The 72,089-nt window shown below is 38.8% G+C and overlaps 4 protein-coding genes across 4 annotated transcripts in view; all 4 read left to right on the forward strand.

The window, feature by feature from the left end:
- LOC141613353 (uncharacterized) overlaps positions 1–185 on the forward strand; it is a 1,152-nt gene extending 967 nt beyond the window's left edge. Inside the window, exon 3 of the mRNA XM_074432086.1 lies at positions 1–185. This exon is cut by the window's left edge and continues 190 nt beyond it. Coding sequence (XP_074288187.1) covers positions 1–185 — 185 coding nt within the window.
- A 4,566-nt stretch (positions 186–4,751) lies between these two features.
- LOC141611601 (phosphatidylinositol 3,4,5-trisphosphate 3-phosphatase and protein-tyrosine-phosphatase PTEN2A-like) lies at positions 4,752–12,236 on the forward strand. The gene is made up of 13 exons (XM_074430178.1): positions 4,752–5,024; positions 6,008–6,490; positions 7,290–7,391; positions 7,475–7,531; positions 7,630–7,695; positions 8,999–9,175; positions 9,297–9,383; positions 9,473–9,537; positions 9,630–9,706; positions 10,883–10,929; positions 11,022–11,152; positions 11,251–11,320; positions 11,457–12,236. The coding sequence occupies exons 2-13, from the start codon at positions 6,068–6,070 to the stop codon at positions 11,964–11,966; spliced, it is 1,812 nt and encodes a 603-aa protein (XP_074286279.1). The 5' UTR covers positions 4,752–5,024; positions 6,008–6,067; the 3' UTR covers positions 11,967–12,236.
- A 1,596-nt stretch (positions 12,237–13,832) lies between these two features.
- Positions 13,833–14,644, forward strand: LOC141613355 (uncharacterized). The gene is made up of 2 exons (XM_074432087.1): positions 13,833–14,213; positions 14,321–14,644. The coding sequence occupies exons 1-2, from the start codon at positions 13,833–13,835 to the stop codon at positions 14,642–14,644; spliced, it is 705 nt and encodes a 234-aa protein (XP_074288188.1).
- Positions 14,645–50,681: 36,037 nt separating this feature from the next.
- Positions 50,682–55,893, forward strand: LOC141611602 (uncharacterized). The gene is made up of 7 exons (XM_074430179.1): positions 50,682–50,890; positions 50,988–51,092; positions 51,254–51,380; positions 51,485–51,556; positions 54,747–54,792; positions 54,909–55,260; positions 55,614–55,893. The coding sequence occupies exons 1-7, from the start codon at positions 50,848–50,850 to the stop codon at positions 55,649–55,651; spliced, it is 783 nt and encodes a 260-aa protein (XP_074286280.1). The 5' UTR covers positions 50,682–50,847; the 3' UTR covers positions 55,652–55,893.
- The last annotated feature ends 16,196 nt before the right edge of the window (positions 55,894–72,089 follow it).

Consider the following 72,089-nt stretch of genomic DNA (forward strand, 5'->3'; position numbering starts at 1 on the left):
GCCAATCCTTATCTCAAGTGAGCATTTATCTTCCAATACCGGTATTCAGTCATGGACAACTTTATGTCGTGATCTCGAGGGTTACAAGCAAACAAGGCCTTAAACTATTAATCTGCGACAGTAACAAGCGTACATTGAATATTACAACCAACGTAGTTTACGATGAAATTTTTGAGTATTTTTAAAGTTCAGATTACTTATACATTTGTTGGATAATTTGCATCGTATGGTAGTGATTAGCAACTTAAATTACATGTACGTCGAATATTCAATTGTGGATTTTTTAAATTGTCACGAGCTTGCAAATTTAATTATGCTCATTTATATGCTTTCGTATCTAATTTTAGCGATTGTTATTACGCCCCGTGCATTTTTTGCACAGATTTAACACTAGTTTTTGGGAAAAATTTTGGTTGTTTGGCCATATTTTTGTAAAAAGTTATTTCTTATAAAATGTATATGTCTGGCCTAACTACTCTCATCCAACTTTTTCTTTTTTTTTGCTTTCTTCATTAACCATGTTATTTGTAGATTCATCATTTGAATACAAATAAACGTTTAAAAAAATTATTTAATCACTCGGCAGTTATACTAAAATTATACTTTAATTTCCCTTCAATTTATAATTTTACACACTCTTGTCAAACTAAAATTATGCCAACAAATATTGTGAGAGGGTAGAAGCAAATCAAAATTATAATTTTACACATCCTAGTACTTTGATGGTGTATGTGAGGGGATATAAGCAAATATTGTACATAGAAGAGAAAAAGTGTAGGAACAAAACATATAAAGAAGTAATGGTTTCATAAAAAGAAAAGTAATGATTTTTGACACTTTATATGAAAAGTAGAAGTAGAAGTAGAAAATACCTACTACTTTTGGAGGTCAATAATCAGAATATTCAGAATCTGACTTTTCAAAAGTAGTTTAAAAACTTCATAATTTAGGGTGTTTGGCTTAACTACTACCTTTTTAGTTACAAAAACACTTCTAAAGCTTGGCCAAACAGCACATTAGTGTAGTAAAAAAAAAGGTACTTCTTTCATATTAATTTTATTGTAAGCGACTTGTCCTTTTAGATACCTTTACTAAAAGCTATTTATGTTTATTATCTTCTCATTGTCCCCAAACCTGAACTCGATCATTTAGTTAGACGAGATAGATGAATCGACACTTAACCCATTAAAATTTCACAACCATAACAATACAACTCCAAATATGCTCGTATCCAGCTCGTTTTAATTACATAATTATTACAAATTAACCCCATCCACCAAATCCACCTCAAATCTATATATATATATATAAAAGAGAGTTTTTTCGAGCGATCTTAGAGCGTCCACATCATCAAAAATCAATTTAGGAAAGTATAATTTTTGATGTAAAAAATAAAGTCGAAAATCTTTTAATTATTATAATATGTATATTTCCTAAATTATATTCAAGTGATATTTCCAATTTTTATATCAAACTTTTACATTTCATTTGGCAAAAAAATATCGTTAAAAAAATTATGAAAATAATATAATTAGCTTTGTGGTAAAAAATGCTATCATTAGAGTATAGATTTCATAATATTTGCACATATTAAAGATTGTGTACTTCTTAATACGTAAAATTGTGTACTTTTTAGTACGTTTTGTCCCACATTGGAAAATAAGTAGGTGTGGTGAATATACTACATATAAATAGTAGAATTGTCTCACATCGAAAGATTAATATAAGTTGATGTGATCCTATGATTATAAATAGGAGACATATTTGGAACTTATGTATCCACCCAAAATTTTTTGAGTCTCATAAATATTGTTTTAAAGAGCTCTTAAGATTTTCTATCATTATCTACGATATGATATAAAAAATAAAACTAAAAATTTTACTAATGGTTGTCTTATGTAGAGATTTCTATCTAATGGTCGAGATTAAGTGGTTTTAGCTTTAAAGAAAAATAATATGTATACAATAGTAATTTTTTTAAGAAGAGACATGTATTTCTTGGTATGTTATATCTTTCACATTGAAAAATAATGTAGGCATGATGAACATAATACGTCTAAATAATTAAATTATGTATCTCACATTGAAATAATAGCATACGGTAAGGCGATTCTATAAATATAAATAAGAGGCATCCTTGAAACTTAAGTATTAACCCAAAATTTTAAGGTAAAATAGAAGAACATTTCATTCAATCATGTTCTCATTACACTATAACAATAAGGAGCAATACTAATTATTTAGAATTACACATACAATTGTTCATCATTAAATTATTACAAAATATTACGAGTAATACAATATGTAGAAGTTGTGTAGAAGTGAGCTAGATAACCTGTCTACAAGACCACGAGTTAGTTAAATATTTAGAAGTTGTGTAATTGGTGTGTATTTCATTAATTAACCATAACGTACATATATAGGAGAGACAATACAATAACCTAAAGATACAAAAATTGTAGGGCAAGCAAAGTATACAAAATACAATAGGCTGGCATCTGTTCGTCCCCTCCCACCCCATAAGTCCATTCTATAAATATAAAAGATATGTACTTTTTAGTATGTTATATGTCCCACATTGAAAAATAATGTAAGTGTGGTGAATATATTATGTATAAATAATAGAACGTCCCATATATATACATCTTTTATATTATATAAAAGTGATGTTTATAATTTTGATATAAAAACTTTATATTTCATTTGACAAATAAGTATCGTATGAAAATTATATAATTAGATTGTGACAAAAAAAATGTTATCATTAGAGTGTAGATTGTATTGTATTGTATTTTCTCATTATTAAATCGGGTTGATGTCAAAGTAGGTGCATAAAAAATGGTGTACTTAGTATGTTATTTGTCCTACATTGAAAAGTAATGTAAGTGTGGTGAATATACTATGTATAAATATTAGAATTGACCCACATCGGAAGATTACCATAAGGCAGGGTGATCTTATGATTATAAATAGAAGTCATAACCCAAAATCTTTTGATTCTCTTAAGTATTGTCAGAGAGAGCTCTTAAAAGAGTTTGTATTTCTGTCTCTACAATAATGATTTCTAACCTAAGTTAATCTTTAGATTATCTTTTAGTTATTATAATATATACTCTGTATTTCTTATTTTATATCAAGTGATGTTTCTAATTTTTATATAAAAACTTTTACATTTCATTTGGCAAAATAATGTCGGTAAAAAAATTATGAAAATAATATTATTAGATTAATGATAAGAAATGCTATCATTAGAGTATATATAGATTTCATATAAATTGTACATATTAAAGATGGTGTATTTCATAGTATGTTATATGTCTCACATTGAAAAATAATATAGGTGTGATAAATATACTACATATAAAAAATAGAATTTTCTCACATCGAAATATAGCATAAGGTGGGTGATTCTATGATTATAAATAGTAGGCATCCTTGGAACTTAGGCATCAACCCAAAATCTTTTAAGTCTCTTAAGTATTGTCTTAGAGAGCTCTAAAAAGATTATATCATTATATTTTCTACCTATAGATTTTATATGTCGTCCCATATTGAAAAATAATGTAGGTGTGGTAAATATACTACTTTTAAATAATATAATTAGAATTGTGTTAAAAAAAATTCTATCATTAGAGTATAGGTTCCTATCATTTGTACATATTTTACTTATGATAAAAAAAATAGAAAATAAACGTCCATGGTAGCATGTGTAATCTATCAAAGTTCAAGGTTACCATGAGAAATTTCCAATATTATAATGATATAGTTAATTAAATTTTTATTTAAAAGAGAGAGATATCCGTACCAATAAAATAATAAATGGGGTATTATTTTTTAATTGTTATTTTATTGCCACGACATCAAACATAACGTCCATTTAACAGCCTTTACATTAGGGGGTACCATGGGCAAAAAAATGGAACCTCAAGGGTACCATAGGCAGATTCTTAAAAGTAGGGGTAACATGGAAAATCTGACAAAATTAAGGGGTACCACGGGAAATTTCCATATCTCAATTATGTTAAATTTTTTTTGAAGAAAAACAACGTACAAATATTAATGGAGAGTACTTGATCATATTATTAAATTTAAATATAACTATTAGATATAATGAGTAGCAATTGACTGTATTCGGTATTCGAGATCTGGTTGGATGTCGAACTAAGTGCAAAAAAGATGGCGTAATTCTGAATATGTTATTTATCCCACATTGAAAAACAATGCAGGTTTGATGAATATATATTAAGTATAAATAGTAGAATTATCCCACATTAGAAAATAAATCCAAGTTTTGTGAATATATTACTTATAAATAGCAGAATTGTCCCACATCGAAAGATTAGTATAAGGTGGGGTGATTATATGATTATAAATAAGAGTTAACCCACGTATATATTAATCTTTTATTTTTTTTGAAAGAGATATTTTAATAATATGTAAACAAGACATAAGACATAGAATGTAAACATTAAACCCTTATAAAGTTTTTTTTTTTTGCATTATAAATAAGTTAATTACCCCGTTGCAACGCACGGCCATTCAAACTAGTCATGTAATATTTTCGAATGAGATGACCATTTACTCCAAGTATGCTAGTATCGAGCACCATCAATTTGGATCAAGCCAATTCGAGTTTACAAGGACCGGGGTTGGGTTATTTTGAATGTAGGTCATTTTTCGTGTTTATTATTATATTCATTAGGGATAATGATTAATTTGTGTTTAAAATAATACACACACGGGTTAGGATGGGGTCAATTCGGGTCCTTAGGTTGAGTGTGGGGTTGACTACGGGGCTACGACCAAACGTAGTAACGTGGTGTGGTAGTCGATGGTATTCACAATTCAGCGAGCGGTGCTACTGATGAATTGAAAGTGATAGACGGCTCAGAAATGTTGGACAACCCAAGCACCTGACTTCCTTCCATAATCATTCATCAATACATCCATATCCCCTACACCGCCCTTTCTTCAATATACTTGATTCCTCATCGTCCTCGATTAATCTTCATTAATTATCTAAGGTATCTCATCTTTTCATATTCTTATTCTTATTCTTATTTTTCTAATTCTTCAATTTTCATCACTTTCTCATCCTCTTTTCATGAATCCATGCACCATGCTGCCTTAATTTTCCATACAATTTTATGCATTTTAATCTTGTTTGTTTTCATTTTTGTATCCAATTTGTTTTCTCAAACAACTAACGGAGACGTTTGCTTTTCAGCTTCGTTTCTCATCTTTTTCCTTTTCTTTTTTTCCTTTTCATGTCCTCATAAATGATGATACCAATTACTTCATCCGTCCCACTTATTTGTTTACCTATTATTAAAATATACTGCGTACAATGATTAAAAAAAATAAACAAAATAATTGGAACGGCAGGAGTACTAGTTTGTTATTTTTCTTCATGCTCCTTAGGGCGAGGTAGCTAGTTTCCTTCATTGATACTCCCTCCATCCTAATCAATTTTTTATTTTTTTATTTATTTTTTTTATTATGTGTTGGGGGGTGTTTTAATCAAAGTCAAACAAATGATGGGGACAAATGATCATTCAACAAATTAAGATAGGTCACTGATTATATGAAATTTACAGACGCTGAAATCGCCAATTTCGTAAATTTAGCAAGAATATATTATGATGCTGATTGCCGTTCTGATAAAAAAAAAAAAGCTAAAAACATTTCAATATCAAGGATTAGATTGCTAATTTGCTACGCCATTGTTGCTAAGGTTCTGTTTCACTTGTTTCTTTTGCTCGAAATAGCGACCTGAGGGTATGGTAGAGGTCTGTTGTTTTCCTGCGTTATGATGAATTATTGCCATCCATTCACTGAGAAATTTGTGTCGTATCAACAAACCTTAATTATTAGGAAGAGTAACTTAAAGCGTGAGAACTGCAGACAGACTGAAGCTAAATTTAATAACTTGAAAAGCCAAATTGAAGTTAACGTGCTATGTAACTTACCTTTGATAGTCAAATTTTTTTTGTTCTCTTAAATGCAGTACATAACATACATAAGTTAAATGTATGAGCTTTGAGCTCCGACTCAAGTGGTTATTAAGATGGATACTGAGTCTCGGGACACATCAACTACACCTGCTACCACTGCTTCAGACATAATGCCTACTGTCCCAGCTGATGCTTCAGTAAATAGCACTGCAAATGAGGCATCCCCCAAGCAATCACTCTCGGGATTGTCTTCATGGGCAAAGAACTTGAAAATTCCACAACCTTTGGCTGGAGGACAAGAGGATTCACCAGATGGGAACTCAGGGAAGTCGGCTTTTGCAAGATTTACCAGCAGTTTATCCATGCGTTTGTCTCCTAAAGATCAGACACCAGAACCAACTGCTGATGGAGAGTCTTCTCAGTCAAATTTATTTGAAAGTATTACGAAAGGGTTAGTTGATTCATCTAAAAGCGCTGTAAGAGCTGTGACTGTCAAGGCTAGGCATGTTGTTTCTCAAAATAAACGAAGATATCTGGTGAGATACCTTTTCTATCATGCTCTTGTGCTAAGCGCTCATTATAGGCATATCTCTTTGAGACGATGAATTCGTCTATTCGTCTATTGCAATGAACTTTGAATGACACGAATCGAATGCTCCTCTGTGGCGGCTACTTTTTGTATTGATTTTTGTGTGTTGCTGCACTCACTACATTTATACTAGTGTCCTTGACATAACCCTAGGAGAATATAGCTAGCAGACAAACTAAGGCAGTGCAATGCACAACTCTATACAGACACCAAACCAATCCATTACTACATATTCTTTGTCCTGTAGTGCTGCAGAGATCATTCCTTTTTCTGAGTGGGTCAGCATATGCCAACTAGGAGCATCGGCCTTGTTTTGCATGATGTTTTGGGCTTCCCTTTTACAGTAGGACAGACTTCTAGAAAAATATATATACTTTGTGCGGCACTGTCTAAATGGTCTTGCTAGGAGTTACAGAATCCTACTTCGTATCTCTTAGTGCTTAGTTCATAAATTGCCTCTATGGATGTATAGTTGTAGTTTGGTAAAAGTTCGTGTCAATTGGACAAAGATTATAAAGATGTGCATTACATTGTGAAAATGTAGTTTACTGGGAAAATGTGAATCTGCAGCCGTACCTTTGCAGAAGCAAACCTAGTAAAGAAATGAAAGTTGAGGGAGTCCTATAATTTTGGTCTTGTTAGCTTTACTGGATAGGGAGATTGATATAATTATATAAATACATAATTTGTAGTCTATATATGACATATTTTGTCTCTTAGGAGGTTTTGTAATGCTTTCGTTTCAGGAAGATGGTTATGATTTAGATTTAACTTACATCACTGAAAACATACTTGCTATGGGATTCCCAGCTGGTGATATGAGTTCAGGGTTCTTTGGATATGTAGAGGTAATCTTCTTTGGATTACTGAAGTCTCTTTGAAATAGTTCTAGGTTGTGCACTTAATTTCTGCAATTGGCAACATAACACAGGGTATCTACCGTAACCACATGGAGGAAGTGATTAGTTTCCTAGAAAGTCACCATAAGGTAATTGATGTCTTATGTCTTTTACCCTCAAAAAGTGGCCATCTCTATGTTTTTGGACAGTTCTTTTTACATGACTTGACATGACTTTTGCCTTGCAGGACAAGTACAAGGTTTACAATCTTTGTGCTGAAAGATTGTATGATGCTTCACTTTTTGAAGGAAAGGTGTGCAATTATCGCCTGTTTACCTTTTCAGTTTTCTGCTAAATGCTAAGTGCGGACTCATATGCTGTACACTTGTGTTATTAGTATTGATCATGAGTTGCAATATTTTAAAATCTATTTTTCATTCTGATCCTCCTTAATCTTAGTTTAAAAAAGTCCCTTCAAGCGTGCTTAAGCCCAAGACTCAGTGAGCAGGACACTTCGGTGTGCCTTGTAAATAGGAAGTAGTACGTGTCAGGCTAGGCACATTACTATTCAATTTCCATATTTTCCTTCTGCTAGTTCAGTTATTATGCTCTTCTTTTAGCCACATTCCTTTCACCTTGTGCCTCGTTTCGACTGGCCCTCTTTGCCACGAGCCCTCTTGCCTCAATGTGGCTCGCTCATAGGATCGTTATGAGGTAGAATCGCAGTAGAATCGGTCAGAATCGTAGAATCGTTGTAGAATCGTACGATTCTATGTTTTGCCTATAATAAATGGCTTTTCATGTAATGGGCCAATGGGCCACATGTTCTTACAACTTTTTAAGGCCTATTACACTCTTAATTCCATTTCTTTCATTGACTTATGTGGCCACTTAGTTATGTTAACCCGTCTGACTAACAAAAATAAGAAAATGAAGTAAAAAAGACGTAAAAATAAGCCCCAATTAAACTGGTAAACTCAACTTCATAATTCTATTTCTTTAGTCAAATACCCACGAACCCTAACGCCCAATTTAACATTCAATAATCTGCTATAGTGCTATCATTACTCATCACCCATGAACCCTAAATAAGCTTTGACAACTAGTGTTGAATTAGTATGTTGTCCGAGACTCCAATTGTACCTGTCACTATTTTTTCAACAATAAGCTTTGATAACTAGTGTTTATATTTGTATGTTGTCCCCTTTCACTATTTTTTCAACATTTTGGTCCTTAATTGCCGTAAACTAGCAACGGCGACATTAGCGGTTGAATTATCAATTCTTTTGTTCAAAAACACTATAGTGGCTTTTATAATTATATAATTAATACTTCATTTATGTTATTTTATAGTTAATTTACATATTTGTGAGATCCCTTCCATCAATCATGCCTAAACTAGCGAGAATGCGTACGATCCTACGATCCGATCCCACAGAACCCGGACGATTCAAAGTAGAATCCCGATTCTGACAACATTGGGTGTGACTACTTTGGCTGACTGAAGTCCTGCAGTAGTAAATTGATGTTACATGTTGATAAGTATGGTTGTAGGAAGCTTTGGACTCCTCATCCATATATGAACCATTTTGAAACATTTTTTATGCCTAATGCAGGTTGCTAGCTTTCCGTTTGATGACCACAATTGCCCTCCTATTCACCTCATTACGCTGTTCTGTCAAAGTGCATACTCATGGTTGAAGGAGGATATTGAGAATGTTGTCGTTGTGCATTGTAAAGCTGGAATGGCTCGGACAGGGTTGATGATTTCCAGTCTTCTTTTATTCTTGAAGGTGAGTTTTGAGATGGCACTTGCGTTCACCCGTAAATTTGTTCAATCTTTCGTCTCTGTTTCTGTGTTGAGGTCTAATATTAGCTGTTACAGTACTGATCTTTTTTGCAATCTGTCTACAGTTCTTCCCAACTGCTGAGGAGTCCATTGATTCCTATAATCAGAAAAGATGTATTGATGGAAAGGCTCTTGTTCTACCAAGTCAGATTGTTAGTTCTTTACTTTCAGTTTGAATTGTTTTTGAGTGCTGTCTTCCATTTAAAGGTATTGAAATTCCATTTCCTCTTCTTGTTCTCAGAGATATGTCAAGTATTTTGAAAGAGTTTTAACATACTTCAACGGAGAGAACCAACCTGGTCGTAGGTATAGCACGTTGCATATAAAATTTGATAATGTTTCCTTGAACAACTTGGTCCTTCTCTGCTAAAAGTTTGGTCTCTGTCTGTTACTTCCAGGTGCATGCTTAGAGGATTTCGATTTCACAGATGTCCTTACTGGATTAGACCCCACATAACTGTCTCTGATCACAATGGTATGATGCACAACTGTCCCTTGTTTCCATTTTTTCCTAGCCGTTTAGCACTTTCGACTGATTACATTTGTATTTGTATTTACTTGTGTGTCAATCATTTCAGCTCTCTCTTGTTTTATGTATATATTTGGGTTTTGACAAACAAAGATAGATGCCCTGACCAAGAAAAACCAATTCATTGTTACTCCTGATGTTTATATGATGTACAACTGCTTGTAGTTCATTGTACGATGTTTAGGCTTGAGACATGATGATGTTTTGGCCAATAACAACATCATTACCTGTGGTTGGGGTGGGTGGGGGTGGGATTGAGACTTGAGAGTGGTTGTTTCTGAGTGACCCAACAACGACAACAAAAACGGCTTTTGGGGTGGGGGCATAAAATCTCAGATACGTCTGATATCGTCCGAGATATATCGGTATCGAAGGCCATCGATACGAGATATCCCGATACGTACCGATTTTTACCATATATTGGCCAACTCGTCCCGGGAAAAACCCAAGATGACCGAGTTGTAACTTGTACCGGCCAAGTTTGTAAAGAAAGGCACTAAAAAATTGTACACAAAGTGTGATTGATCAAATTAATTCTTCTAAAAAATTGTACACTGAGTCGAGGACGATTCAGAGACATTGTTTCCGCGATTTTAGACGATGGGTGGGGGTTAAGACTTGAGAGAGGCTGTTTCTGATTTTCTGAATTACCCACCAACATCAATACCCGGGCATGGAGGTGGAGGTTGGGCTTTGAGATAGGCTGTTTCTGAGTGACCCACTATGAAAATTGCATCAAGAATTGCATCAAATGACTGCTACTTCACTAAAAAAACAGAACGATCAGTCATCCATAATATTTACCTCTTCGATCTTTATGTCACAAGAACATAGGGCTTGTCTTTGTCTTATGTGCTGTGCACAATGATCTCTGCTGTGGTTATTATTATGTGATTCACGTCCCCAACCGCCATTGGTGTGTTTGGGGAGGAAAGTTGTGAGTCTGTGTGCGCGCGCGCTGCACGCAGTTAGCACATTAGGGTGTTTGCTGTATGCTTTATGATGAACATTTATTACGTATTGTCTTTGAAGCGATCTGGAGAACGACTTTTTTGTTTAGTTCCTTTCCACCGATTTTTATTTTTACCTGTTCACATATATTTGCTGTTGCTTTCTCTACAGGTGTTCTGTTCTCTACTAAGAAGCATCCAAGAACCAAGGATCTAGCGGTGGGTGATTTAATTAAATGTGATAGATCATGATTTTGTGCATTGAATCTTTCATCTATTTACATAGTCTACTTGTCAATTTTTCTTTGCAGCCTGAAGATTTCTGGTTTAGTGCACCAAAGAAAGGGATAATGGTCTTTGCCCTTCCAGGAGAGCCTGGACTAACAGAATTAACTGGTGATTTTAAAGTACATTTTCATGACCGCCAAGGGGACTTCTACTTGTATGGCACTCTTATCTTTTTAATTTACCTTCGTTTTTGTTTTTGTAGGAACTAGAGTCAAGTTCTAAATTTTTTATTTGTTTGCAATATTACTCCAGTTGGTTGAATACAACAATGGTAGAAAATCGGATGATCTTGAACACTGGCGATGTGGACGGGTTTGATAAGGTAAGCATAACCCTTTCTCATGTACTCGTATCTTATAATTATAGTTCAGTGATGTGCTTGAAATGCTTGAAAGGAGAGAATTATCGATATTTTTGGTTCAAAGTTTGTATATTCTTGACTTCTATGCTTTGCTCAGAGAAAGCTACCTTCCCCTGGATTCCAAGTTGAGATAGTCCTTGTTGACTATGATGGTATTCCTGCCACACAACCTCCGCCGGAATCTGAGGCCCAATACCCAAACGAGAATCCAGCTGCTAACTCGCCACCAGTAAATGAGGCCTCATCCAGCCCAAATCATAGCAAAGAATCTGAGGATCGGCCTCAAGGTGAACACGGCAAAGACGATGTTTTTTCAGATGAGGATGCCAATGAAACAGGCTCCTCAAGAAGCAGAAAAGCTCCGGCTGCTACTAAATCCACTCCCTCACCTTCTGAAACTAATACTACTTCCGGTCCCAAGGTAGAAGATTTGACCCGTGAAATGGAAAAGACATCTGTGGTTAAAGAGGGTCCCACACCATTGAAAGTCGAATCTGGTATGACTCCTAAAGATCAGAACTCCGAGGAAGGAAGTGACTTTAAAGTCGTGGCTGCTGATGCTTCTGTATTTACCTTTGGAGACGATGAAGATTACGAAAGTGAATAAAATACGACTCCTTGACTTGTCCAATTTAGCAATCTGTATATAGAAGATGTCTTAAGAGTATCATTTCATGTTCACGGTGGGATTTCTTGTTTGTTTGTCGCATGGTGAATGTGAACTTTAGACACAGGTTGTTAGTCGACTTTGCACCGATATTTTGATGGTGTATGTTCTAAACCCTGCACCTGGGGATACTTTGTCCGACAAATGTAATTGCCTATACTACCATATTTGTGTACTTCAACTCCTGTTTTAGTGAGTTGCCTGATGAAATGTCTTAGTTATTTATCCCTTTCATATTTCCGAGAATTTTGGAGTCTCCTACCAGTTGTACTGTGGGAGTAGAATGATAGCATCACTCTACAGTCTACACATAATTTGTTTCCCGAACTCGGATCCATGAAATAGACCAAACTTCCTAAGCAAAGAGGCTTAGATGTCTAGACCTGGCAAACGGGTCAATGGATCGGGTTCGGGTCAGGTGGGTCAGTTCGGGTCTCATTAACTTCGGGTTAATTCGGGTCGGGTTGTTTTCGGGTTTGTTGGTCGGGTCTGTTTCAGGTCAAGTGGGTTGGGTTATTTCGGGTGGTGTCATTTTCGAGTCAATGAATAAGAGAAACTTATTTCAACTCTTTTCGGTTCAATTAGAGTTGTGTTTAGTCGGGTCATTTTCGGGTTGGGTCAGTTAAGAGTCAATAAAGCTCAAGTCATGTTCGGGCTGGGTCGGGCCAAATTGGATTACGGGTCACATTCGCTAGCTTGGGTCAATTTCGGGTCTCAGGTCAATCTTTTCAGATTGGGTTGCTTTTATCAGGTCTAGAACCAGTTACCGAGGCCTTAACCTTAAACGATGATTTCTTACATTTGTGCATTTGGATTCGAGTTGACTGTCCAAATAAGTTTTAATATTCCCAGATCAAATGTTTAGGGTGTACTCAACAGAGATGAGATTGCATCATTAGCATTTTAGCAATGTCCGTGTCATTAGAATTTAGGCGAGGCCTGTAAAACGTCGTCGACGTTTTATAAAAAATTGTCGACGCTTTTTATAAAAAAGACGCCTCCTACCCTTCCTCTCTCTCTACCCAATTCTCTCCCAAGCAAACAACACTTAAAAAAAAAAAAAAAACGATGTTGTAACCTACACGAGCAATCCACATCAACGATTCAATGTCAAACAACGAGCAATCCACATCAAATGCTAACAATGATTCTGAGGTAAGTAATTACACAATGTATTTTCATTTCAATCGAATTAGTATGATTATTAAGTTGATATATTGAATTACATGTTAAATCTTCATAGAAATAGTATACTTACATTACCTTGTGAATAGAATTAGGATGAATGGAACAAACACGCCCAAACCCGTCGAAAATATTTGTTAGTCGTCAAATAGGACGTGTAGAATCAAAGTCCCTCATGGACAGGGACGTCTAGAATCAAAGTCCCTCATGGACAGGGACATGAATCTTCAAAGTCCTTCATGGACAGGGACGTGAATATTCAAAGTCCGTTATGAACGGGGACTTTGAATTTCAACGTCCTCCATGGACATACTTTGAAATTCAACGTCTGCTGTGGGTATGGACGTGCACTATTCACGTCCAGTATGGTGAGGGCCGTGTAATGTTCACGTCTATCATGGTGATGGACGTGAATATTCAATGTCCGCTCATGGTTCGGACTATTAAATTGGTTTTCTTCATTTTATTTAGTTTTTTTTCGTAAATTTAGGTCTTTTTACATATTTTAGCATCTAATCGTTATTAATTTTGCGTGTTAACAGGATTCATTTGAGGAGTTTGGTGTAAACGATGTTAATTACAACCACCTATTTGAGACGGTTACATGTTTTGTGAGTCGGGATGAGGCGTTTGAGACTTGAGTGGGCTCAGAAAATAGCTTTTGATAACGTATTTGCCTTAGTAAAAGCGTCAAATGGGGCCAAAAATCGTAAACAACCCGAGTTGCTAGGCTCTTACTTTCGTTGTTCAAGGTACGGCCGAACCAGAAAAAAGATCGATCCCGATATTCCCGAGAAGCCTAAGAAGAAAGGGACATCTAAGTGTGAGTGTTTGTTTCGGGTTCGAGCCGTTGAGAACCGGGCTAATGATATAAATGGGAAGGAGTTGATTGTTTGGAACATTTTGACCTCGTCGAAAGGTGGATATCACAACCACCAAGTAGCAAAGTACAAAGACGATCATAGGCATTTTGCGGGTTTGGATGCCGAAGAGAAAGAGTTCGTGAGGCAACAAGTCCGGGCATCGATTCCCCCGAGAGATATTAAAAATGGTCTTCATCAAAGAACCCCCGATAAACCTCAACCTACAAGCACCCAAATTTGTAGCAGGCAAACAAGGTTCGGCGTGAAATTAGAGGAACACGGAATACCGCTCAACAAATGTTGGCTCTAGCCGTTGCTGCTAAGTATGTGGAATGGCACAAATCAGATCCCGAGACAAAGGAGTTCAGTCATGTTTTTATGGCTCATCCGGAAGCCGTTAAACTCTTCCGTGCTTATCCACATGTGGTTCTTATTGACTCGACATACAAGGCAAATGTTTACAAAATTTCTCTTGTTGAGGTTGTTGGTGTAACACCGTGTGGGTCTTCCTTCTTAATTGCTGCGGTGCTCCTTCCGTCAGAGTTGGAAAACGATTATGGTGGATGTTGATGAGATTAGGGGAGCTACTCAGTTGTACGGGTTCATCTATTTCTGCCTTTGTCACTGATCGAGAGATGGGTTTGATCGCCGTTCTTGAGTCCCTTCATCCGAGCACTCCTCACCTTTTGTGTCGTTGGCAGTCTTGGCACATTAACCGTGCTATAGAGAAACAAGCACTCTCAATGGAGAATTTGATGTGGTACAAAGATATCATAATGCACAGTCCAGAAAGCGGTTGGCACCGCGTGATCAATGCATCCACCATTGATGAGTTTAGGAGCGCTTGTGAATCTTTTAGTGAAAAGTGGGAAGAGTTGGCGATTTATGTGATCAATACATGGGGTAAATACATGAAGAAGTTCGTGAACTGCTATACAAACCAATACTTACATTTCGGAAACACGGCCACTTCCCGAGTAGAGTCCTCCCATTCACTTTTAAAAGCTTGGTTGAAGAGTTCTAACCTAAACCTTGACACTATGTGGTCCCGTATTCATTCCATGCTTGAAGCTCAACACTCGAAGATTATATATGAGCTAGAGGTTTCGAGGAGTAGGTCGCAAAATGGAGATCGTGTATTTTCATTGTTGCAAGGAAATGTGTCTATCAATGCCATTGAGATAATGTAAGAAGAGATTAAGAGAGGGATAAAGCTCGGGAATGTGTTGGAAGAGCATTGTGGATGTGTGCTAAGGGTTACTCATGGGTTACCTTGTGCTTGTACATTGATCCATTTGCAAAGAACGGGTAAGAGAGTCCATCTTGAAGATGTTCACGCTTATTGGCGGACCTTGGAGTACGACAATGTTGGTGTAAGACCCAAGACCGATGATGATGAGTTGGAGAAGCTTATTGCGGAAGCTAGAGCTAGTGACCCGGCTAAGAAACGAGTAATCATTGAGAAAATGCGAGATGGTCTTCACCCGGAAGACGAGGAAATTCTACCACCTCCTGTTAGAGAAAACCCCAAAGGGAGACCGAGGGGTTCTACTACTCGGAAGAAGTCGGGATTTGAACATGCAAAGAAGAAGGCTGCGAAAGTTTCTACTCCTGCGACGACATTTGTTCAACATACGGTGGGTGATTTTGATCAAGGACCGGTTGGTGCACCGTTGGAGTCCGGCTACACTAAGGTATTTTTGTCAACTTGGACTAAAAAGTATGCGGTCCCTGAAGAAGTACGGGATTTCTTTGATGGTTGGGTAGATGTCGGTAATGATGTCATTGTGGTTATCGGGTAGTCTCGCATGTCGCGCGAGGTCGGGAAAGTGACCATTTGGTCATGCGAGAGTGGGGGTATTCGGGAGATTAAGGCATATGAGGTCTACAGGGAATTTTTTGATGATAGTTGTACGTTCCCTACGGGTGTTACCAGATACCAGGAGACATTGAGACGGATCGAGTTTACTGGCAGTGGAGGATGTGGGCCTAAACATTGGATGTTCGGGGAACATTTGTTTGTCTTTGCATCGTTGTTTAACAGGACTATTTTGTGTCATCGCCCAGGATGAAGTTGAAGAATCTCGTAGTTGGCAATGTAGCACATACTTACCCCTAAGGCCCACAACCCAAGTGTCGAGGCCATACGGTGTTTTATGGATCGTTAATTACCATCTCCATTGGATGAGATTGCATTGTCGAGTACCATCGAGAGATGCACCGATGCCACCGATCGATCCTTTCTGGCAAGGGTCAAGAGACCCTTTGGTTGCACCATATGCTGATTTGTACAAGACAAACATCAAGAAATGGCATACGTTGATGGGAACTACACCTAAATTTTATGGCAGAAGACGGCGTTCCACACCAATCAACTGACCCAGAAACTGCAAGGAAATTAAACTTTGATAATGTATTTAAAGTTTAATTATGTAATAATTTAAAAAGTGACCGTTATAACAATCATATTACTAATTATGAAATTTATGGAATTCATAACAACTGATACAAATTTGGATATTTTTGCAAATACTCACTACTTCATAACAATGGCTAACATAAGGAAAACAAACAAATACAAGATACACTTGAAATAAAACTTCATCATCCTTGACAAACCCGAAATTTCCTATCACTTGCTCTTTCATGACATTTCCACTTGATGCATCATCACCTTCATCTTCACATGCTATCTTCAACCTTTTTGTTATTGTCAAATGATCTTCAGTCAACCACGACACAAAATTATTGCAATCTAAACACTTAAAATACGCTTTCATTGGATTATTAATTGACCCGGAAATCTTGATGATAGCGTTTTTGCCACAACGATTACAACATTGATTCTTAAAATTAAGGCCTTCAATTAGGTGGTTTCTCCACATTGAGGATGATGTCGACATTAGTAGAGAGATGAAGAAGAAAATAGAAGTGAAAAGTAGAAGAAGATGAGGATGATTGAAAACTAGAAGAAGATAAATATGTTAATATAGTTGAGATTCAGACAAAATGGAGGGAATATAACTGTTACAATTCAAAAATAACCTTTATAATTCAAAATAACCGTTATAATTCAAAAATAACCGTTATAATTCAAAATAACCGTTATAATTCAAAAATAACCGTTATAATCCGACTTTTTATAAATAGCCAATTCTATGTCAATCTCAATTACAACATCCAATCCTATTCACTCACTACAATACTAAAATGGTTCTCACAAATACTCAGAAAATCATAGCTTATCAACTAAGAATCGATCTAATTGTTCAAAATTTACCAGTGCTAGTTTCTCGACTTGAATTAGTGGTTCCTAGTGCCACTGTATGGCACTTGCTTGAAAATTCTCCAATTGGTAGCCTTTGTATCATCTTAGCCGGAAACCCGGATCAAATACTAACTCCAGCAGTTACTGATGAGGTTGTTTCCGATGAAACATTAACCGAGAAGATGTGGGAGTTTCGCAGGTTAAGAAGTGATCTCTTTGTCTATTTTGAGCGCATCCTGACCGTGCTCGATTACGCAAGACTATCAGACTTATGTGCCGGTAGAGTGCTCAACCTAGGAAATGTTTATCTCTACGTCACTGATTTGTTGTATCAATATGTGGTTACCCAACCTGAAGAAATTGAGGCTCAAGAATATGAACAAGATCAGGAATCGTCATCTGCATCATCGGAAGATAATTAAGTTCGATAGTTATTTAATTATGTTTTAATTAAGTTGTATTTTCAATTTATGTCGTCGTTTCATTTCCATTTAACTACGTATTAATTCCCGTTGTATTTTCAATTTATGTTTTACCTTATTAAGTGTTGTCTCTGTATTATGTCCTACTGTTAAATTGTATCGTGTTTTAATTAAGTGTTGGACTACGTTTTAATTAAAGTTGTATTTTAATTAAGTTTTAAGTACTTTCGTCATGCGTGTTTTATGTAATTTCCTTAAGACTATTTTACTTAATCTTTAATTTAACTAAATGTATGTAGACACCTCGTTTCTGCACCTCCCGCAAACCACCCGGTGATGATTGGGCCGCATGTTTGATTCGCGGAACGATTTGTGACAGTTCGTAAGATTATCGTCAAGTGATTGCTCAAATATTAATATCGACCTCTTAGTTGTCATCTACGTCCCGATACGGTCGTTTTGGCGATAATTAGAGTACATTCGAGCCCGGTCAAAAACCGTCTCCATTTTCTCGATAATCTGTTAAATCCCGAGTCGAATGTTCGGAATGTTCCGGATATTTCTATTCCATATTTCACAAATTTTATCTTTTGGCAAATAATATCCCGTAATATTCACAAGATAATCGAATTATTTCCGTCCTACCATAACTCAAACGCGAAATCTTTCTTCAAATAGAGGAAACCTCCGGGAATAGACGCAGCAGTCTTTGCGCCTCTTCCAAGAGACGCAGCGGATGGGCTGCGCGCCTCTTCCCAGCCCTTCTTTGCATGATTTACGTATCTTTTTCATATCTTTCCGAGATTCACTTCCAAAGAGTCTCCGAAACCCTATTCCTCCGCGTGATTAGTATAAATAGGAGCTTTCGTTCCTCATATTTCTCACGCGAGTGTCCGCCCTTCTCTTCTCCCTTTGCATTCTAGACTTCGTTCTTACTAATTGGCGCCTACGTGCTTGGACTTCCGACCACGTAAGCTCGGATCTTCCGGTACCACCTCTCTCTCCGTTGCATGACCGACCAATTTGACCAACTACACTCAATCAATCTTAATTAATCAATCGTTTTCCTCTTACGAGGGCACTCTCTTTGCATTCGCGTCGAGCATCACTAGTCGATTCTTAGTTCCTTCTCGTTCCGTCAACATGTAAGTCTGAGGGTGTATAATTCTCTTTATTTATTGTATTTTATTTATCGTATCATCATTGTAAGGTCTATGTCGAATACACCGTTAAAATCGATTTCTAAAACCCTTTGTTAAAACCTGTTTTTGCGGATTTCCAGTAGACAGACGTCGAGAAAAGACGCAGCAACTGCTGCGCCTATTCGAAGGAGCGCAGTTCCTGCTGCGCCTCTTCGTGAGGCTGCCGCAGTTCCTGCTTCTTTTCTTCTTCCTCGTCTGTAATACCCCGTATTTTATCATCGATTGAACGAGTTTTTATTATTTAATGGTAGCGTAAAGGTAATGATAACGTAAAGGTAATGAGTCGGATTCATGTTGTAAGATGAGTCGGGTTTATAGTTTTGGATCAAGATGTCATAGCCCATTTACCCACTTACCCATTTACCTTTTACCACTCACCAAACCCTAAAACTAAACCCTAAATCTACCCTAAAACCTAATTCCCTTCATACCGTCATTTCTACACATCACCATCACCAACCTTTTTCTTTCACGCCTCACGCTTTATTTACAGCCAACGAACGCGCGCCGGTGAGTGTGGAGGGTGTAGGGTCTGCCGTGAGTCTAGAGAGGCTGTTACTGGTGGACGAGGGTGGCTGTACTGGCCGGAATAGCACAGGTCGACGGCCGTCATAGGTAAGGTTCTCTGTTTTTCATTTTGTCACGGTAGTTTGATCTGAGTTGTGCGTCGTTTAGGGGCTGTTATAGTAGTTGTCGGGGTGTGGGTTGTGTTGCTGGTGGTGAGTCGAGTCGTGTGGTGGTGGGTTGAGTGGTCGTCGTTGCTGTTGGTGGTTGCAGTGGTGGTGATTAGGTGTCGGGTCTGAAATGCGGGTTTGTGTTGCATTTCAGACATAGGGTAATGGGGTGGCACCACCGTGGACTCGGGGGAGGTCGAACCGGTGGTGCCACGTGTGTCAGGGTCGCCGTTCAACGGTGGTGTCAGGGGTGGTGGTTGGTAAGGAGGAGGGGTTGTGTCGTGGTGGCAGGCGAGTTGAAAAGGGGGCTGGTTGTGACGGCAGGGACGCAAGCAGGGGGTGTTGGTGGTGGTGGTTCTGACCACCGGCGTGGGTCGACCACGTTGGTGGTGGTGGGAGGTGACCAGGCCAGACCTGGTGTCAGGCCTGGTGGTCGGCGGTGAGGGTTGGTGGTTGTGGAGTGAGTAGTGACGGGTTGAAAGAGGGGGTGTTTGTGTGTCGGGTTGAGTCGTTGTTTCGGGTGATTTTTGTTACGGTTTCCTATTTTAGTAAGTCGGAGAATATGTATATTTCTAATATTTCTATTATTTACATTATTAGTTTTAGTTACTAAGTTAATATTAGGTAGCGGTGACGGAATAATGTATTTAAGTTTTGAGTCGGGTTGTTGATTTGTTCAATGTTTTGATTCGGGTTTTCTTAATCGCATAATTCGTTTACCCTTTAATTATCATCTTGGTTTAGTTCCGAGTTATTTACAATAAAATAATAATTAATCATAATTAATTATTTGGAGACGGGTTTAATAGAAAAGTTTCTATATCGGGAAAGTTACCATTTTTGGAAAGCTCTATCTTTAATAACTCTCTATTTTGGGAAGTTGGGTCAAATTCTAATCGGGTTATTTTTATCAGTTGGGCATAAGTTTGGTGTCGGGATTATTTTCGGGAAGCTTCTATTTTGGGAAATTCTATATTTAGTAGTTAGTAATAATAAATATTATAATTGTTTTAGGTGACGGATTCGTGATGGATCGATAATCAAATTCATTGCTTTATTTACGACCGCTTAATCGCTTAATTGGATTTGCTGGCACTTTGAGGTAGGGAAATACACTTGACTTACCGGTGTTGTTAAATTGTGTTGAGTTGTTGTGTTACATGTGACCGAGCTGTGATCGATGACTTGTGCGTGGTTGTAATTTATGTTATGATTCATACACTGGAGTGTGATTGATCGAACTGTTCGTGTTGATTATGTTATTTCATTATTTTGATAGTCAAATGATTTCATTCATTGATATACATATCATGTGCATTGATTATCGTTGAGCATTGCATATGCATTGGAGTTGGAGGATGGTGTGGTGGTGACGATGATGAGATATGATGTGATGTTGTGATAAGGCCCAGTCGGTTCTGGGACTTGCCCTGGTGTCCTCCGCTCGCGAGCGGGCGGATCGACTACGGTCGATATATATAGTCTACCGGGATCGGTATGGTGGGCGTGCTTGGGTTGTGTGTGATGAGTTGAGGTGGAGATGGAGGTGACGGAGTATCATGCATATCATATTTACTTGTTTAATTATTTTCCCTACTCAACCTCGTGGTTGACCCCGTGTATTCGTGAACACCGTGATGAACCGTTTTATGGGGAGCAGGCTTGACAGTTTAAGAGATAGGACGGGAGCTTGATGGGCGTGAGACACTGGATCGATTTACTTAGTAGCTAGATCATCATCTAGAAGACTTTCACTTTTATTTATGTCAGTTCTTGTAATTGAGTTGAAAAGAGGATTTGTAATAATTAAGTTAAAATATTATATAAATTGCCTTGGAGTTTAACTTGTTATTCACTACCTCGGGAAACCGAGATGGTAACAGTCCGTTTTATTAGGGAATGTCTTGCTAAAGGCTCCTTCATAAACCGGGGTGTTACAAAGTGGTATCAGAGCGAACGATCCTTAGGCCTGAACCAAAGAACCCAATGAACGTAGGATGTGTCTAAATAAAATGAACCCCTGGGAATAAACTGTTAGGGGCTCACAGTGCGGTTAAGAAGGCGCCCTTAATGCGTGCTCTTTTGCCCTCTCAGTTTTGAACCAGGCAACCCAAGAGAAAACGAGTGAATGGGGTAGTTAGAAGGAAAACCTTGGATATAAGCGAGTTGATGTATACCTTGAGACCTAGTGCTGAAATTATGATATTTATCTGGATGGATAATCAATGAAGCGTTGGATTGTGGTAATCGTGAGCATGAGAATAATTGCGAATTTATGATATTTATCTGGATGGATGTGAATGACGTGTTGATAGTGCTATTATGTCTGGTAATATGTGGTTATGTGATCCCAAAGCCATGCTAGTATAGTATCGTGATAGTAATGAGAGACACCATTGAATTGCTTGTTTCTAGTCGTAGCAATCGTGATTAGATGCAAGGGGTAGGTCGGGAGGCGAAGGGACATCTATGGGATAGATGTTTACGTAAATACAAAAGTGTGAGATTTAAGTTAGGATGAGTTAGTATCGATAGTATGGTTGTAAGAGCTTGGAACATGGAAAATGAATGATTTAGTGTTGAAATCCGTTTTGTTTGATTTTACTCTGTAATTGGTCTTGCTGTCATTTCCTTCCTGTTAATTTTCTACGGATGAAAATTTTATGAGAAATAGCCTCGTGAGTTAGTGTTCTTTTGGCGTTGGTTTCATGCTTATAGGGTATACGGATTAGGAGTAATAAATGTTTTAGTGGGCTGTGGTTGGGAAGTTCCTGTGCAGTAATGTGTTGACCGACTATTTTGTAAAAATCCTCATTTAATTTGTGTAAATGATTTTTGCATAATTCCAACTCCATCAACTAGAGGTTTCGCATACGTTTTCAAATTGATAAGCCACGAAAATTCTTGATGTTTCTATATTAAATGGTACGTTTTGCAAACTGACCCAAGTTTCGAACCAATTGCCGTCACATACTTATTTGGAACAACTGAGTTGTAAAATGCTTTAAAAATGAAATTCTTGTGCTTTAGACATAATTCTTTTTCTCCTGTGTTTTTAACTCTCGGTATGTTATAAAAAGTAATCTAACTCAAGTATTCGTTGGACAGTTATTTATTTGTGATTTTCGAAAGTTACAACGTGAATCATGACTTGTAAAATGTGCGTACTATGTGAGTTTTTATATAATTGTTTGGTTATTTCCTGAGCCTTATTAATGTGATCTTATAATGTTTTATATGATGATAGTAGCATGCATGTTCAGTAGTTATGTATCTTAACAAAGCGATAAAAATTAAAGTCTAGTTGATAACATTGTTGGCATGATAGCGTGAGTAAAAATCGGATAGCTTAAATTGATTCTTAATCAAGGGTGAAATATGTTATACGGGTCCGTTGTTGCATATTTTATGTATGTTTGGCATGTTGTAATATCTCTAGTATGTTCATCATATGTGCATGGTGGTCGGATATATATAAATATAAAACTATGTTCTCATATCTTGGTAAAGTTGATGGCGTTAAAAGTTAATTTGATTGTTCTAATATACTCGCATGAATAATTATAATAATTATGTCTAAATGTTTACACATGGATGATAGTAATGAGTATGTCCAAATGTTCACACATGTAGGATGCATCTAAGTTCTAATGTCTTTCATATGAGTTGTGTGCCAATAGTTATATTTATTACTTTCATCACATTAAACTATTTCAGTTGGACCTAAAACTATAACATGATAATACACAATGTTGTTATTCCTTATTGAATATGTTCGTTATTATATTGTCATAAAATGCTAAAGTGATTCTTGCAATTGTATGGGTGTGATATAAAGGAAACTGTTTGATATAACATGACAATTGGCATATCTATATTCTCGAGTCGTTACTATCAATTATATTATAATAAAAATCGTCATGATAACTATGTTGGCAATTATAATGGGATAACTCTTTTGATGATTCACATGATATGCATTGGTTTAAATGATAGTCATTATAGTTACATTTAATTGAGCCTACGAGTTGCCTAATTATTCAATCATGCAAATCGAGAAAGTTGTTCAAGTTGCTAATCTTTTATCATAGCTAGTGTTCTACAAAGTATATGATGGCAAATGTATATGTTTAAACTATTTATACAATATCTCTTGTTTTGCTTTGAATGAATTATACTAAGTTCTTTGGACACAATTGAATGATATGGTTGCTAAAATGTGAAACATAGGGTGATATGGAAGTAATGTTGTCGTTGTCATAGATCATATGTAGTTACTTTTATTGGGAAACATGTTTTCAAAATTGATATCGTGCAAACAATTTTTATAATTTAAAGTATGAATTATGGGTATGTTGTTAGATTGCTTAAATTCATCGACCTAATTCGTGACCTAAACCAGTGAGGGAGTAAAGGGTTGAATGGACGTGTCAATAAGGTCCTGTGATTGTGATAGATAGTAGTGGTAGATCTATTTCTGTGATATGTTTACAAATGTGAGAAGTTCTTAAATTGTTTTGTTGATTTTGCTCTCGCTTGTTCATAGTCTATAATTGATCATCAAATTTGTTTAGTTGTGAAACCGTGTAAACCTTGGTTCTTTTCTTGTTATTCTTTAGTTTGATGTTGTGTTTTTAAGTTAGGCATAAGCTAGTAATAAATGTTACTTGTTGACAACCAGTTAATTCCATAATAGAACCTTGTTTCGACCTTAACGTTAATGCGCAACTGCTATCATATGTTCTTCCTGTCACATGTGGTTGATAATGATTTTGTTGCATATGTATATGAAAATTGAAAAGAGGTTACGAGGACGTAACCATGTTTCTAGTCGGGTAGGATTGTAAAATCTTAATGCTTAAATTGCACTTGTTGTAGATTGTAGTTTGATCAAGTTGATGTCTCGTTGTGGGGTACCTATGCAAATGAGTTCTATATGTTTTGGTTCCTACTTCTGTTAGTTGGTTGATGTGTAAAAGGAGAGTGTGATTAAACCACCGATATTGAGTTATGAGTTGTGGGGCCTTTGTGCCGAGTTACGTTTGCGGTCCAGTGAGACCATGGTTATTGAGTTACTTGAGTTTGAGATCGAAATTTAGATGGAAGATGACGGTGTTCTCGGGTGATTATTTAGTTGTTATACAATTGTGTTATCGGGTAGTTATTAGTTATAGTTAGTTGGGTTAAGTAAAGATGAGTTAAACTTCGGGACGAAGTTTATTTTTAGGAGGGCGAAATGTAACATTTCGTGTCTCATTATGTTTAATTGATGTGTCAAAAGTGTGTGTTAACGTGTTTAGAAATACGTGACGTCCGTATGTACGATATACAATACCCTTCCGAGGTTTGAGTACGGGAGCGAACTTCGGGACGAAGTTCATTTTAAGGGGGAAGACTCGTAATACCCGTATTTTATCATCGATTGAACGAGTTTTTATTATTTAATGGTAGCGTAAAGGTAATGATAACGTAAAGGTAATGAGTCGGATTCATGTTGTAAGATGAGTCGGGTTTATAGTTTTGGATCAAGATGTCATAGCCCATTTACCCACTTACCCATTTACCTTTTACCACTCACCAAACCCTAAAACTAAACCCTAAATCTACCCTAAAACCTAATTCCCTTCATACCGTCATTTCTACACATCACCATCACCAACCTTTTTCTTTCACGCCTCACGCTTTATTTACAGCCAACGAACGCGCGCCGGTGAGTGTGGAGGGTGTAGGGTCCGCCGTGAGTCTAGAGAGGTCATTCTTGGTGGACGAGGGTGGTCATCTTGGCCGGAATAGCACAGTCGGCGACGGCCGTCATAGGTAAGGTTCTCTGTTTTTCATTTTGTCACGGTAGTTTGATCCGAGTTGTGCGTCGTTTAGGGGCTGTTTATAGTAGTTGTCGGGGTGTGGGTTGTGTTCTTTGGTGGTGAGTCGAGTCGTGTGGTGGTGGGGTTGAGTGGTCGTCGTTCTTGTTGGTGGTTGCGGTGGTGGTGATTAGGTGTCGGGTCCGAAATGCGGGTTTGTGTTGCATTTCGGACATAGGGTAATGGGGTGGCACCACCGTGGACTCGGGGAGGTCGAACCGGTGGTGCCACGTGTGTCGTGGTCGCCGTTCAACGGTGGTGTCAGGGGTGGTGGTTGGTAAGGAGGAGGGGTTGTGTCGTGGTGGCGGGCGAGCGAGTTGAAAAGGGGGCTGGTTGTGACGGCGGGGGGCAAGCGAGGTGTTGGTGGTGTGGTGGTTCGACCACCGGCGTGGGTCGACCACGTTGGTGGTGGTGGGAGGTGACCAGGCCAGACACGTGTCGAGCTGTCGGGCCTGGTGGTCGGCGGTGAGGGTTGGTGGTTGTGGAGTGAGTAGTGACGGGTTGAAAGAGGGGGTGTTTGTGTGTCGGGTTGAGTCGTTGTTTCGGGTGATTTTTGTTACGGTTTCCTATTTTAGTAAGTCGGAGAATATGTATATTTCTAATATTTCTATTATTTACATTATTAGTTTTAGTTACTAAGTTAATATTAGGTAGCGGTGACGGAATAATGTATTTAAGTTTTGAGTCGGGTTGTTGATTTGTTCAATGTTTTGATTCGGGTTTTCTTAATCGCATAATTCGTTTAACCCTTTAATTATCATCTTGGTTTAGTTCCGAGTTATTTACAATAAAATAATAATTAATCATAATTAATTATTTGGAGACGGGTTTAATAGAAAAGTTTCTATATCGGGAAAGTTACCATTTTTGGAAAGCTCTATCTTTAATAACTCTCTATTTTGGGAAGTTGGGTCAAATTCTAATCGGGTTATTTTTATCAGTTGGGCATAAGTTTGGTGTCGGGATTATTTTCGGGAAGCTTCTATTTTGGGAAATTCTATATTTAGTAGTTAGTAATAATAAATATTATAATTGTTTTAGGTGACGGATTCGTGATGGATCGATAATCAAATTCATTGCTTTATTTCTGGACTGCTTAACTGCTTAATTGGATTTGCTGGCACTTTGAGGTAGGGAAATACACTTGACTTACCGGTGTTGTTAAATTGTGTTGAGTTGTTGTGTTACATGTGACCGAGCTGTGATCGATGACTTGTGCGTGGTTGTAATTTATGTTATGATTCATACACTGGAGTGTGATTGATCGAATGTTCGTGTTGATTATGTTATTTCATTATTTTGATAGCTGGCATGATTTCATTCATTGATATACATATCATGTGCATTGATTACTGTTGAGCATTGCATATGCATTGGAGTTGGAGGATGGTGTGGTGGTGACGATGATGAGATATGATGTGATGTTGTGATAAGGCCCAGGCTGGTTCTGCAGGACTTGCCCTGGTGTCCTCCGCTGCGAGCGGGCGATCGACTACGGTCGATATATATAGTCTACCGGGATCGGTATGGTCTGGGCGTGCTTGGGGTTGTGTGTGATGAGTTGAGGTGGAGATGGAGGTGACGGAGTATCATGCATATCATATTTACTGTTTAATTATTTTCCCTACTCAACCTCGTGGTTGACCCTGTGTATTCGTGAACACCTGTGATGAACCGTTTTATGGGGAGCAGGCTTGACAGGTTTAAGAGATAGGACGGGAGCTTGATGGGCGTGAGACACTGGATCAGACGACTTAGTAGCTAGATCATCATCTAGAAGACTTTCACTTTTATTTATGTCAGTTCTTGTAATTGAGTTGAAAAGAGGATTTGTAATAATTAAGTTAAAATATTATATAAATTGCCTTGGAGTTTAACTTGTTATTCACTACCTCGGGAAACCGAGATGGTAACAGTCCGTTTTATTAGGGAATGTCTTGCTAAAGGCTCCTTCATAAACCGGGGTGTTACATCGTCCTCTGTAATTCGTCTTTGTTTATTTATTTTTCACTTGTTTTCTTAAATTCTTCGTTCATCATCATTAATATTCACATGTATATTGTATCACATAATTCCTTCATCATTAACATGTCTTAATTATTCAAATCCGACTTAAATCCCTTATAATCCAATATTCGCGGGTTTTCGTCATTAAATTCAATTCCGGGTTGTAGAGATTCAATTTGTTCATATTGGGTTTCTGGAATTCGTCTTTGATATAGTTTTCGTTTGTTTATTCACATGTTCATTGTATATTCGTCATATATTCATCGTATCTAACCTAGTTAATTGATTTCAATAGAGGACTCATTCATTAACATCGCTCCTTCTTGTAAATTAATTCGTTAATTCCGTCTCATCCATGTTTATTGCTTTTATGACTAATTCATATGTAATTAATGCATTAAATCACTTTCATCCGAGTCAATAATCTAATCAATCTTTAAATTCACCAATTAACATTAACGATTTGCGCTTAAAACTTCACGGCCCGAACTCACCCTTGAAAGACGCAAGAATCGCTGCGCCTCTTCCAGAGGGCGCGATCTTCTTTGCGCTGTTCGAGATGAGTTCTGCCCCTGAACTCCGTTTCTGCTTTGACCTAGTTTAATTAGGCTACGTATTAACTAACTATTATCCGTAATATCGCTAATTCCTGTTTTTTTTCGTTAATTTATTCTTTTATTCCTTTTTCTCAAATCATCCGTTTTAGCGGTATTTTCGACATAAATCGCCTATTCTAATGTAATTATTGTAATTTTTATTATTTTAATTTTCATTATTATATTTCTTTTATCATTTGTATGTTTCTCACATGTAAATGAGCATTAAATTCCAACTTCGACCCAATTGTATGCTAATTACGTGTCAACCGACTTAGTTAATTCTCACATGTTAGGATCAAAACTTGGATGTTGCATTGCATGCATATAGCCGACGATATATCAAGTATAGACAACTTCCCTAATCATTAGTAGAGGCCGCTATCGAGGCGGGCGGGATTAGGTGTTCGATCAAAAGAGCTTCCTAATACGTACCCTCACCCCTTACTCCAGATCTCCGTGAGCACCCGTGTTCATTAGCATCCACGAGAGTCATTCTAGACATAGAATGCTAAGGGTAACGATTGCTTAGTGTTCATGTCACTACTTTGTGTCTTGACATGACACGAGGTATTCGAACGGTTCCAATTTCCCATAAAAATTGGTGGCGACTCCATACAAAATGCAAACGCTTGTTCCCCGTTTCTCACCAAGCGCCCCGTGGGCGGCCCGCTGTCCACGCTTTGGCGACTCACTGGGATAATACACTTACGTGTAGCAAGGGTGAAACTTGAACAAGGTTAGGGAATACAAGACAATTGTTGGTTTTCATAACTCGGTCTTCCTAGACCGTTTTATTCGGCCTTCCTAGGCCCAACCCAACCCATTCGACCAATCGTCCCGTCTAAACGGTCCTAATTCTTATTTGGGCCCAAAGATGGATAGCGATTGACGTCATCCATACCATGATGCTTACTCTTGTTTGTATCAAGGGCCTTCACTACTTGAGGAAATGGACTAGGAATCGGCCTTACTCTTGTTTGGCACGAGCCTCTCCACAGACTTCGGGTTTGATGGTTCGGTATGGCAACCCACCCTTTAAACCAAAACCCTTCTAAATGCACTCAGCATCCCGTTATAATGCTTGTATAAATGTGTAAACCTTACGTAATCACCACTTCTAAACAAAACCATGACGAATTTTCAAAAAAATCAAAATCCTCATTTTCAAACAAGAATTTCGAAAAAGTAGGCCTTTAATTAGCGCAAAATCCGGTCAAGACTCTGTCCGTTTGTCGCGTCAAAATTCGGGCCACAAGCCCATTTCAAAACCTCACTTCGAGTCCACTCCTACAACTACACTACAGTTGGCTAGGACACACATTTTCAAAGACCTTGTCTTTCTTCAAAACTCACTCAACACAAGTGGCACACACCCACTTCACGAGTCAAAGCTTTTCCTCTTTTAGCAAGCGTGATAGAATGGTCGATCGTGTTTTGATTCGTCGCCGATCTCTTATCCAGTTTCCAAGATGCCTGGATCAAGTGGTGAAACGAACCTCCAGCAAATTCAAGAAAGTAATGATCGAATCCTAGCCGCGATAACCCAAATGCAAATCACTCAGGAACAAACCTATGACCGCCTTGAACTTATCGAAGGCCGTATCTTTGATGTAGAGGGAAGGTTGCCTCCCCTTAAAGGTGAAGTACTGCAATTTTCCGATGACGAGTCTAAAGATGAGAATCCTGTCCTAGGGACAACCGCAGCTGAGAAGAGACTCCAATACCTAGAGGAGCAATTGATGTACCTTAAGGGGGATGACATTTATAGGGAAAACAATCGCAAGTATGAAGCCGTCAATTCCAAATTGCCCACTAACTTTAGCATGACGGATATCCCTAAATTTAAAGGACATGAGAACCCTTTGAACCATATCCGTGCCTTCAAGGACTACATGTCTATCAAAGGCATCAAACACGAGATGTTCTTAAGGATCTTTCCTTCATCTCTTGACACCATTCCGAAGCAATGGTTCTACACTTTAGATCACAAAAAGGTCGCTACTTGGGAGGACGCCGCGATCGAATTCTCGAAACAATATGCGGATAATGCCGAGATCCAAGTCAACATGCGTACTCTAGAGGTTCTTACCCAACATGACAAAGAAGGATTCACCGACTTCCTAAGTAGGTGGAGGAAGACTAGTACTCAACTAGTTGAACGCCCGGATGAGGCTACTCTCGTGGAAAAGTTCGTGGATAATCTCAAACCCATATATGCCAGTCACTTGAGATATCAAAACATCAAGACTTTCAAGTACTTAACCGTACTAGGGACACGAATTGAAGATGACATCCGTAAAGGACTCTTGTCCAAAACGGTAGGTCGAGGATATCAAGGGTCCACAAGTCGTTCATACGGCTCTACTAGCAAGACCGACGAAGTTAACCTTCTCGAGCCATCCAAGAAAACTAGCCCACCAAGGAAGTTCACAAACCTTGGGGACACGTACTCCAACGCTCTAAAAAGGCTAATGAAGCAAGGTAAACTCCAACCCATTGGACCTACTCCCGAACCCGAAAAGAAGTCCAAGTTCTGGGATGAAAACTCCTACTGTGAATACCATAGGGGCAAAGGGCACGACACAGAAAAATGCTACAAGTTGAAACACGTGCTTCAAGATATGATCGAAGATGGTCGACTTCCAATTCCACCAGGAGGTAAGCCCAACAACACTCAGAATCCTCTTGGAGTTCTAGTGATTACAAGTGACGAATCTACCTTAGATTGCTCACACCTCATTTCTCCCACCGAAAATGAAATTCATGCAATTGAGAAAGAAAGGCTCTACTCTACCATCTCCCCTACCATTTCCGACTTCATCGCATGGGCAAGGAGTGTAGATAGACAAGTGTGGGAACTAGAAAACATGGTAACGGCCTTGAGCCATCCCAATGCAATGCCTAAAGAACGTGTACCATTGATCTTCTCTCAAAACGCCACTATGCAAGAAGTAGTCGCCGTGGTTAATAAACTAGTCGATCAAATCATACAACTAGAAAGTGATATCATGAGAATGAAGGAACTACCTGCAATCAATGGGGTTTGGGCCGATGACGATGAAGACGAATACCTCATTGAAAACTCCTTAGTCAAGGAAATAGTCCAAAATGGTGAAGACCAATATGTGGATCACCTAACTCGTTCGGGTCGCCCATATCAAAGCACTACTCAAAACGGTCCAACCAACGTCATCGCACCAAATGACAACGAAGATGACCCCACTGATCATTTGCTCAAGCAATTACAAAAAACCAAGGCTGATCTTTCAGTCTGGCAACTAGTGGCAAGCTCATTCCCGCATCGCCAAGCTTTACTGCAAGCTTTGGCCAAATTGAATGTAGCACATAACTCCACTCCTGAAGATGTAGTCAACTTGGTCTTCCAAGAATCACCGAGGCTAAGTAATCCTATTACTTTCTCAGATGAAGACTTGCCACCTTTTGGCGCTAGTCACAACCTTGCTCTATACATCACTGTCATTTGTCTAAAGAAGAACGTGCCAATGACTTTGGTAGATGATGGCTCCGCGGTCAACGTCATACCCCTCAAAACGGCATACAAACTAGGCATGAAGGAGTCGGATTGGACTCCTACAAATCAAGGTGTACGTGCATATGACGGTACACGACGAAAAGTGGTTGGACTTGCTAGCCTAACCATAGCCACGGGACCAATCGAACGAAAAGTTAACTTCCAAATAGTGGACATCGAAGCTTCATTCAACATACTTCTGGGAAGGCCTTGGATTCACGCTTCTAAAGCGGTAACATCCACCCTTCATCAAAAGATCAAGATCCCACTAAATGGCAAAGTTGTGACGATCACTTCGTCACCCATCAAGGCAATAATCGAGAAGCAATCAAACAATCAAGTCCTTGCGGATCCCATATACGAACTTGGGGGCTTCCAAAGTGTGAATGTCATAGAAAGTGAGTTGGCACCCTTATACTATAATCCCTACTCCAACTTGGTGGTCAACCACATACTCAAATCTCAGGGATACTTCCCTGAAATGCCTTTGAACCCAATTCGGAAGAACACCTTCGCACCATACAAGAAAGGCAACTCGACAAGGATACCACTTGGACTAGGATACAAACCCACAACTGAAGAAGTTCTCGAAATGCTCGCTCAAGTCCAAAATCGCAAGCACGTGGGAGTCCAAATGAGACCGTATCTCCCCACTTTAAATGGATACTTCGTTCAAGAAGGAAGTTCAGAACTCTTCCACGGATTTCCCGAACCTTGGCATTATCTTGAGAGGAAGTTGGCCGGAATCGAGATCTTTCACGATTGCTACTTCATTCCTCCCGAAACGGTTCCTACCGTCAAAACCCGTCAAGCACCTTGCTTCGACGAACAAGCTGTTAGCCTATTGTTTGGAGAAGACCGATTCATTAGGGCCGCGCAGGATGAGATCATTACTATGATACTTGAACGATCGCTTCAACCCCACCGCATTGATCACGAAAATCGACACAAAGCAAACAAAAGGATGGAGAAAATCTATCAAATGGACCAACAACCAAGGAAGACTCTTCAAGCTCACCTTTGGAGAAGGAGAGATGTTCAAAGGAGAACCAGAAGACGACGAGTTCGAGTCGGAGTCGGAGTCGGAGTCAGAGTCAGAGTCTAGAGGAGTCGTTAGAGAGTCTACTCCTGTTGTCATCCCCACTCCCTTCGTTTCTCCTAGCTTAGCCTTGAGTAGTCACGGTAGTTCGGAATGCCCCACCATTCTTTTTCCTTTGCCGCCACCGACCATGGATCGATTGGCTTCTTTGTTTCAACTTTACTCAAATCTTAATATGAATACATCGGGTTACGCTTACGCTCTGTGTTCTTTCGAGTGCAATTACTTTTATGATGATACTGAGGATGACCAAGACCCAGACTTGACCGAAATACCTCCCTACATAGCCAAAGAAATATTACAAGAAGGGGAAGGGGGACCAGTAATAGAAGATACCGAACCCATCAACGTAGGAACCGAATTAGAACCCAAAGAACTTAGGATAGGGACTACCTTGAGCTCTACCGAAAGGGCCGATTTCATAGACCTCCTAAATGAATTCAAAGACGTTTTCGCTTGGTCCTACAAAGACATGCCAGGGATCGACAGGGATATCGCCGAACATAGGATTCCGATTAAGCCGGGTTTCAAACCTGTGAAACAGAAGCTTCGACGAATGAGAACAGAATGGGCTCTAAAGATTAAGGAAGAAGTTGATAAGCAATTCAAAGCCGGGTTCATCAAAGTTTTCGAGTACTCTGACTGGGTAGCTAACATAGTACCTGTGCCCAAAAAGGACGGGAGAATCCGTGTTTGTGTTGACTTCAGGGACTTGAACAAAGCAAGTCCAAAAGATGACTTCCCTCTACCTCACATTGACATATTGGTGGACAATACTCCAGACCACACATTACTATCCTTCATGGATGGATATGCGGGTTATAACCAAATCAAGATGGCCATGGAAGATATGCACAAAACCGCTTTCGTCACCCAATGGGGAACATATTGCTATACAGTAATGCCATTCGGATTGATTAACGCCGGAGCTACATACCAACGCACTGCAACTACACTCCTACATGACATGATGCACAAAGAAGTTGAGGTATATGTAGATGACATGATCGTCAAATCCAAGGAAAGAGAAGGACATATTGCAAACCTTCGCAAATTCTTCGCAGGGCTACGAAAGTACAACATGAGACTCAATCCTCAGAAATGCACATTCGGGGTAACATCCGGAAAACTCCTGGGATATGTCGTCAGCCAATGCGGTATAGAAATAGATCCTTCAAAAATCAAAGCTCTGATCGAAATGCCACAACCTCAAACAGAAAAAGAAGTCAGAGGATTCCTGGGAAAGGTACAATATATAAGTCGATTCATATCGAAACTTACCATGATTGGCGAGCCTATCTTCAAGAAACTCAAGAAAACAGACCACACCATGTGGGATGATGATTGTCAAAAGGCGTTTGACCGAATCAAGGAGATATTGGCTAAACCACCAGTGCTCATGCCGCCACAACGAGATCAACCTCTTGGTTTATATCTCACAAGAATCGAAACTGCGCCATGGGTGCTATCTTTGGCTCAAACCGTAGGAAGTGAAGAAAGAGCTATTTACTATCTAAGTAAGAAATTCTTGGAATATGAGTGCAAATACTCGCAACTCGAAAAGACATGCCTCGCTCTTGTGTGGGCAACGAAGAAGCTGCGTCACTACATGCTTAGCTACTCCGTCAAGATATATTCCAAAATGGATCCAGTCAAATACCTCTTCGAGAAACCCGTCCTCAACGGACGTCTTGCAAGGTGGACTCGATGCTCTCGAATTCGACCTCAAATATGTGCCACTGAAAGTCATAAAAGGTCGCGCCGTCGCCGAATTCTTCGCAGAAAATCCTATCAACGACGCACAAACCATAGACACTTGGTCATTTCCCGACGAGGACATACTTCAAACAGACATAGACTCTTGGGATCTATACTTTGATGGAGCATCAAATTTAAGAGGATTCGGAATAGGAGTGTTGCTCATTTCTCCTGAAGGTGAGCATACACCGATTGCTGTCAAACTCGACTTCGAGGTGACAAACAACGCTGCAGAGTATGAAGCTTGTCTCATCGGACTACAAGCGGCAGTAAGCTTAGGCATCAAAAACCTCCGAGTACATGGGGATTCATCACTAATCATCAACCAAGTTACAGGATCTTGGAAAATCCGAAGCGAAAGCCTCGCACCCTATCAGGCTAGGATAGACCAAGTGGCTCAATTCTTTGATCACGTAACCTACTTACACCTACCTCGAGAGGAAAATCAATTTGCAGACGCTCTTGCGAAACTCGCATCTTTGATAAATATGCCAGATCACATGATGGAAATGCCTTTGTGTATCGAACGACGATCAGAACCGGCTTATGTCCATCAAATCACCGATGAAGAAGAAATCGCACAGGAACCCTGGTTCCAAGCGATCCTGAATTTCAAGCTTAATGGTACCTATCCACCAGATATGGACAAGAGGGGACAACGTGCTATACGCCTATTAGCTTCCCAATATATTCTGATGCAAGGAGAATTATACAAAAGAACACCTCTTGGTGTAGTCCTACGTTGCCTCGATCATTCACAGGCACGAAAGGTGATGGAAGAAGTCCACGACGGAGAATGCGGTCCCCACATGAGTGTGCCCATGATGGCAAAGAAAATCACACGTTTAGGGTATTATTGGACCACAATGGAATCTGATTGCATCAAATACGTGAGACATTGCCACAATTGCCAAATCTTCGGGAATGTACAACATGTCCCTCCTTCGTTGCTATACACGATGACATCTCCTTGGCCATTCTCCGCATGGGGAATTGACATAATCGGGAAGATAACCCCAGCCGGAACAGGTGGTCACTGTTTCATTCTAGTAGCAATTGACTATTTCACCAAGTGGGTAGAAGCGGCTTCCTACACTAGTCTTACGGCTAAAAATGTGGCAAAATTCATACAAAACAACATCATCTGTCGATATGGTTGCCCACATGAGATCATCAGCGATAATGGGTCACACTTCCAAGCCGAAACCGAGCAATTGCTAGCCAAATATAAGATTAAGCATCACCACTCTTCGCCCTATAGACCACAGACTAACGGCGCGGTAGAAGCGGCAAACAAGAACGTTGTCACGATTCTCAAGAAAATGACTGACAACTATAGAGATTGGCCAAGCAAGATACCCTTTGCTTTATGGGGATATCGTACATCAGTTAGGACGCCCACTGGGGCTACTCCTTTCTATTTAACCTACGGCATGGAAGCCGTACAACCAGTCGAGCTAGAAATACCATCCTTGCGTATTTTACTCGAAAGCCAAATCCCTGAAGCCGATTGGAAGAGGGATAGATATGAAGAACTCATCCTCCTGGATGAACGTAGGCTACGCGCCTTACATAATGTCCAAACGTATCAAGCACGTATCAAACGAGCTTTCAACAAAAGAGTTAGGCCAAGAAACATCAAAGAAGGAGCTCTTTTACCTGTCGACCCAAGGGGAAAATTCAAACCAAATTGGGCCGGACCATACCTAGTCAAGTCCATACTCCCAGGGGGTGCGGTTAGAATCACAGACCTAGATGGGAATGAGTTTTCAAACCCCACAAACCTTGACCAACTGAAACGATACTATGCCTAGAATAGGACAAAAACGCGCCTCGCGTAAACCCATGTGTCGCTCTTGTGTCACTAAATAAACGGCCCCTGGCCAAGCTGAAATAAGCTAAGTGTCACTATGCTCTTGCATTCCGACAAAATTGTCATCCTCATATCATCAAATAAACTAAATTCGCACCTTAAGAACAAGCAAAAGCTCATTTTCTATGTTCATTACAAGCTCTTGCTTCGAACAATTATTCTTTTACATTTACTCGAACTACGCGCAAGGGTTTGATTTCGCTTTTTTAAGTGAATACGTAGGCAATCCTTCACCGGATTCAACCCATTATACCTAAAATGTAAATAGAAGGACATTTGCATTGCATTTGAAATTCGACAAGAATAATAAAAGAAAATCACGGCGGTTTCTTAACCATTTAACCTTTTTTATTCCATTCGCTTTCTAATAATAGTACGTTACATAATAAAAATAAGAATAGGCTAGGATTCTAAAAATCCCTCCTTTTTATTACAACAATACTAATAATACTCAAATAATAAATAAGGACTTGGGCTATTCCTCCATCTTCCCCTTGCCCTTGTCATTCTTGTCATATTTCTTGTCACGACCTCGAGCCGGGCGCTCTTGCACCACTTCAGACCTAATCACCAACGGTCTTTCTCGAGGCCTGACTCTTCCATTCTTGCCAACCACCATTTCCGCAACAGGAGTAGTCTTTGATTTCTTTGAAGGACGAATGACCTGAAATCCAGCTTCTTCTTCTCCTTCATCGAGATGCTTCTCCTTCTCTTTCTCTCCCTCGCGCACCTTGTAGTCAACGACTCGCGTTTCCTCGCCTCTCGCGTTCTTCCGAAGTTGTAGCCTTTCTCCACCTCAGATAGGAATCCGACACCCACAAAGCATTGGCGGAGAAGCTCAAGAACCACATGTTCCTTTGGGCCCATTTGATAGCCCACTCTCTTCGGCTCTCGGTGGTAAGCGCTACAGCAATCTGCGGAACGGTATCAAGCCTCGGGATAGTCTGCTTCAACCCAACTTGCCTCATCAATCTTTCCGGAAAGATGCATACCATGAACTCCAACCCCGGAATGCGCACGGACCTAGTGGGATCCAAAGAAGACACTCCAGTGACAGACTTGAGGTGCCACCACGGCACAACCCACCTAATCAACGGGCCATCATCATTCTTCAGCTTGTTCTTCCAATAGTCGCAGACCCGAGTGAAGTCCACCATGTACAACCGCGTCCTCATCGCAATCATACGAGAATGATAGGAAAGTGCATGAACTGGGGGCTCGAGCAGTCGGAGCCGTTCCATAAACCAAACCTACCAAAAGCAGGTATTAGACACCCAAAAAAAAAAAAAAAAAAAAAAAACGAAAACGAAAAAAAAAAGGGGTGTCTTTTACCTGTAGGATAACGGGACTCCCCAAAAATGGAAGATCGCGGTTGGATTTCCTATTATCCAAACCCATGATAATCTCCCCTAAGCACAAGCAAGCTGGGCTCCTGCGCAGCTCCATTTGTTCGATAAGACCCAAAAGACGGGGATCACCTCGCAAATCTTCATCAACGTGTCCATGGAAGACATACACATGCAGCAAACAAAAGCCAAATGCTCTCCTCCTAGCAACATAAGAGACAAGTGGGGTCACCCTGTTAATGAATCGGTCTACAAAGTCCAAAGATTCTCACGCCTTTCGGGGTAACCAAGCGATCCACCTCGAGTCTAGTCAATCCGAGCGGGTCTCTCGAATTTTGTCTTATACCCTTGTGAAGTGGAAGGAATGACGGTAGATGCTCGGGGTCCCACCCACCAATAGCAAGCAATTTCTTCCTAAAAAGGACAAATATCACCTCCGGGAACGCGAAAACATGACAATTTGGGTCCCGTGAGTCAAGGCAAGCATCCAAGAACGGTTTTACAACCTTAATGAGTTTCAAACTCAATAGAGACCCAAGGTTATGAGCACCCATGTCGTGCTTCTCAACATTCGAGAATTCATTAGTCCATTCCTTCAAGCGGATCTCCAAAGTATTCATGCTGACAATTTTCTCTTGAAAATTTATTTTGGGAGTTTTTATGAGGATTAATGGAGAAGAGACGAAAGAATTATATGATTTAAAGCTTCGTCGACGCTTCTATTTATACTAATTGCTGTTTCCAAAAATCCGCCAGAAGAGACAAGCTTGGGAACAGGCGCAGCTCCTGCTGCGCCTATTCAAAGGGACGCAGATCATGCTGCGCCTCTTCCCCAGACTCACTTTCTGCGATTTCCGCGTTTGGATCTTTCCTAATTCTATAACGAATAATTTCCTATTCCTACGGGATTTTATTTTGGTAAATACGAGCAGTTTACCATGTTTCAAATTTCCTAAATTCGCGGGCCCGCATTTCGAGGCGACGTCGACACCTTCGCCATTTTCGTCGCACTTAATTCTTCTTTTTGTTATTTTAATTCATTTATTTATTCTTAGGAAATAAATTTCTTTTTTTTTTTATTTTTTTTTTTTAGGAAGTAAATTTCATTTTTAGGAAATAATTTTCTTTTGTTTTCATTTCAACATTTTCATTTCTACACTTGTAGATTTCTCTTTTTTTTTCTTTTTTAGGGGGTAACCCTCCCTACCGTCCGGTCACTTCCGGCAATTTTTTTGCATTTTTTTGAGTCTTTTTTGCGCTAATTAAGACTATGTGTATAAAATGTATGTTTTGGTGAGATTTCCATGTAAATTTCGGCAGCATGACGGCGTAAACCGTTGTCTACCAAACCTGTTCAAGAACTAACCTGCAGGTACAAGCAACACAACCCAGCAACAAAGGCACTCAGGCCATCATATATACAAACGTACAAGCAAACTGGGGGCTTGCGCCCCGAATCAAGTCCAAAGTCCAGGCAAACTGGGGGCTTGCGCCCCGAAATAAAGTCCAAAAATGTTCAAATCAGAGGTCCAAATGTACAAGCCTACAAAACTACGCAAAACTACTGCTGGGCACCCTCCAACTCAGCAACCCTCGCCGTAAGAGCAGCGATCTCGGCGTCCCGAAACTCGAGCTCCCTCGACAAGCGAACCGTCTCCTCCCGAGACTGGGTCAACTCTCGCTCCAGCTCACGACCGACCTGTGGACAACAAGAAATTGGCTCATGTCAATCAATTCAAACAAAACTGAAAACCAAAAAAATCAAAAGAAATCAAATGAGGTTCATACCTGACGATCTCGACCACCGACGAGTGCCTCGATGGCGGTAGCTCGTAGCCGGTTGGCCACCCTCCATAGTGCCACGAACCGAGATGGCGCGACCTACATGTCAAGAGAAATTCTCAGTAAAGTGAACAAGTTCAAATCAAATGTGTTCTTACACGAAGGGTATATAAGCTGGAGGCTCACCCTCCGAATCGATCTTGCCGCGATCGTCTAGGCCAGCATCCGTCACAGCTACGTCAAAGTCACGCAGCTCGGAGATCGTCGTCCTCCCAGTCGCGTCAGTGTACTCAAGGGTCTCGGGGTACACTGGGGGCTCGATGCCCGCCGCCTCAACCTCCTGCAAAGACAAATAGCTCTCATTAATCGACGATCTTTCGTCGTAATTCACGAAATCAAATCAAGAAAAATAAAGGATACTCACCACTCTCGGCCGACGCCAACCTCCCGTAAAGGAACGCCGAGTAGTCCTCGCCGAGCGAGAAGAAGGTCGTCGCCACGGCACCGCCAAGTCCGCCTCCCTCTCGGCCTCGGTGGGCTCCCCGAACATCGTCCTCGGAGGATCGATGGGAACCGTCAACGCGTCCCGAGAGCACCGACGAGCCAAACGCTCGCCCAGATACCACACAGGACCCATCGACGTCCTCAACAGCAGTCGACTCGGGCTCCTAGGTCGAAGGACCTCGGCGACAAAAGGAGGCGCTCCAGGCGTACTCCGCCCAAGGTCCGGCACCCACTTGACAAGATAAGGCAAAGATCATTCCTATGATCAATTAAAAGCAAAAGTACAAGAAATATAAATACGAGTGGGATACTCACGCGCTCACCAAGGGCGTTCACATCCCGCCGGTAGACATTGTGAGAAGAGCGCTTGCTCTTCGTCCGGCACATCACCCAATCCCTCACCACAGGATAGGCCTTCTCCAGCGGCTCTGTCCTCTTCGGCGCGAGACTCGGGAAGTAAGAGTACACCCACGCCCAAAATGAAATAATCAATGACGATCTTTCGTGATTTGATAAAGAAAAGAATTTACTTTGGTCTAAAGGAAGGTTCATACCTCCAACAAGTAGTCCAGTCCGACGCGCCGGGAGAAGTCCCCTTCTCCATCAACTCCGGACGAACCATGGCCCTCATGAAGCGGATGAGGACCGCAAAACCAGCGGTGACCCAATCCCGTCCTAGGGAACTCGGTCGAAAGAAAGGGAAGAAGCTTCGTCGATAGCCTCTCGCCCTTGTCTCCGAGGTAAATCGAAGACAAGAACCACCAAAGCCACGACGAGCTCTCTGCTCGGTGTGCGCGGAGGAGGAGCGATCTCCCTCCCATCGATCGTCACCGACTCCGGGTCTTCCCCGCAAAGTAGTCTCGGACGTAGGTGCTGGGTACCAAACCCGGCACTGCAACAGCCTTCGGCGATAAGTTCCAGCCGATCAACCTCCTCGCCTCGGCCGAATCCGCCCTCATGGCAGTCTCCGGCCACACCATCTCCTCGGTCCCACACGGCAGACCAGAAATCATGCCGTAATCCTCCAGAGTAACTCCCACCTCACCAAAAGGCAGGTGAAACGTGGAAGTCGTATCCCAGAATCGATCCAAGAAAGCACGGACCAAGCTAAGGTTAGCCCGCAACTTCCTCTTCACGATATCCCTCCAGAACTGAACCAGAGGACCGAACGCTCCACGCTCGATCATGGCCCTCTCCTCCGCCGACAGCCGCTCATAGTGCTCCATCGCTGTCGTGTAACCCGAGAACGACCTGATGTTCCCGGCCTCCTATTATGATTTGAAACAAAGCTATCTTCAGTTTTGAATGAAATTTGCAAGAAGTTTGGACAAAAAGAAAGAAAGAGAATAGGTAATGAGTAGTGAATTCTTATTTACCAAGCTCTTCACCGTCCTGTAGGACAGGTGACCCTCTGCAGCCCACACGAGGTGCCTACTCTCCCGAGTCTCACCACGCAGAGCTCCCCTCAGCTGACGACCTCCTCGCCTGACGTTGGCCCGTCTCGGGGCCTCCTCCTCCTCCTCGACGGCCTCCTCCTCGTGAGCCTCGCCTCCAGTAGCCATCGCCGCATCGATGAAGACCTGCTCCAAAGCCTCCTCAACAGCAGCGTCTATCTCCATGGGAGTCCTCCCAGAAGTATAAGCCTCATCACCTGCAACATTAAAGTAAATTTAGGCCGCGTCACATGACGACAAGCCTTTGTTAAGAAGTTTTCGAGCCTCCAAAGCCCTGAAAACTGCCCTTTCCAGGCCATTTTTGGCCATATTCCCACCAACCCAATCACTCATGTGACAAATTGGGTCAAGTAAAGTCCAAGTCAAAGCCTAGTTCCGGGTTCAAGCCGAAAATTCGGCAGCATTTCGTTATAACGGCGATTATGCCCTAGAAAGGTGCCCCGAAAAAGTTGTCACAAACCAAAATTTCGAGATGACAGGAAGTTTACCCATCATCCAAGGATCCCAAATATCAAATTTTATCGCCAATGGGCAATCCTAAGGCTATTTTCGAAGCAATTTACGGTTCAGCTGTGAAACCGTCTCAAAATTCGCTCAAGGGCTCAAAACTCGATGAAAATTCAAAGCGAATACATGGTTATGTTCCTAACATTGCCTACTATCCATTTCTAGCATCAATTTGGCAAAGCAAATCCATTTGGGGGAAAAGCCCCAAATTTTCGATCAAAAGGGTCGAAAACCCTAATTCTCGCGGCTCAAAATTCGACAAATGTAAATGATTAATGCAAGATTAAGACACATACCTCGATTAGTCATGTTTAAAGCAAGCTTTTGAATCAAACCTCGACGGAAATGGTGAAGATTTGAGAGAGAAATTGAAGGAATTGAGTTTCGAAATAATGAAACATAATCCTTCGATTTCGCGTTTTTACGCGAAATAGCCAAATTGGGAAAGGACGCAGCAGGCGCTGCGCCGCTTCCAAGAGACGCAGCTCTTGCTGCGCCTCTTCCTTGTGTTCCCTCCATACGAATTTTCAAAAATTCGTTATGAGTTCGTTATTTGTGGGCCCATCTTTGGTGCGCCTCTTCTTCAACGATATTATATTCTTTTGGTCCGTTTCGACGATTTTCTTTCGTTCCGCCCGCATTTTATCCAAATGACAGTATTTTGCGTATTGTCCAAATTCATTTTATCCCGCGCAGATATTTTGCATATTGCTCAAGATCATTATGTCCAGTAGCAGTAGTATTTTGCATCTTCGCTCACTCAAGATTCCTTTCACGACGATCAAGATGTTCCTAGTCGTCCGCATCCCGTGAGTAGTATTTTGCGATCGCTCACTCAAGATTTCTCTCGCGACGATCCAGATGTTCCTAGTCGTCAGTAAATATTCCCCAACAAGAGTTTGTTTGAGACCGACGCAAGCAGATTCAACCTCAAGTTTCGCCAGAGTTCGCTTGAGACCGACGCAAGCGGATTCCCCGGCCAGCTTTCTACCGACGTCCTGCTCTTTTTTTAATATTTCTTGTTTCCCGCGAAGTTCGATTAAGTCTCGGTATGATCCCTTCTTATGGCTGGCGAGCTTCCTTACGTAGTCTAATGGACTTTAAACGACCCTCCCCGATAGTCGACATACTCTAAAATGTTCCCGACGATAGGTCCTTGGCTCGACCCCCTTGAGCCGCCTCGCGTCGCCATAGTCGTCAGGTTGTAATCTTCGATTGACCTGATGGCTATACTTTGACTTTCGCCTTGTCCAAGCCTCAGTCAAAGTGGGGGCTCTGTAGACACCTCGTTTCTGCACCTCCCGCAAACCACCCGGTGATGATTGGGCCGCATGTTTGATTCGCGGAACGATTTGTGACAGTTCGTAAGATTATCGTCAAGTGATTGCTCAAATATTAATATCGACCTCTTAGTTGTCATCTACGTCCTGATACGGTCGTTTTGGCAGTAATTAGAGTACATTCGGAGCCCGGGTCAAAAACCGTCTCCATTTTCTGATAACTGTTAAATCCCGAGTCAGAATGTTCTGGAATGTTCCGGATATTTCTATTCCATATTTCACAAATTTTATCTTTTGGCAAATAATATCCCGTAATATTCACAAGATAATCGAATTATTTCCGTCCTACCATAACTCAAACGCGGAAATCTTTCTTCAAAGGAGAGGAAACCTCCCGGGAATAGACGCAACGCAGCCCAGTCTTTGCGCCTCTTCCAAGAGACGCAGTGGCTGCTGCGCCTCTTCCCAGGCCCTTCTTTGCATGATTTACGTATCTTTTTCATATCTTTCCGAGATTCACTTCCAAAGAGTCTCCGAAACCCTATTCCTCCGCGTGATTAGTATAAATAGGAGCTTTCGTTCCTCATATTTCTCACGCGAGTGTCCGCCCTTCTCTTCTCCCTTTGCATTCTAGACTTCGTTCTTACTAATTGGCGCCTACGTGCTTGGACTTCCGACCACGTAAGCTCGGATCTTTCCGGGTACCAGCCTCTCCGTTGCATGACTGACCAATTTGACCAACTACACTCAATCAATCTTAATTAATCAATCGTTTTCCTCTTACGAGGGCACTCTCTTTGCATTCGCGTCGAGCATCACTAGTCGATTCTTAGTTCCTTCTCGTTCCGTCAACATGTAAGTCTGATGGTGTATAATTCTCTTTATTTATTGTATTTTATTTAACGTATCATCATTGTAAGGTCTATGTCGAATACACCGTTAAAACCGATTTCTAAAACCCTTTGTTAAAACCTGTTTTTGCGGATTTCCAGTAGACAGACGTCGAGAAAAGACGCAGCAACTGCTGCGCCTATTCGAAGGAGCGCAGTTCCTGTTGCGCCTCTTCGTGAGGCTGCCGCAGTTCCTGCTTCTTTTCTTCTTCCTCGTCCTCTGTAATTCGTCTTTGTTTATTTATTTTTCACTTGTTTTCTTAAATTCTTCGTTCATCATCATTAATATTCACATGTATATTGTATCACATAATTCCTTCATCATTAACATGTCTTAATTATTCAAATCCGACTTAAATCCCTTATAATCCAATATTCGCGGGTTTTCGTCATTAAATTCAATTCCGGGTTGTAGAGATTCAATTTGTTCATATTGGGTTTCTGGAATTCGTCTTTGATATAGTTTTCGTTTGTTTATTCACATGTTCATTGTATATTCGTCATATATTCATCGTATCTAACCTAGTTAATTGATTTCAATAGAGGACTCATTCATTAACATCGCTCCTTCTTGTAAATTAATTCGTTAATTCCCTCTCATCCATGTTTATTGCTTTTATGACTAATTCATATGTAATTAATGCATTAAATCACTTTCATCCGAGTCAATAATCTAATCAATCTTTAAATTCACCAATTAACATTAACGATTTGCGATTCAAAACTACAGCCCAGAACTCACCCTTGAAACAGACGCGCAAGAATCGCTGCGCTCTCTTCCGAGGGCGCGATCTTCTTTGCTGTTCGAGATGAGTTCTGCCCCTGAACTCCGTTTCTGCTTTGACCTAGTTTAATTAGGCTACGTATTAACTAACTATTATCCGTAATATCGCTAATTCCTGTTTTTTTTTCGTTAATTTATTCTTTTATTCCTTTTTCTCAAATCATCCGTTTTAGCGGTATTTTCGACATAAATCGCCTATTCTAATGTAATTATTGTAATTTTTATTATTTTAATTTTCATTATTGTATTTCTTTTATCATTTGTATGTTTCTCACATGTAAATGAGCATTAAATTCCAACTTCGACCCAATTGTATGCTAATTACGTGTCAACCGACTTAGTTAATTCTCACATGTTAGGATCAAAACTTGGATGTTGCATTGTATGCATATAGCCGACGATATATCAAGTATAGACAACTTCCCTAATCATTAGTAGAGGCCGCTATCGAGGCGGGCGGGATTAGGTGTTCGATCAAAAGAGCTTCCTAATACGTACCCTCACCCCTTACTCCAGATCTCCGTGAGCACCCGTGTTCATTGGCATCCACGAGAGTCATTCTAGACATAGAATGCTAAGGGTAACGATTGCTTAGTGTTCATGTCACTACTTTGTGTCTTGACATGACACGAGGTATTCGAACGGTTCCAATTTCCCATAAAAATTGGTGGCGACTCCATACAAAATGCAAACGCTTGTTCCCCGTTTCTCACCAAGCGCCCCCGTGGGCGGCCCGCTGTCCACAATGTAGTGCCGACTCGTTCATTTCAATGCATAACATTGAAAACGCTAAAAATGTTCACAGAATCAAAATATTCATACATAACGAAAGAGAATAAAAATATCCATACGCAACACAAATAAAAATATCCGTACATAACAATAAAAATCTACACTACGGGGTACTCTCATCATCATCATCCCCATCATTATCCTCGGCATGGTCCTCGGCTCTGAAGAACGGCTCCATCTCCTCCACCAATCTCGGCGCATATTGCCACTTCCTGTCCGCGGTAGGCTGTCTATATATCTGTGAGAAATGACGACTAAGAGCTCGGGATACCTCGGGCTCCTCGCTGAAAGGGAGTGCGTGAAACTGAGTACGGCGTGCAGGGGGGTAGAAGTGTGGGTGAGAAATCTTCCTATACCAAACCGTGTATCGCGGATCACTCTGAAAAGGTATCAAAGTCCGGTCAAACCGCTCTCTCAAAACTATCTCGACATCACTCAAACCCCACTCCAAATCAGGAGTATCTCCATAAGACAACCTATAACCCAAGGCCGGCTTAGCCGGACGATAGTCAACAGTCGGGAACCGCATATGTGTCGGGATAACCTGAACATACCCGTACTGACGGAGACACCTATCAGGCTGGTACGGCTCTACTATATCCAAAAATCTAATCAGGCCCGAGTAGAGCGAAATACTGCAAGCCCTGTGAGGACTAACACCATAAGGGAGTCACGTCACGTGCTCCGCCCTAAGCCCGTCCACTCTGCCTGTGCTGCTCCAACAACCGAACATCTCCCCTAAACCTAGGAACCCGTGACCAAGCCTCGATAAGTGGTCTCCCCTCGACATAATATCCGTAGTATGGTCGGAACATGGGAAAGTACTCATATATCCAAGCCTGAAGCAACGGTAGACAACCACTAACACCCTTACCCTCCCTACGCGAAGCCATCCTCAACTGTCGATATAAGTAGGCCAATGTCGCGGCCCCCCAAGCATACGTGCCGATATCACTCAACTCATCAAACAACGACAACATAAGGGCTATAACCTTATCACTAGACTTGTCCGTAAACAAAGTTTGTCCTACCAACAACATCATGTAAGCCCCCAGCGAGTCATGCTGGTTACCCGTCTCCGTAAGCTCTATCAATTTCTTAACCGTCACTCCACCACCCTTGTAATACGGTGGTTTTACCTCTTTCAGGGGCACACACCAAATAAAGCAGCCACCTTCCCCTTCATACCGATCTCCTCACTCGTAGGACCCTCGTCCATAACCCTCATGCCATTCACCCGTATCCCAAGGATCTTCTCAACATCATGCAACAAGATAGTAATCTCACCAAACGGCATATGAAAAGTGTTGGTGTCGGGCTGCCACCTCTCTACAAAAGCGCTAATGAGGTTCTCGTCCAAACCGGTCGTCAAAGAACGCCTCAAATAATCAAGGCCACTCATACTAACTCTCTCCATAACACCATCACGGACCTTTGTCTTACTTATCTTTTCTTGAGCACCCGACCTCTCGTAACACGTGATCCACGATCTCATTTCCTGACCGGTCCAACTACCATAAGCTACGTGGCCACCAAATCTACGTAAGACGCTAAGGACACTCGGACCACCCTCAACCGGACCCGTAAGACGCCAAGATGTATCATGAGTCTTTGTCTTCTTCCTCCTCGTGCTACTAGATGAACCCTCACCAAGCGGCATATATCGACCTCTACCATCCCATACCACCTTCTTAGGTGGTAGTGCGGCGGCCTCCTCGTCAAGAAAATGAGAGTCATCCTCCGCCTCCTCCTCCTCCTCCTCCTCCTCCTCCTCCTCATCATCATCATCATCATCATCATCATCATCATCCTCCTCATGCTCAACCACATGGTCAAAATGCTCTTCCTCCTTAGCATCAGAATCGGCTACTGGCTGCCTAAAAAACGCAGTCGGTAAATCAATCTCGGCCATAACGGGATCGGGAGTAGCGTCGGGAGTAGGGTCAAGACAAGGGCGTATTTCGATGCCCCTGCCCCTACCCCTACCCCGACCACGACATGGCGCTAACGGTAAAGGGATACGCCGCTTAGAGCTCGTTACTCTTTAATCTTTCGTACGACCTAGTGAAGTCATAATGTAATCTTCGCTGTTCGACATCTGCATTTACGAGATTAAAAAGTTAGATAAATAAAAATAAACAAGTTTTCATACAAAACTTATATATAAAAATAACTTTAAATACAAATAAATTCAAAATTACACATAACAAACAACTTCTAATAAAAAATAAATATAAATTTAACCATTATAAATAAAATACACAACTTCTACAACAAGAAAAATAAAAATTGCACATTAAAATTGAAAATATACGGTTAAAACGAAATAAAAAGGTCTTAACCATGGATGGACATTGAAATTCAAAGTCCGACCATGGCTAAGACATTGAATTTCAACGTCCATGACCATGTAAGACGTTGAAACTCAACGTCCAATTCCAAGACAGACGTATGGTTTCTATATCCGTCCACTACAGACGTGCAAAAGCTACGTCCCTGCCCAATGAAGACGGTGAAATTCAACGTCCTTACCAAATATGGACGTTGAATTGCTACGTCCCCCTCTACCAGACGTTTCATTTCAACGTCCCTGCCCAATATCATACTCCCGTTTTGTCGACAAACCCCATTGTTACTCGACAAATACAAGAACAAGTACATCGACAACAACAACAGATCCATGGACAACAAACAACAACAACAACAACAACAACAACAGCAACAACAACAAACAACATTAACAACAACAAGAAGAACAAAGCCGACAATAATAAGCATAATAAGCAGAGAATTGAAACGAGAATAAGGAAATTGAAACGAGAATGAAGAAGAATAAGGAAATTGAAACGAGAATTCATTCAAATCAACACAAACATACATTACTAGCCTAATTATAATCAAATTATACAACTAAATCTAAACTAATTTAAAAAAAAACGACTTACTTGATAAAAACGAGGGAGGTGCTGCGGTGGTTGGTGGAGGTGTTGCCGTCGTCCATGGTGTTGCTGCGGTGGTTGTGGAGGTGATGCGGTGGTTGCGTTGGTGATGCAATGGCGGTGGCGGCGTTGATGATGCGGGGTTGTAAGGGAGAGTTAGAGAGTGAAAGAAAGAAATGGAGTATTGAAAGAGAGAGAGAGAGAGAGTAAGGGTAGGGGCATCTTTTTTTTTAAAACCGTCGACGATTTGTTATAAAACGTCGACGACGTTTCGCAACCCGGATTTAGGCCTCACGCTTAAGTTACGCGTTTTCCTTTCTAGGTTCGTTGATTGAGTAATTAATTATCAATTTCTTCACGGCAATAGTAAAAGCATCAACCAAGTCCAGATGTGTAGAACCGCAGAGGTAGTCAATTATTGATTTTACAAATATAACAAAATGGGTAACCGTCGTTTGTTATCATTCCTTGTTATGATTAACTTCATATTTACATTATTTAAACGTAATGGTGGTTCCGAATAGTCAGAGCAGATACAATGATCGACTAAGTAATTTTGTAAGAAAGTTTCAAGAGAGATTTTGGAAAAGAATTACTTTTGACGGTAAGAGTTGATTTAGATATGGACCGGACCAAACTTGGTCAACCAAAAGCCGAATAAGGATAAACTATCGGCCTAAAAAACATAGAACATATTTATAATGGTCAGATTGAACCAATATGTGCTTGAACCGGACTAGATATATATTTGTGTTTTCGTATTTCGTTATACGGAGTATTAAATGATGGAAATACACAAAATCAAAATAACATTGAAATTAATTATGAACTTTATTCGAAAACTAGTTTTATACCCGTGCAAAAAATGCACGGGTCCTAATAGCAGGCACTATCATTAGATACATGAACATATAATTGAGCGTGATTAAATGTTCAATACTGTAACAATATAAATAGTCCATATTTGGAGATTCGAATATTCGATAAATATTTGATTTGAATATTAGATAATTAACAACCGTATTTTATTAGAATTATTATAACATAAATAATTAAAATAAGAATAAGAGATAAGAATATGAATTGTGTTGAACAGAGAGAGAGAGTAATTAAATAAAATAAGAAAACATAGGGGGTCTACATGTAAAATTCAAATCAGAAGCCAAGAAAAAACTTAGCTTTTATACTATTTAGATAATAGCAAATGTAGTTTATCGTGAATTTATTACAATGACAAGCTAAGATCCCTACGTATAATTCGTCTAAACATGACCTTTATTTTAAAGTGTATGAGTTTTGATGTAAATATTTGAGCTTCTTCACATAAAGGTAGAGCTCAGGAAAATAACATTGTAACTATGAAACTTTGAAGAACTCATAAACAATAAATATATACCGATTAAATTTGAGTTGTTTTTTTTTAAAAAAAAGTACAATGTAACTCATAAATTTAAAAAACTAATAAATAGTAAAGTTAAGCTCGATTAAACTTGAGTATTACATTATGTTTGAACATATAATATTTTTTTCCATAGTTGAGGTAGTCAGGAACGTCAACTCTTAGCTATTTCCCAAGAAGATCAAAAGTTTAACGAGTCTGTGATGGGTTTGTACATGAAAATTTCAATAAACTATGACTTGGTAATTGGTACAGAGTATTTGATTTTCATCCACTAAAATATTGCCTGTAGAGTTGTAAATTCGTACTTTTTATTTGTAGTAGTAATTTCTAAGAAATGACATTAATCATACTTTCTACATTGGATCATCGTCATGTCTTAGCGTAAGCCAACTAGATCACAATTCAGAAGTCATACGCCATAACTTTTTACTTTAGTTCCGGTCTTTTTTCAAACGAACCATTATAAAACAATAAAACAGGATGTTGCGACTATTTTACATTTAAATATGACCATTTTTGAAAAAATAAGTTACCCTAAACTATAACACTAGTTAAATCATTGTAGTCACATTTAACCAAAAAATGGTAAAAAAAAATCTCGTTTTATTTGTTTGAGACGGAATTAGGCATCCGAAAGAAGAATTTGCGTTTACAATTGGCAACTATAGAAAAGGTCAGTCAGCGAACTTTAGGATCCTCAGAAATATATAATACGGAGTATAATATAATCCCTAATAATATATAGTCAGCTGCAAATCAAACGTGAAGAAAGTAACTGCTGGTTGCATCATATTTTTCATGTCGATTTCTGGCATCCAAGGACATCTTCTTGAAGTTACTGGTACAAACTTTTAATTACCCTTTTCCATTAACTTCATTATTTCATCATCTTAATGCTTAATAATATGTTAATTAATGTACAAAATTGTAAATTGCAGTTGTGGGATGTCTTAAATTGAAGGATACGGAATGGATATCAAGACAAGATCCTTATGTTTGTCTTGAATATGCTAATACCAAATTTCGTACCCGCACGTGCACCGGTTTTTTTCTATTTCTTTCCCTTATTTTTTTCGTAATTTTTGCTTGATTTATTATTACGTGGGTTGTGATTGTTTGGGGAATTTGAATCATGGGTTGTATCATATGTTGTGTTTGATTCAATATATTTTCTGGGTTTTGGTGATTTTGTTGGTTGATTTAGATGGTGGGAAGAACCCAGTATTTCAAGAGAAGTTTGTTTTTACATTGATTGAGGGTCTTAGAGAGATCAACATTGTCGTCTGGAATAGCAATACTCTCACTTTCGACGATTTCATCGGCAGTGGAAGGTTATTATCATGAGTTTATCTGTAATGCATGTTATTTGAGCTGATATTTTGGCATTGGAGTTGTTTTGGATTTAAGTTGGTTGTGTTTTCCATTTTGGTTGTAGAGCTCAACTCCAAGATGTTCTTAATCGCGGATATGATGATCGACCATGGCCTATACAAACTAAGACTGGCCGGTATGTGTTTTCTATTTAAATTCGAGGCCATCATAAATTCATAATCTCCTTGATTATTGCACATCTTCAACTTGGAAACTTGGTTAATTGCTCTAACAATATTAAATATATATGATATCGAGTTATGACTGCCTTAGAATTGTAGCTTGTTGGTTAGTATTCCCTCTGTTTTCCTACATATGTGGTTCTTACATTTCATAACACTCACATTTTCACTACCTTATCAATATGATTAAATATTATGAAATGTAGAGTATCTGATTGCTTTTCTATTCATTTTGAAGTAGCAACCATGCGATACACTTCTCAACGCAATTTTCATTTTAGGTCCTCGTGAAATAGCCCCTATGTGTCTGCATAGAAGTAAGGTTGCATACATCTATTCCCCCTTATCTAGCAATTTGCGGGAGCCCTTGAGGCACTTGAAGTAGTTGTCCTCATTTAAAATCTCGGCGACACGTATTAGATAGCCTTAGATGTATCGGGATCAGAGGCGGCCGATACGAGATATCCCGAGATGTATTTGATAAACTGAAAAAATAATAGGAAAATATCGGCCTAGATCACCAAGTTATAACGTTTATCGGCCAACTCGGCCCGATACGTCCGCCATAATTAGTTATAACTTGTACCGGGCAAATTCTGTGATGAAAGCTCTTAAAAATTATAGAACATTGGTCAAATTAATTATTCTAAATAGAATTAATTTTAACTTTATATGAAATATCCAATACATGATAAAATATCTAGCAAAGCTTGTAAAATAAATAACCGCGATAATTGGGACTTGGGGAACGAGTAGAGGACGAATCCGCGTCACCGTTACCGCGACCAATACTGCGATTTTAAACTTTAATCATATAAGTTTCGTAAATTTCCTGAAAGTACATTTTTATTAAATTGAAAATAGACTAGTTGTCTTGATTATCAAAAATTTTGTATATAAAGAAATGAAGAGGGTAAATAATTATCTATGGTATTTGATATGAGGGTGAACCAAGGGGACCAAACTGATTTGTGTCTTGCATAGAATATTTTGAGATATGAGCTTAGATGTGCTCTAATTTCGAGTTTATTGCTATTATGTCTCTCTACTAGTTAGGATGCCCATTAGAATTCCGGCAAGTGATATGAGCTTAAATGTGTGTCATCTTATGTTCACGTATATATAGGCAAAATTAGTGGTGGTAATGTACTAATATGTTGATTATCAAATCACTCTTCTTTCTTATATTATTTAATATATTTGATGCTGGAGAAACTCCTTGCTCTATCTTGTTGTAATAAGAACTTCCGTACTAGGACCACTAGGGAGCAAATAAAAGAACTCTGTTTTTTTTAGTTTTCCATTCCTGAATTGAATCTCTTTTGAGAAGTTAGTTATACTCGGAATCTTTAATACTTCGATTCTCTCTCTATATTACATCGTGTGTTCGTGTCCTAACACTTGGTCATGGGTATGGCTTGTGGACCATTTCGATTGAAGCCAATAAAAAAATAGCTGAGCTGAGTTAGACGCTCACTATGCTATGAAATGTATGAATATTTATTTTATTGGTGTTTCTTGAGGAGGATATCGTCCAAGTATCTGTGTTTAACAAGAGTGATTGTAATATACTGGTGAATCGAATGGTTGCCAACATTAGTCTGGGGGAATCAATGAAGTTGTCCTATGCTAGCAGTCTAGCTCTTGTGAAGGCTGTTTTGGTGTCCCTCCACTCTTGACTCAAATACTTCGTCCTGAGGGAGTGATGAGGAGAATTGAATCTATTTGCCGTAACTACCTATGGGATGGATGTGAGCATTACACTAAGGCTCCTATGGTGGCCTGTGATGAGGTTTGCCTTCACCCTCAAAATGGTGGTTTGGGGATTAAAGGTCTCAGGATCTGGAACTATGCAGCGGTTAGTAAACAATAACTGGCTGGGGATTTAAGTGCCTTGCCCAGCAGGCATTGGAACTGTGTGTGAAGAAATGTAAGGATTCCCTGGCCTTGCAGAGGGTTTTCTGCTCTTGCATTACTATCGCATGTGGTTGTTTAGGAATGAAAATAGATTGAGGATGGTGATGCCACTTCCTGGTGCTGTGTGCGATAAAGGTAAGAATTGGATACACAATGGGTGGCGTATCATGCACTGAAGAGAGAGTGGTTGAGGACGAGGCAGTTGCTTTGAATCTTTATTTAGTAGGTGCTTAGCAATTGTTGAGGCTAGTTTGGTATTTTCTTTTTGTTTAGGAGGTGCATCGGTTTTGGGTGGTTCAGAAGAGGTGGGTTGTCAATGATGGACACGCTTGTAGTATATGAATATTAATGGCAAGCTTACATTTCACCAAAAAAAGAAAAAGAGTTCGACGCACACAGGCCAAAGCCTCACATACATACCTCTATCGGATATTTCTTACCGAGTCGAGTCCTTAAGTTTAAAGTGGGGTGCACAAATGCGATAATGGCCCATGACGACAAGGCGAAGGCGCATTGTTTTCCTCAACATATTTGAATTTTCCGTGTTTGAATTTTAAGGAAGACTACATGCAAACGAGTAAAATCTCATAATGTGGCATAGAGAAGGGTATAATCAAAGAACTAGAAAGAAGAAAATATGGAAATTGGATGGTAGCGCGCATCGCTAGCTACGCCTTATTCACAAGACGCACCGCGGCGTTTTGGTTAGTGATTTATTTATACTCTAAGCTTAAGTACGCCCGAGACATGCTCTATTTAAACTAAAACGAGTCTAAGTAGCGTAGATTAAAAACACATTATAGTATTTCTATAGTGTGAGCTATAAAATTTCTTTCCTAAGATGAATTGGTAATATGTTTGGATCTCTTTTTTGAATATAAGCATCGTTTCTCATGCTCATTTTGGATAAATTTTCTAGTTAAATGGATAACTGTATACATAGAGCATCCTCATGGCCATGAACATTCCTATTTTCTTCCTTGCGTACTTCTAGATATGCTATATGCGTGGTACTGCATGTGTAATTCACAAGTATGATATTTGTACAATTGGATTTTATGGTACTTCAAAAACCTTTTATATATTCTCGATTTCCTGTATGCTACCTTTTACTGTGAGTCCAGCGGCCAACTCAATTACTGATTGTTGAGTCATATGGGATAGTATCACAACAAGATGGCCTTAATACATGACTTACTAATATATATATTTGCCGTCTTACTTCAGATATGCTGGAGAAGTGAAGTTGATAATGCATTATGCTAATGCCCAGGTGAGTTTGTTCTGAGTTCAAATGCCGCTACTGAGATATTTTCTCCATCAGAACATCAGCATTTTATCCTAACAAACGACAAGGAACAATTACTCCATTTTCTTGTTTAATTGCAGAAGTCAGATCATACAAGTTATGCTTCAGCTCCACCATTTCCAGCAACATTTCAACCCCAACGACCTATGTATACATCGCCACCAAGTGCCTATCAACCCCCACCAACATGCCATCACCCTCAACCTGCACCATATCCTGGTACTTCACCTTATTCATATCCATCCGAGCCAACAGCATATTCCCCCTATCCTTACCATCCCCCGAATCATCCGTCAGCATATCCTCCCAGTGCTTACTCACAATCGCCTTCAGCATATCCTTCTTCGCCATATGCACCACCGTCTCATGCTTCAACATATCCTCCTATGCCATATCCACCGCCTTCTCATCCTTCACCATATCCACCTGCAGGTTGACTTCTTCCTCTTTCCTTCCAATGATAGTATTTTTGTTTCAATTTCCAGTGAAACCAAAAATTCTTCGTTTTTGAATATGATGAAATAAGGTTAAATGGTTCAGTAAAATGTATGTGATTCTGATGTTATGAAGTACTAGTAGCAGTCAGTCTATTCAATTTCTGATAAAACTTGTCGTCATGGGTCATCCGAAAACGGCCTTTTGATATTGGGTTAAAGCTTCCTACATTTGATTCTCTTTACCTTGCCATCTGCGTTGTGCGGGAGCCTTTGTGGCACTACCATGGTAATTTTTTTTGTTGCTTATTGCTGCTTTTTTTCATCCTTTCCCACACCCTTTTCTTTCAGGTCACTACCCCGGATTATATCCACCGCCACCATATTGAGAGAAGCTACTTTGTGGTCCTGTAAAGATGCCTACCTGTTTGTGTGAGATTTACCTCTTACGCTCTAAAGTTCTGTGAAATGTCAATAGTGTGGTTTAACTTCATGCGATGGTAATTACTTAGTACATGATATACACCTTTGTTTTTTTTATTATTTATGTTCATGTGATGCTCAACGTTGAACCGTAGCAGTAAAACTAGTGTAGTTTATTAGTAACTTTTTATAATGATTCGTGCATCTCTATTCGCCTTTGTTGTTGCCTTCATTTTATCTATAAGATGATGAGCAAACTGCAATTCTAAGTTGATTGTCACGACAAGCACGATACATTCAGGCCAAAGGATGGCAATATGTTTTTTTTTTTTTTTTTTTTTTTTTTTGAGAAAAGATCATTATCATTAATAAAAAGTCATACGACATCTACAACATATGCCAAGCTCAATCGGATACAAATCGATTACAACCATAGGAAATAAATTATTGTTCAAAGAATGAAACACTGCAACAGAGTCTCTATCATCGATTCGCCGCAAAAGGCTTTCATCCATAAGAGGGTCTCCGAATCTTCCTTGACGAGTATCCATTTCTTCTGACGTGATTGATTGTAGCCATGAATCGGACAAAATATGTAAAACCATATAACGATCTATAACAACGCCGATCTTCTCACGACTTATTAAAAACCGCAAACGAACTGAAAACGAAAGCTCTCAAACTGAGAGAAGGACACCACCGATAGACGGGGACGGAGCCCTCAGAAAGAGAGACGAAACAAAAACGAAAGCGGAAATTAAACAAAAACATAAAGGAAAATAGATTGCATACTATTGATTGAAAAATAAAGCAATTTTGGGGCTTACCATCGATTGATGATCGATGGAAGCCCCGTATAATTGATGGAGGCTAGGGTTTTTAGAAATGGGTTTTTTTGAGAGAGGAGAGACTTTATGAAAATAGAGATGGTTTCTCAATTTTGTAATTGATGATTTAACTAAACTCTATTATGATACGATGTAAGGATGGCAATATGTTGAACATTCCTCAGTTGTTGGTAAAATGTGTTATGGTGACTTAGAGACAACTTCGGCTACCCCCCTGAAATTCAAGAACATTGTATCAGATCTAATCTACTTTGTAGACACGTAGCTACCGCCTGTTGGAGTATAAAACCGATCTTGGAACTCTAACTATCGGCTTAAGCTTTTGGTTGAAATGGTTTCTTGACATAGTACCAGACCCAAAAACGGAAAAAAGTTGGCACTCAAGAATGCCAGTCACGCATTCACTTCCTCGTGGCTATAATGCTCATCATGCAAACACATGTATCTTACACTTTACAATCATCTACTCAACAATTTTACTTCTTTTCTACCCCTTTTGACCATCTAATTATAAAAAGAGAAAAGAAAACAAAAATCATTTGAAGACATTAACAAAGGACATACCTAAAGAGCAAAGGACAAAACAAAAGTAGAAAGGAAATATAAATAAAGAATGTAATGTCATATTCAAATATTTAGTTTTTCACAAATTCTCATTGAAGACATGACATATCCGTCACAAGCTGAAGACGGATACCATTTTACCTCACAATGTACCCACTTTTTCTCTCTCTGCAACACTATTCATGTGGTCCCCTTTCTCCACTAACCCATTTTGTTACCATTTTATCTCACAAAATATCCGTCACAAATGGTAACCCGTCACAAGGGAGACCAATTGTTAGTTTTTTGGCCAAAAAATTAAAGGGATATGACAATTGAGATCTTTGTATAAAAGAGAAGAAACATATTCTAATGTTCCCACTCACTTGCACCGATTTCTTTGTCTTACTTTTAGTGGTTGAGTCTTGTCAAAAGGGTCAAGCTTATGACATAAATAATGCGCTCATTTTTTTTCAAATTTTTGTCACCAAATTCTCGTTTAGGATGGATATATCAATCTAAAACTTAAAATGGATTAAATATGCTTATATAGGAGGAATATGATAAAAGCATAATACATACTTCCTTCACTCAACTCCACTCTACCACTTTACTTTTTGTACATTATTCACAAATGAGTATTCAATTGCAATTCTCTCTCAATACACAAGTGAAAATATATTTATGTGAGATCTTGTTTGATTCGTCTTTACGAGTGCATTAAAAAAATCTAACTTTTATAATTTTTGCAAATACGTTAGCAACAATATTTACCGCGTAAAAAACGCGTTGACAAACGTGAAAAAACAAAATAGTAGAGTGGAGTTGAATGTAGGAAGTACGAAAAAGCAAAAGATTTCTCATATTTACCCGTGTGAGATTATATATTTAACTCATTATATTATTAAGACGAATCACAACTGCGATTGGGAGGGGTTTAAATACCGTAATCCTTGGACACGCCCCGAAATTCGGATTAGTCGGCCCAATGTGGTTCGGATTACCGGATGGTTTAGACCAAAAAAAAAAAAAAAATATTATTAAGACGAATACCTTTGTCTCGGGGAAGATTTACAACTTTTCCTTATTAAAGTTGTCTACTCCTTGTCAATTCTATGTTCAAAAGCATGTCATTGTATGATGTTTGACATTAAATGTTGGTTTAGGGGACTTTGAGTAACAAAACTCCATTAATTGAATGTTTGGGAGGACTTTGTGTATTGTTTCGTACACTTTGTAATAGTCAATTGTTAGTTCAAGTAGTGTACCCTTTTTTTTACTAAATGCATGTCTTTGTAATCATATATGTGATGCCTCAAGTTCAACTAACCAATTTTGGTTAAGCATTCTAATTCCATATCGTGCAGTTGATACGATTATCGATTAGTTGGTAAATAGTTTCGATTCTATAAGCCAAGAAAATTGAGTGCTATTCTCATTTTATGTAATGTATATTTTCAATATGTTGCCAAAACTCGGTTATTTTGGGGAAAAAACAGACTTTGATGCCAAGTTGGAAGAATGATTTTGAGATCTTAGAATCGAACTCTGAAACAATACAACCACCGATTCAGTCAATGTATATTTACAATTTGTTGCCGAAACGCTAAGTCATTTGTTTACTTGGAATCGAACTCTCGAACAATCATCATATATTAAGTACTCAAACAATAATCCTCCATTAACACTTGAAAGTTGAAACGTTTATTAAAACACGCCCTTACAAAACAGAAATACCAACTTAAAATACATTTTATTAAAGGCATTCTAAACCATTGCAATAGATTTGGTCACGGGCGTAGGTAGACCCTGGCAAACGGGTCAATCTGGTTAGGTTTGGTCGGTTTAATTTAGGTCGTGTTAGTTCGGGTCTGTCAACAATACCGGGTTAGTTCGGGTCGGGTCCGGCTGTTTCGGGTATGTAGGTCGGGTTGTTTTCGGGTCATGGGGTCGGGTTATTTTGGGTTCAGGCCATTTTTGGGTCAATGATTAAGAGAAAAAAAAGTACATTTATTGTTATTACATATTTTTAAATTAATATTGATTATTGATTTTTTATTTTAACATAAATAATATTAAGTGTGCTTTTAAATTAGTGATCTCATGTTTTTTTGGTTCACTAGAGTTGTGTTTTGCCGGGTCATTTTCGGATCGGGTGGTTTCAGATGAGTCATTTTCGAATGGGTCAGTTATGGGTCAACAAAGCTCGGATCATGTTCGGGTCGGGTCGAGTCGATTCGGGTTTCGGATCACATCCGGGTGTTGTAGTTCAGGTCAGTTTCGCATCTCGGATCAGCTTTTTCGGGTCGGGTTGATTTTGCCAGGGTCTCCTTGGGCATTAACAATAGAGGTTTGTCAATAGGTTTGTAAGATGATGTGTCAAATATTTTTAGAGGTTTGTCTACAAATCCTCTATTGTTGGACATGGGTGTTTGAGGTTTATGGATGAAAAGGGTTACAAAATACTTCGTAGTATACAAGTTTGTGGAGAGAGAATATGAGAGAAGAAATAGTATAGTGATATAGTGAGCCATGTGATAAACCTTGAAGAAGTTTATTTATTGTTAGGATGGGGTTTGTAGGTAAATGATTTTGTATACTAGGTCCATGAATAAATCTATTGGAGGTTCATCTATTACTAATGCCTATGTATGGATTAATCATTGACAATTTGACATGCCGATTGCCTATAATTGTATGGACATGATAAGTTTTACTATGATCATAACTAGGAAAGCATACAAGTATATACAACCATGCTAAATGATTACTCATGTAATTATGATGTGTTTGATAACACAAAATCATGGGTTTTTGGAGTTCTCTCCAGCGTTGAATACTCAATAGCTTGTACTGTATTCAAAGCAGTTAAATAATAGTTACAGTTTAATGTTAATAGTAGCAAGTAGTCTTAATTACAAGGTAACATGATTACATGAGTAGATGAGCCATTTATGATGCACAATTCCAACTTTTGATTGATCCAATGATTATTATTAGCAAATCATAATATGACCAAATCACTGGATCCATCTCTTTTGCATTTTATTGCCTTTTTGTTTGAAATTCTTGATGAATAAGATCCTCGAGTAATAAAAGGGGTCCCATTTAACACGGATCTAAGAGGCAACCTCTAGTGGCAAGAAAATAATGAGGATTATGGAGTAATACTTTTCACACATAGTCATTTGATTTGTGTCTACTTTTCTAACTTCTGTTGTTAATCCTGTAATATACGAAGGTACACCATTCAACTTAAAATCCTGTTCAAATAATAAAAATCTGTTGTGAAATAACAAGAAAGGAGAATTGTAGAGAAAAATTAGAGAGAAAATAAGAGAGATAAAACTGTATATCTTATTTCATTAAGAAAGGATATATATATACACTACAATGAGATTTAGTTTCCATAAGATAATATATTCTTAAGTTATTCTAATAAATGGACATCCATATAATAATATTTCATAACACTACTCCTTGGATATCCATTACTGAAAAAGATGTCTCGTTAAAAACCTTCCTACAAAAAAAAAACTCGTGGGAAACATGCTAGTGAAGGAAAAGAGTACACTAATCTTCAAACACGCATAATAATAGCTACTTCGTTAAAACCTTTCCATGGAAAACCCAGTGGGACAAAACCATGGATAAGGAGAAATGTTGAATAATAATTCATTTAATACATCAAGTGATTTTCTTTGCTAAACCATTGGATTGACATCCTTATTGTAGACTTTGACTACATTATTTTTCAATCGTTATGGTACTTCTGGACCATAAATTAATTTCACATGTTTAGCATTAAGCTCATTTAAATCATTATTCTCACATGCACATAATTAATTATATTGTTATACTTCGATAAATGTTTAAAAGGAGAAATATATTTTACAGCCTCTTATAAACAATCATCAAATGATGATGTTTGATTAATTGAGTTTTGAGAACTCATGAGTATTTATGAACCTCTTTGACACGATTGAAAGGTTATCATGATTATTTTCAGAATGGAATATTCAAACTCCTGTAGAGTAAACTGAAGAGTCTATCACACCCGAAATACTAGAGAGAGAGAGAGAGAGAGGGGGGGGGGGGGTGAATTGAGTATTTAAAAACTTATGCCTACTTTTTATTTTATATCAAAGTAATTAATTACTTAAAGTTTATTGATTAAACTTTAAATAATTAACTAAGTGATTATGAACGTAGTGAAATGAACAAAAACAAAAACTGCAAGGACACACGATATTTGAAGTGGTTCAGCTTCACACGTCGAAGCCTACGTCCACTATTCTCGATTAATAATTTTAGTACCTCTCTCCGGATTACAAAATTATCAACCCACTCGTATAGCTAACTCTAACTATAACTCAATTTGAATATCACTAGATATTCGGTTTTGACTATCTTAAGTTACTAAGAAAGCACTTGATTGTTCTTCTAAGTGTTCACACAATTGAACGAGTAAGAAACAATATGAAGTACTATTATCTTATGATGTAACCTTAAAAAAAATAAGCAAATTAAAGAGCACGACTTTTCGCAAGATTTTCCAAACGCAATTCAATAAAAATAGCCAATTAAAAATTAAATTCAATTTTGTTTGCAAGGGATTTTTAATATTTCGAAAAGCTTAACTAAAATAAAGAATGATCATATGTATCTATAGTAGAGGAGAGAACTAGGGTTTGCACGAAACCCTAGGATGCCGTGAGATAGGCGGTTTATCTTATAAGAGATAAATCTCTATCCCTTTCCTAATTTTAATCCAAGATATATTTGTTTAGGTAAATAAGATAAAAGTAAATCTTATTTTTCCAAAACTATATCCTTAAGATTTTCAGATAAGTAAACAAATTAAATCATATATATTTAAGATAAGAAAATATCTTATAAAAAAAAATATAAACTAGATTTAATTAGATAGGTTACTTGTACTAGAGGACTTGTAAACCTTAGCGGTTCATAGCCAACGACCGAAACCCTAGGCCCGTGTCCATCTTAGACGAAAATCTCTCTTCTTGGATTAGGGTTGGGTTAAAACAAACTAGCAAACCCTAAGTAGCATGACGACCCATAAGTCGTTTTACTAACCAATAGAGATATGCTAGTTATCCATTATAACAACCCATATATCAACTCCACTATAGATACATATGATTTCGAAATATGTTTAAAGAATTTTATCCTTTGAAAAATGATTTTAAAACTATTAAAATCATGCCATTAAAATGCTACCCAAAGTTATAGTAGAAACAACTATAACTTTAAGTTTGGTAAGTTAAGTTATAGGTGAAATAGCTATAACTTTACCTTCCCAATATTCTTTTCTTAAGATACCGTCATTAGATGAAGACCTATACTAGCTAATCTTCATGGAGATCTTCAGTGATAGGATCTTCTCTTTATCTTGACCAAAAGCTCTTCATCTTGAGCTTGTTAAAGACTTGATCTAGCCTTTTGCTTGAGTGATCATCATACTTGAAACTTGTTACAGTTACTATGACGCTTTAAGAATCTTCAATGTTATAGCTCAAGCTGCTATAACATTACTTGGATGATGCCTCACAAATCTTCAATGTTATAGCTAAGAATGCTATAACATTACTTGCTAAACTTGTAAACCTAAGTCAATCTAAAAAAGACTAAACAAACGATTACGAGCAAGAGTATATATAAAACGAAGCACACACTTGTCATTATCAAAACTTAATTATATATCTATATGGTCCAACAAATTCCCCCTTTTTGATGATGACAAGTCTCTTATGATTTGTGACTAAGTGAACGTTCCCCCTCAACAAACTACTATAAAAGTCATAGTCAGTCGAACGCAAGAACAATCCAATAATATACAAAGTATAGCATCTAAGGACCTTAAGAGATTAAAGGTTCTGACAAGGAGCAAGCTTAGGCAAATACTTAAGTCACGATAATTTTCTTCCCCCTCTTGACATCATCGAAAAGACGAGAAAAGACATAAAACAACTAGAATGATATAGATCGAGACACGTATTAATCATGCAAAGAAAGATTATAAAACGAGAAGATAATCTACATTAAGCATGCCAAATATAAAATAAGAGTACTACAAACCAAAGTAGTCTAATTGCCAATGGGCTGAATAAGGAGACAAGTGATAAAGCCAAATGGGCCGAATAGAAGAGCAAGCCAAAATGGGCCGAATTAGACAATTATTCAAAATAGAAAGTCTAATAAAAATAAAAGCAAGGTAAGGATGATGACGGATTAAGGGTAGTCGCGTTTCACGACATTTGGGTTCACATAACCGGGACGGGTCCTAAACTCAAGAGAGTCAAGACGATCAAAGCATGAGCGGACATGGTTAGCCTGTGCCGTGAGACACGTCTCGAAATTGAGCACTTTCAATGACAAGGCTTTAGTAGCCTCGTAAACAACCCGCATATCCTCATGCATAGCCTTCCCTTCACGCCATATTGCCCCTCCTTGACTAGCTAAGTTAGCCAATGACCCGGAATGACGGACACACTCCTTAGCCGCCCTAGCCGCATCCTTACCCATAGCATCAACCCGAGCTTCCAACCCATGCAAATAAGACAAGACATCGGCAAGATCCGAACCCTTCGAACCCGAAGCCCCATTCATGTCTTGACCCAAACCCGAGACCAATTCCGCAACCATCTTATTTTGTGCATCCATTTTCTCACAAATACTCGCCATAAACGAGTCCAACTTTTGTTCAACAACCGAGACCACATCCGACGATTTCTCCACCACATTCCCTTTCGCCAAAAACACCAAATCGGGTCCAATTGCACCAATCTTCATGAATTTAAGATGAGTGTCACACATCTCATCTTTGACAATTACACCATAGCTAGAAGACCCAATTACCCCTTTTTGTTCCAAAAGTCGAGAGACCCACATACCATACGGCAAATCCAAAGTAGTATAAAACTTTTCCTCGGTGACGGAAATACTTGTTTGGACGATTTTATGAAACACGAGACGAGGAAGACTAAATTTGGACCCTTCAAGCCACTTAGACATCAATAACATCTCATAACTCGAAAATTTATCACGACCACCCCTCCTCGGGACAACCGTGTTCCAAAGAAAATTGAGAAAGAATTTCAATTTTGGAGTGAACGACCCCGCAAGCATATTGCTCGACCCCGTAGCATCAACATCAAAAGATTTCTTGATTTTAAGCTTTTCTTCCTCCGTCACATCTCCCCATTCCGCACTCGGATTTATTTCGATCCCATTATCAGGGACCGAAAACAGAGTACAAAAATCGGCAAGGGAGATTTTGACTTCGGATTCATTCACCATAGCATGCAACACGTTATTTCTTACGGAAACAGAAGAATAAAACTGGATTACCTCAATAGGATAAACCGGACCAACAAAGGAACTAACTTTCTTCCATTCTTGAAAATTCAAGAAATCCTTAAAAAATTGTAAAGTTTCAATTTTCCCATACCATTTTTTCGGAGTAAGAACGACCACCATAAATACCATACCGCATAACATTGTTGACTCGGGTTCTTTCGTCCTTGGTAAGTCGAAGCTTATCAAGCCCCGATGATGTTGCATTCGGCATATACTCTCGGACCATTGCTCTTTGATGACCTTCTTGAGTAGCTACGACCTCGATTTTCTCCACCGAGCCTTCAAACCCCATGACCTTCTTCTTCCCCTTCTTCAACTTCCGTCTTTTCTCTTCTAAGTGAGGATCAACCCGGTTATGATCGGGATTAGTTGTTTTTTGGTTTGATGAAGGTGAGGAAGTTTTGAGAGGGACATAGGTTTTGTTGCAAGGAGACTTGGAGGACCCGGTCCGACTTGTGGACCGAGTTGAGGGTGAGTGAAGGTGAGTTGAGGGAGGAGTCATGATGATGATTTGATTTTGGAGGTTGAGTGTAGAAAGGTGTAGAAAGAAAAATCAAATATTGAGAGTTGTGTGTTGATGGTGATGGTAGAGGGTGGGTTATTTATGGGGAGTGTTAATTGTGAATTATGGTAAAAGAGGTTGAGTAAGGTAAGGAAAGTGGAGGTGACGTGTGGAATTAGGTAGGTAAATATTCCCTCCTTTTTTTTGTTAATTATTTACCTACCATAAAATAATATAAGTGGTTAGGGTAGATAATTTATAAGATATGATAAGATAAGATATGGCAAGAGATAAAACTTTGGTAGAGAATTTCGGTTAGGGGAAAAATAAGGAAGCAATTTGTTATGACTTTATGATTCGTAATAAAACTCAAAATATACATGACTAGCAAATGGAATATTCTCATATTATAAAATAACATTTGACATAAATAAACCTGCAACAAAAAATACGGACACAGTCATACAATCTCGTCAAATCTAGTCAGTCATACGGAGAGTAGAAAATTTGTGACAAGTTTAGTTGCCACCAATTAAACCAATTTCCAACCGTAAAATCTCAAAACGTTCTCTAACCAATGCTTTGGTAAAAATGTCAGCCCATTGTTTTTCTGTACTACAAAATTCCAGTCTTATGTTGCTCTTATCTACATGATCACGTAGAAAATGGTGTCTGATGTCTATATGCTTAGTTCGCGAGTGTTGTGCCGGGTTCTTAGATATGATTATAGCACTCGTGTTGTCGCACAAAATAGGTATACACCCAACATTAACACCGTAATCACATAATTGTTGCTTAAGCCATAAAAGTTGAGAACATACCAATCCAGCAACAATGTATTCGGCTTCAGCTGTAGATAACGCAACGGAATTTTGCTTCTTTGACCCACACATAATGATACACGGTCCAACAAACGTGGTTATGCCGGAAGTAATTTTTCTGTCAAGTGAACAACCTGCATAATCTGCATCTGAATACCCTATGAGATCGAAATTACACTCAAGAGGATACCACAGATATAATTTAGATGTACCGATTAAATATTTCAAGATTCTCTTAACTGCAATCATATGCGATTCTTTAGGGCACGATTGGAATCGAGCACATACGCATACACTAAACATAATATCCGGATGACTTGCAGTTAAATAAAGAAGTGAGCCAATCATACCTCGATAAGTCGTCTCATCGACACACTTACCGTTTTCATCCAAGGTCAACTTCTTATCCGTACCCATAAGAGTAGGTTCAGAATTAGAGTTTTCCATACCAAATTTCTTTATTAGCTCCTTGTGTTGGAGCTTGTGTCCTCCACAAATTAGTGTGATAACATTTATAAATCTCTTATAGGTTCACAAGGGTATACTTCGTATTTTATCAGTTGATTAACGATTACCTAATAACGGTTGGCTTGCTAGAAAGTTTGACGTTATTATCATACAGATGACGGTGATCAACTGGTCCCTAAAATTCACACCTAAAGGATGTGTTTGAGAGATGTGATTATGGATATGTAATCACATTGATGCCATATATGACTAAACAGTTAGTCAACGTGTTGATGAGACGATTATTTAATGCCGATTAAATAATATTAGCTAAGACGAATTAACTGTCAAATTCGTAAAATTGAATATAATATGTTATATTTAATTAATGTATATAATGTTAGCTTGGACGAATTAATATGTTAATTCGTAATTAAATGTAATCGGTTATATTTAATCAGCGAATGATAATTATACGATATTGTCATAATAAATTATTATTGACCCGTATTAATAAATCAACCTCAAGCTGTTGTGTGTAGACTTGTTAATACGGAATAATATAAATGACAATTTATATTTAACACATTTTATACATTTTTGGAATAACCGAAAATAAGGATTTTTATCCTCATTTTCGGTAGTTGCCAAAACCGAAAATAAGGAAATAATACTCCTTATTATTTCGGTATTATGGGCCGAATTAGGGGAAAATAAGATCTCCAATTACACCTTCTCTTTTTCGGTTTTAAGAAGAGAAAGGTGAGATCATTTTCTAACCTAATTTACTAACCTAGCCTCTCATCAAAACACAAATCGAAAAACCCTAAATAATTTACAGAAAATTGGAGATTTCATTCTAGCAATTTGAGGGGCATTTCTCGGAGCATCTTGGGTGCAACTGTTAGGTGAATATCATTGCGATATTGTTCTTAGGCCGATTTTGCTAGGACCGAAGGTTGATTTCTTAATCCTTTACGATTTTGTTTCTGCAATTTATTTTATGACTAGTTATCATCACAATAAATTCGTTATAATCCTTAAAGTTAAAGGGATGCATACAGATAAATCCCACAAGTGGTATCAGAGCCAAGGCCACGAATTTTATTTTGATGATTTTCATAAAATTGGATGTAAACAATTTTTAGGGTTTCGAAAAAACAAAAAAAACAAAAAAAGGCACGGCTGAAATTTTTTTAAATGCCGAATTGATTTTTTTTGCAGCCGGTGTTGTTCTTGTTTTGTTGTTTTGATTCCATTTGATTTATTCATATTATTGTTTTAATAGGTTAAAATGATAATATAATGAATTTGTAGATGTGTTGATTTAATAGAAATTAAATTGATATGTAAATGGAATTGCTTGTTTCTTTGATGATAAATTGTTTTTTTGCTATATATTTTTGGCATTAATGGTTCTAAATCGTTGTTTAGAATCATGTTTCATAAATTTACTTGTTTAAATTATAAGGTGATTATGCCAATCTTGTTAATAGCAACTATAAAGGATCTTGTTCATCAACATGTTTTTGCAATTTAGGGCATAATGCCGAATTGAAAAGGATCCCAGAAAAGAAAGAACTTTTTTCTTTCTGTTTCTGTTACGGTTCACGCAGGGCAGATTTAAAAAAAAAAAATTTTTTTTGTTTTGTTTCGGTTTTTACAGAAAAACCGTGTTTAAAGAGAGAAAAAAACGGGCTGTTTTTTTGTTTTTTTTGCTGTTTTGCCGAAAAAGAAAAAAAAACTTGTTTTTGTTTTTCTTCCTGTTATGCCGAGAGCATTTTTGAAGAATTTTTTTTTTCTGTTTTTTTTTTGTTGTTTTTGGCCAATATTAATTATACATTACATTTACAATGTATGATTAATTGTTGTGAAACGGTTCACAATTTTAAGATACCTAATTATTTTAAAGAAGTTTAAAATATTGATGGATTAAATTCATATTACAAGTTTAATGTGAATTAAGATTAAATTTAATGTGATTAATTGAGGAATTGTCACTTAATTTGATCAATTAAATAGGTGGTTTGGATAAAATTAATCTACATAATTAAAGAATTATGTCTTGTATGTTTAATTTTTTTTTAGTTGATGCATTTTATTTAGTTGAATGAATCGTTGAATGGTTTTATTTACGTATTTTTGCAATCGGTTGTAATTTGTAATACCTAGCGTGGTCTTAGTTAAATTATGTTTTCGTAATGATGGGAACATAATTTTCAATGTAATTTGAGATCTCGTATCTCCGTTTGGTTTTCTTTATTTATTACGGTTTTGAAATTAGAATGTAAATAGGTTTATTATGTAATTTTAAATTGTAATTTTTGAGAAGACTAAAGATGGAGATTGGAGCTCACTCCCGCTACATGGATCAAGATGGAACATCAAGACAAGCTTCTCGGGTCCAAAGACGGATTCCAAAGTTGTACTTATGTTCATTTTGATAGGATAGGCCACAATAGGACTTTATTTTGTTTTACGTTTTACCGATCTTATTGCTTTTCATTCACATGCTAGTTAATGCATCATTTTCCGCCTAAAACTAAACCACCTACTAAAATGCATGAAAATTGACACATATAGGTTGTATGTTAGTTTTCATAGACATACAGATGTCACATGTTTATTAAGCCATCACCTTAGTTTATTTATTCACGCATGCTAGATATTAGTTCACTTAAAATGAATTAAAATAAAGTTGATGGGATCTTCCTCTAAAACGGAAATTGAGACTAGTCTTTATAAGGGCAAACAACTATGAATCCCTTCTTCGTCGGTAGGCATAATATGACCCCTTCTACGTTGGGTAAGTAGTTTGTGTTGACTTAGTTTATCTCAACATTATAGTCCGAAGAGTTTCTCGTGATTATGATGGACTAAAGATAGAATTTACAGAAATTTATCGACCAAGAATTCTAACAGTAGAATTAGCCAAAAGGTTGGCTTATCAATTTACAGATAATTGAGTCTTGGGATCATTTATATAATTCTTGAGGAAGGTCAATTGTATAAATGCTTGAGTCTTCGCGTTATAACAGTATTGCATTAGACTTAAATTAAAATCGATGCACATGCTTATTATTTATTCTTCTTTTCGCAGTGTAGAACACGTTTATTTTACTGTTACAACAAATGGCTAGAAATAACGAAATCCCAATGCCAAGTGCCACACTTGGACACGAGTCCTGGCTGAAAGTTTTTATGGACAACATGAATCAGTACACGCGACTGAAGAATGATGGGTCCAACTTTGCGGACTGTGAGGCAACACTACGGAATGCTGCCATTGCTGACGGTAAGCTCAAGTACTTAACTGAGCCAATACCGGTAAACCCAGGCCCCAATGCGGGAGTTAACGAGTCACTTGCTTATAGTGATTTCGTCATGGAAGCGGGTGCGATAAATAACGTACTCATCTTTGCAATGGAAACCAATTTGCAGAGACGCTTCATTGCCTAAGGTGCGAACAAGATTTTCACCACGCTCCTTAACGAGTTCTCAAAAGCACCGAGAATCGTTATTTATGAGCATACCTGTCGCGTCTTTGATGCGAAACTCCAAAAGGGCCAACCGGTTAGCCCACACATTCTTAACATGATTGAGAATGTTGAGAAATTGGAGGCACTTGATTGTAAAATCAGTGAGAGCATAGTCATTGACCGTATGCTTCATTCTCTTCACGATGGTTTTGCCCTTTTCAGGGCAAACTACTACATGAATGACTTAAAGAAAAGTCCTCATGAGCTACAGTCACTTCTCGTACAGACCGAGAAGGATATGAAATTGAGTGGGAGCATGAAGCAGGATGTTCTCACTATTTCCAACAAGGGTAAAGGTAAGGGCAAAGCTCCAGGCGACCTAACTGGAGGTAAGCAAAAATTCAAGAAGCCAGGAAATGGTAAGAGTGGGCCTGGTGAGACTAGTGGCTCACAGGGCAAGGCAAAGAGCAAGGGCGGTGACATTGAGTGCCACCATTATCACAAGACTGGACATTGGAGGAGGAACTGTCCCGTGTACCGTGAGGACATTAAAGCAGGCCGCGTCGTTCCTGTTGGTATGTCATCTTATATTCATATGATTGAGATTAACCATGCAAGTTTCGGAACTTGGGTACTTGATACTGGTTATGGTTCTCATCTGTGTAATCATTTGCAGGGCCTAAGAAACATCACACCTCTCGGAAAGGGTGATGTGGACCTGCGAGTCGAGAATGGAGCTAGAGTTGCTGCTGTCTCGAAGGGAACATATGTAATCCAACTCCCTAATGGTTTTGAGTTATTTTTAAATAACTATTACTATGTACCCAGTTTGTCTAAGAACATTATTTCAGTTTCCGTACTTGATAAGGATGGGTTTTCATTTTTAATAAAGGATAATAGCTGTATTTTCTCTTTAAATGAAATGATTTATGGCAAAGCAGTTTCCATGAATGGAAATTATATCTTAGATCAAACCACGGAAGTATTAAACGTGAATAATAAGAAACTAAAGGTTGGTAACAAAGATTAAACCTATCTATGGCATTGTCAAATCGGACACATAAATGAGAAACGCGTGAAGAAACTCGTCGATAATGGGACTATTCCCGCATTCGATTTTTCTACATATGGCACGTGTGAATCATGTCTTATTGGCAAAATGACTCAAATTTCCTTCAAAGGTGTTGGAATGCGCGCTAGTGACCTATTAGGACTCATACATACTGATGTTTGTGGACCTATGTCAATTATCGCTAGAGATGGCTATAGGTATTTTATCACTTTCACGGACGTTTTGAGTAGATACGGATATGTCTACTTAATGAAGCATAAAAGTGAGTCCTTTGAGAAATTCAAGGAATACCAGAACAGGGTTGAGAACCAACTGGGTAGAAAGGTTAAAGCACTCCGTTCAGATCGGGGTGGCGAATATCTTTCAAATGAGTTTGATCAACACCTTAAAGACTGTGGAATCGTTCTACAGTTAACTCTACCTGGAACACCTCAGTTAAATGGTGTGTCCGAACGAAGAAATCGAACCTTACTTGATATGGTTCGGTCCATGATGAGTCACACGGTAGTACCTGATTCTATGGGGTTTTTCTCTTTTGTCAGCTGCTCTTATACTTAACCGAAGTCCGACTAAAGCTGTCGACAAGACTCCATATGAAATGTGGAAGGGATCGGTCCCTAACTTGTCCTTCATTCGGGTTTGGGGCTGCGAGGCTTATGTCAAGTGGAGACACGAGGATAATCTTGGCCCGCGATCGGTGAAGACATACTTTATAGGTTATCCAAAAGGAACATTTGGTCATTACTTCTATTCGCCTACCGAACATTGAGTTTTTGTTGCGGCTAGTGCGACGTTCTTAGAGAATGAATTTCTCGAGAACAAGATAAGTAATAGAACCTTCGAGCTGTCGGAGATTCCAGAATCAACAACCGAGGAACAGATGGAGGAAGTGGTTCCTCCAACTGATGATACGGTTAATATTCCTGAGGAACCTAGGAGGTCGGGTAGAGTCTCTAATCCTCCGGACAGATACATTGGTATGGTCGAGGAGAATGACGTTTTGCTCCTAGAGAGTAATGAACCCGCTACCTATAAAGGTGCTATGGCCTGTTCCGACTCAAAGCTATGACTCGAAGCCATGCAATCCGAGATGGACTCCATGTATGAGAATGACGTATGAGATCTTGTTGATTTACCTAATAAGGTAAAACCTCTACAGTGCAAATGGCTTTACAAAATAAAGCGTTCTGTAGACGCGCAACCAGATACCTATAAGGCACGACTAGTGGCAAAAGGTTTCACTCAAGTGCACGGATTGCATTATGATGAGATTTTTTCACCTGTAGTCATGCTACGTTCCATTCGGATAATC

This window comes from Silene latifolia, chromosome 11 (assembly GCF_048544455.1).
Source record: "Silene latifolia isolate original U9 population chromosome 11, ASM4854445v1, whole genome shotgun sequence".
Lineage (NCBI taxonomy): Eukaryota > Viridiplantae > Streptophyta > Magnoliopsida > Caryophyllales > Caryophyllaceae > Silene > Silene latifolia.

Bases quoted from the DNA above. Each gene is read 5' to 3' on its own strand.
- LOC141611601 (XM_074430178.1), top strand. From the start codon at position 6,068: ATGGATACTGAGTCTCGGGACACATCAACTACACCTGCTACCACTGCT. The intron at 9,384-9,472 runs GTTAGTTCTTTA...TCTTGTTCTCAG, and splicing joins TTGTTCTACCAAGTCAGATT to AGATATGTCAAGTATTTTGA. The intron at 11,321-11,456 runs GTAAGCATAACC...TGCTTTGCTCAG, and splicing joins ATGTGGACGGGTTTGATAAG to AGAAAGCTACCTTCCCCTGG.
- LOC141613355 (XM_074432087.1), top strand. From the start codon at position 13,833: ATGAGGCGTTTGAGACTTGAGTGGGCTCAGAAAATAGCTTTTGATAAC. The intron at 14,214-14,320 runs GTGAGGCAACAA...AATTTGTAGCAG, and splicing joins ATGCCGAAGAGAAAGAGTTC to GCAAACAAGGTTCGGCGTGA.
- LOC141611602 (XM_074430179.1), top strand. From the start codon at position 50,848: ATGTCGATTTCTGGCATCCAAGGACATCTTCTTGAAGTTACTG. The intron at 51,093-51,253 runs GTTTTTTTCTAT...TGGTTGATTTAG, and splicing joins TCGTACCCGCACGTGCACCG to ATGGTGGGAAGAACCCAGTA. The intron at 51,381-51,484 runs GTTATTATCATG...TTTTGGTTGTAG, and splicing joins GATTTCATCGGCAGTGGAAG to AGCTCAACTCCAAGATGTTC.